Source organism: Cajanus cajan, chromosome 4 (assembly GCF_000230855.2).
Source record: "Cajanus cajan strain Asha chromosome 4, NIPB_CcT2T_4, whole genome shotgun sequence".
Taxonomy (NCBI): Eukaryota; Viridiplantae; Streptophyta; class Magnoliopsida; order Fabales; family Fabaceae; genus Cajanus; species Cajanus cajan.
In genome coordinates, this window is record NC_138520.1 from 7,459,197 (window position 1) to 7,531,285 (window position 72,089).

The 72,089-nt window shown below is 33.8% G+C and overlaps 6 protein-coding genes across 6 annotated transcripts in view; 4 read left to right on the forward strand and 2 right to left on the reverse strand.

The window, feature by feature from the left end:
* The first annotated feature begins 11,895 nt into the window (after positions 1-11,895).
* On the forward strand, positions 11,896-14,545 carry LOC109801869 (G2/mitotic-specific cyclin S13-7). The gene is made up of 9 exons (XM_020363015.2): positions 11,896-12,063; positions 12,384-12,537; positions 12,625-12,685; positions 12,792-13,028; positions 13,122-13,247; positions 13,349-13,597; positions 13,695-13,853; positions 13,971-14,149; positions 14,244-14,545. Exons 1-9 carry the CDS (start codon positions 12,027-12,029, stop codon positions 14,401-14,403), a joined length of 1,362 nt encoding a protein of 453 aa, XP_020218604.1. The 5' UTR covers positions 11,896-12,026; the 3' UTR covers positions 14,404-14,545.
* A 1,162-nt stretch (positions 14,546-15,707) lies between these two features.
* Positions 15,708-25,566, forward strand: CIP111 (Cam interacting protein 111). Its single transcript, XM_083074051.1, has 11 exons — positions 15,708-16,170; positions 16,333-16,500; positions 16,625-17,505; positions 19,860-20,064; positions 21,111-21,318; positions 22,358-22,764; positions 23,314-23,740; positions 23,951-24,031; positions 24,149-24,339; positions 24,438-24,625; positions 24,796-25,566. The coding sequence occupies exons 1-11, from the start codon at positions 15,874-15,876 to the stop codon at positions 24,854-24,856; spliced, it is 3,114 nt and encodes a 1,037-aa protein (XP_082930177.1). The 5' UTR covers positions 15,708-15,873; the 3' UTR covers positions 24,857-25,566.
* Positions 25,567-26,944: 1,378 nt separating this feature from the next.
* On the forward strand, positions 26,945-29,665 carry LOC109802866 (transcription factor MYBC1). Its single transcript, XM_029272113.2, has one exon. The coding sequence runs from the start codon at positions 27,886-27,888 to the stop codon at positions 28,762-28,764; it is 879 nt and encodes a 292-aa protein (XP_029127946.1). The 5' UTR covers positions 26,945-27,885; the 3' UTR covers positions 28,765-29,665.
* A 10,351-nt stretch (positions 29,666-40,016) lies between these two features.
* Positions 40,017-41,925, reverse strand: LOC109793918 (retrovirus-related Pol polyprotein from transposon TNT 1-94). Its single transcript, XM_083073341.1, has 2 exons — positions 40,987-41,925; positions 40,017-40,877 (listed from the first exon to the last, which is right to left on the reverse strand). The coding sequence occupies exons 1-2, from the start codon at positions 41,923-41,925 to the stop codon at positions 40,017-40,019; spliced, it is 1,800 nt and encodes a 599-aa protein (XP_082929467.1).
* Positions 41,926-46,431: 4,506 nt separating this feature from the next.
* Positions 46,432-50,045, reverse strand: LOC109802154 (uncharacterized). Its single transcript, XM_020363387.3, has 4 exons — positions 49,652-50,045; positions 47,718-48,339; positions 47,091-47,373; positions 46,432-46,727 (listed from the first exon to the last, which is right to left on the reverse strand). Exons 1-4 carry the CDS (start codon positions 49,761-49,763, stop codon positions 46,677-46,679), a joined length of 1,068 nt encoding a protein of 355 aa, XP_020218976.2. The 5' UTR covers positions 49,764-50,045; the 3' UTR covers positions 46,432-46,676.
* Positions 50,046-71,597: 21,552 nt separating this feature from the next.
* Positions 71,598-72,089, forward strand: part of LOC109802079 (bZIP transcription factor 17) — a 3,369-nt gene continuing 2,877 nt past the window's right edge. Inside the window, exon 1 of the mRNA XM_020363289.3 lies at positions 71,598-72,089. This exon is cut by the window's right edge and continues 1,483 nt beyond it. Coding sequence (XP_020218878.1) covers positions 71,673-72,089 — 417 coding nt within the window. The 5' untranslated portion in view covers positions 71,598-71,672.

Genomic DNA, 72,089 nt, shown 5'->3' on the forward strand with positions numbered 1-72,089 from the left:
TGGAATGTGAATGAGATGTGGTTGTGGTTCTTCACACCTATGACCAGGGGTGAGCACGGCCCGAGATTGTTACAAGGGTATCGTGACCTTGGTTAACATGTTAGGGGTGAGCACGACCCTAGATTAGGGGTAACGTGACCTTGGCACAGTGTTATATCAGGGGTGAGCACGGCTCTGGATTGTTACGTGGGTATCGTGACCTTGGTTAACATGTCAGGGGTGAGCACGGTCCTAAGATAAGGATAACGTGACCTTGGCACAGTGTTATATCAGGGGTGAGCACGGCCCGGGATTGTTAAATGGGTAGCGTGACCTTGGCATAGTGTGAAGTGCAAGATTTGTGTATATTGGTTTGATTGAGAATTATGGCGTGATGACAATGCATGATTGATTGAAATACGATATGTTGAAATATTTACGAATATTAAATAATATATTGTCTTTTCTTATGTGCTATATATATAGATGTTTTCTTTTCTCACCGTGCGATTTGTGGATATTTTAGGTGAGGAAGATCTAGCTACGAGTGGTATCTAGAATGCCAACGGTTGATATATCGGGATGCTCTGATATTGTGACATCGGGGCAAAAAGGATTTTGTTTAGAACATAGGTTTTTATTGTAAATGTTATTTTGAAAGTAATTTGAGAACTCTTGCGTTTCATTTTTTTTGTTATTGTGGTTATTGAAGGATAATTTTTTTAAGATTCTCATGTGAACCCTTTTACCGAAATTGAAAAATTTATTTATAAGTTTTTATTATTACAATATATATATATGTTGGGGTAGTAAGGGTGTCACATTTAGTGGTATCAGAGCAGGTCGATCCAATCGACCGTGAGTTATGAGTCTACTATGCTTGTTTGGTAGATAATTGATGAAATGATTGATTGTGAATTTTGTTGATATGTTAGTTTATTACTTATAGTTTAATTGTTAACTTTTCTGGTGATCAGAAAAGTAATGGCAGGAGGTAGGAATGATCGTGCAATCGCTGATGCTCTACAAGCGATGGCTCAGGCTCTTGGTAATATGAACCAACAACCAGAGATAGATTGGTTGGAGAGATTCCAACGAAAGAATCCACCAAGCTTCCGTGGGGGTTATAATCCTGATGGAGCTGCTGACTGGATATTTGAAGTGGAAAAGATATTCCAAGGTATGGGGTGTCCTTTGATACAGAAGGTGACTTTGGCTGCCTTCATGCTTTCTGGAGAGGCTGGCATCTGGTGGCAAGGTGCTCTGCAAAGAATGATAGCTGCAGGTACCCATGTGAACTGGGAGAATTTCAAGCAGCTATTCTTGGAGAAATACTTTCCCCGAGATGTAAGACATAAGAAACAGGTGGAATTCCTTGAATTGAAGCAAGGAGAAGATTCTGTGGCTGATTATGTGACTAAGTTTGAAGACTTGGTTAGATTCTGCCCTATGTATGATGGTGTGGGCAATGAGGAGGAAAAATGTGTGAAGTTTGTGAGTGGTCTTCGCCCTGAGATTAAACAAGTTTTCAATTATCAAGGGATCACTCACTATCATGAATTGGTAAACAAGTGCCGAGTATATGATGAGGACAACCGTGCTAGGGTAACTCATTATAAGAGTGGAGGACCCATGAGGAATAATAAGTTTGGTTCATCTAGTAAGGGTAAACCTTACACCAAGTTTGCCGGGAATTCGAGTTCTAAGGTGAATAATCAAGGTTTTGTGCAACAAAGAAGCCAAGGTCCCATGACTATCCAAACTTCTAGAGGAGGGAGTGTGGGTTCTGTTTCACACTACAATTGCTACAATTGTGGGAAGCCAGGTCATAGGGCATATGAATGTCCGTTACCTAGAGAAATAACGTGCTTCAAATGTCAAGAGAAGGGACATAGAGCTCGTGATTGTCCCAAGAACAAGACAACAGAGGTTGGAGGGAGTGCTAGCAAACCTCGAGCGACAGGAAGGGTGTTTGCCTTGAGTGGTGCTGAAGCTTCGCAATCCAAAGACTTAATCCAGGGTATGTGTTTCATTAATGGAACTCCTCTAATTGTTTTATATGACTCTGGTGCGACTCACTCTTTTATATCACATGCGTGTGTGTCCAAATTAAAATTTCCTATTTCTTCCTTGTCTTTTGAGCTAATAGTAGAGACACCAACTAGTGGTTCAGTGTCTACTTCTGAGGTCTGTTTAAAATGTCCTTTGATTATTGAGGGTAGAGATTTCATGGTTGACTTAATTTGTTTGCCTCTAAGTCAGCTAGATGTTATTCTGGGTATGGACTGGTTATCTTCCAATCATGTCCTTTTGAATTGTGCTGATAAATCTATTGTCTTTGGTGAGCCTATTGAAAAAGTGAGTAAGGATTATTTGACTGCCAACCAAGTTAAGTTATCTTTAGAAGAGGATGCCCAAGTGTACATGTTGTTAGCTTCTTTGAATTCTGAGAGTAATGTTTTGGTGAATGAACTGCCCGTTGTGTGTGACTTTTCGGATGTCTTCTCTGATGATATGAATAGCTTACCACCTAGAAGAGAAGTAGAATTTTCCATAGACTTAGTACCAGGTACAGGACCTATTTCTATTGCACCTTATAGGATGTCACCCGTAGAGTTAGTGGAGCTTAAGAAACAAATAGAAGACTTGTTGGAGAAGGGGTTTGTGAGGCCTAGTGTATCACCTTGGGGAGCACCCGTACTATTAGTTAAGAAGAAGGATGGTAGTATGAGATTGTGTGTAGATTATCGCCAGTTGAACAAGGTGACTATTAAGAATAAATATCCATTGCCTAGGATAGATGATCTTATGGACCAGTTGGTGGGTGCTTGTGTATTTAGTAAAATTGATCTTAGATCGGGTTACCATCAGATTAGAGTTAAGAGTGAGGATGTACCTAAGACTGCATTTAGGACTCGTTATGGACACTATGAGTATCTAGTAATGCCTTTTGGTGTGACAAATGCTCCTGCAATTTTTATGGATTACATGAACCGAATTTTTCATCCGTATTTGGATAAATTTGTAGTTGTCTTCATAGATGACATACTAGTTTATTCCAAGACTAAAGAGGAGCATAAGGAACACTTAAAGGTAGTACTTCAAACTCTTAGGGAGAGACAACTTTATGCCAAGTTGTCTAAGTGTGACTTTTGGCTAGAGGAGGTGAGTTTCTTAGGACATGTGATTTCAAGTGGAGGTATAGCAGTAGACCCATCTAAAGTTGAGGCGGTACTTAAATGGGAGACACCTAAGTCAGTTAGTGAGATTAGGAGTTTCCTTGGATTGGCTGGATATTATAGAAGATTCATAGAAGGATTCTCTAAGTTAGCATTACCCTTGACAAGTTTAACCAGGAAAGGAGTTGTGTTTGTATGGGATAGTAAATGTGAGAGTAGTTTCCAAACCCTTAAGGAGAAGTTGACTAGTGCACCTGTTTTAGTGTTGCCTGACCTTAGTAAGACTTTTGTGGTTTATTGTGACGCTTCTAAGATGGGTTTGGGTGGAGTGTTAATGCAAGAAGGAAAGGTTGTATCTTATGCATCTAGGCAATTAAAAATACATGAGAAGAATTACCCCACCCATGATCTTGAATTAGCGGCTGTGGTATTCACACTTAAGATTTGGAGACATTATTTGTATGGTTCAAAATTTGAGGTATTTAGTGATCATAAGAGTCTTAGGTATTTATTTGACCAAAAGGAATTAAATATGAGACAAAGGAGATGGTTAGAGTTCCTTAAGGACTATGATTTTGATCTTAGTTATCATCCGGGTAAAGCTAATGTGGTGGCTGATGCATTGAGTAGGAAATCTTTGCATTTGTCTTCTCTTATGATTAGGGAGATGGACCTTTTGGCTCAATTTAGAGACTTGAGTTTGACTTATGAGGTGACCCCTAGAAGTGTGAGACTAGGTATGACTCGGGTGACTAGTGAGTTGTTGAGGGAAATTGGAGAAGCACAGTTAATGGATTCATTTCTAGTGGCTAGACATGATGCTATAGGACAAGGTGTTGGAGGAGAATTTACCTTGGGTGTAGATGGAGTGTTAAGATTTAAAGACCGAGTGTGCGTGCCTAGTGACCCTACACTTAGACGTTTGATCCTAGAGGAAGGTCATAGGAGCAAGCTTAGTTTTCACCCAGGAGCAACTAAGATGTATCAAGACCTTAGGAAGATATTTTGGTGGCCTAGGATGAAGAAAGATATAGCTGAATTTGTGAGTGCCTGTTTAGTGTGTCAGAAGGCTAAGATAGAACATCAGAAACCTTCAGGACTACTTCAGCCTTTGAGTATACCCGAGTGGAAGTGGGATAGCATTTCTTTGGATTTTGTAGTTGCTTTGCCTAGGACTAGGAGAGGGAATGATTCTATTTGGGTTATAGTTGATAGGTTGACTAAGAGTGCTCATTTCTTACCTATTAACATTAGGTATTCTCTAGAGAGATTAGCTGGACTGTATATTGATGAGATTGTGAGATTGCATGGGATACCATCTAGCATAGTTTCAGATAGAGACCCTAGATTCACCTCTAGGTTTTGGGAGAGCCTACAACGAGCTTTGGGGACCCAACTTAGACTTAGTTCAGCTTACCACCCTCAAACTGATGGTCAGACTGAGAGGACTATTCAATCTTTAGAGGATTTGCTTAGAGCCTGTGTGTTGGACCAAGGGGGTAGTTGGGATAGTCTTTTACCTTTGATAGAGTTTACCTATAATAATAGTTACCACTCTAGTATAGGTATGGCACCTTATGAAGCCTTATATGGTAGGAGGTGTAGGACCCCTTTGTGTTGGTGCGAGCCTGGTGATAATATTATCTTAGGACCTGAGATTGTGCAACAAACCACTGATAAGGTTAGATTGATACAAGAGAGGATGAAGACAGCTCAGAGTAGACAGAAAAGTTATGCTGACAAGAGAAGGAAGGACTTAGAATTTCAAGAAGGTGACCATGTGTTTTTGAAAGTCACTCCGTGGACTGGGGTTGGTAGGGCATTGAAATCCAGAAAACTTACTCCTCGATTTATTGGTCCTTTTCAAATTCTAAAAAGAGTCGGTAGTGTTGCCTACCAAATTGCTTTGCCTCCTAATCTATCAAATCTCCATGATGTCTTCCACATTTCCCAACTTCGGAAATACATCCATGACCCTTCGCATGTGATTGAGTCGGATCATCTTGAGGTTAAGGAGAACCTAACTGTGGAAGCTGCCCCGGTGAGAGTCGAGGATCGAATGGTGAAGCAACTTAGGGGTAAGGAAATTCCTTTGGTGAAAGTTATTTGGGGAGGAGCTGCACCTGAAAGTGCTACTTGGGAGTTAGAGGAGAAGATGAAAGCTTCATATCCATTTTTATTTGCTTCAGGTAATTTCGAGGACGAAATTTCTTAAAGGAGGGGAGAATTGTAACACCTCAGTTTTTATTCCACTTTTTATTGAGGGTATTTTGGTAATTTTATAAAGATGATAGGGGTGATTTAGTAGCTTGAAACGGGCCGTTCCGGAATTGGAACGGGCCGTTCCAAACTACCAAAAGGTATATAATTTAGTAGCTCGGAACGGGCCGTTCTGGAATTGGAACGGGCCGTTCCAAACTACCAAGTTGTGTGTGAGTTAATAGCCCAGAACGGGCCGTTCTTAAGATGGAACGGGCCGTTCCGGACTATTAAATATGCCTTTAACCCTAAATGAGAACGGGCCTGGAACGGGGCGTTCCCAAAATTATGGCCGTTGGGGGTAATTAATGCACACCAGAACGGGCCGTTCTGGTTTTGGAACGGGCCATTCTGGATGTATTTTTTAGCCACGTTTTAAGGGTCCGGAACGGGCCGTTCCGAATTTGGAACGGGCCGTTCCGGCGTAAAAAGCCTATAAATAGAGTTGTTTGCCACTCCCAAAAAGGCACACCTCTCATTTCTGATTTCTTTTCTTCTGCTTTCTCTCTTCTTTTTTCTCCTTTCTGCTTCAGAACGAGGGGAACCCAACGAGGGGGACCAACCAGATCTAGTGTAGATTCAGCTTCTTCATATCCAGGTACGGGGGAAAAAGGGAATTATTTATATATAGAGTTACATGAGGGAAATTGGGTAGAGGAAGAACCCCTTAGAATTATGAGTAATTTTAGAAATATTTCTGTTTGAAGAATTATTGGCATTATTTGATTCTGTATATATTTAGGACAATAAATATATAATTTGTTAGTAAAAATGATGCTGTAGGAGGGAGAACGAAATTATAGAAAAGTGCCTGTAGGTTAGGTTTTGGAAAAATTAGATTATTTCTGTTTGAGGAATTAATTATACCATTAGATTCCGTATGTGTCGAGGATTAGAAATATATATTTAAATCGTAAGAATGATGATCTGGGAGAGAGAACAAAATTGTAGAAAAGTGCCTGTGAGCTAGGTTTTGGAACAATTAGGAGTTTTACTGTTTATGTTGAAATTATATTAAATTGGTAATTCCGTTGTTTGTTATATTAATTTATGAATATCATTGTTATATTATTTAATAAAAATTGATGATTTAAATGTGAATTACTTGATACGTGTGAAACCCATTATTTTGGACATATATGATATATGTATGAAATTAAATTATGAGATGTTGTGTGGAATGTGAATGAGATGTGGTTGTGGTTCTTCACACCTATGACTAGGGGTGAGCACGGCCCGAGATTGTTACAAGGGTATCGTGACCTTGGTTAACATGTCAGGGGTGAGCACGGCCCTAGATTAGGGGTAACGTGACCTTGGCACAGTGTTATATCAGGGGTGAGCACGGCTCTGGATTGTTACGTGGGTATCGTGACCTTGGTTAACATGTCAGGGGTGAGCACGGTCCTAAGATAAGGATAACGTGACCTTGGCACAGTGTTATATCAGGGGTGAGCACGGCCCGGGATTGTTAAATGGGTAGCGTGACCTTGGCATAGTGTGAAGTGCAAGATTTGTGTATATTGGTTTGATTGAGAATTATGGCGTGATGACAATGCATGATTGATTGAAATACGATATGTTGAAATATTTACGAATATTAAATAATATATTGTCTTTTCTTATGTGCTATATATATAGATGTTTTCTTTTCTCACCGTGCGATTTGTGGATATTTTAGGTGAGGAAGATCTAGCTACGAGTGGTATCTAGAATGCCAACGGTTGATATATCGGGATGCTCTGATATTGTGACATCGGGGCAAAAAGGATTTTGTTTAGAACATAGGTTTTTATTGTAAATGTTATTTTGAAAGTAATTTGAGAACTCTTGCGTTTCATTTTTTTTGTTATTGTGGTTATTGAAGGATAATTTTTTTAAGATTCTCATGTGAACCCTTTTACCGAAATTGAAAAATTTATTTATAAGTTTTTATTATTACAATATATATATATGTTGGGGTAGTAAGGGTGTCACACCATCCCCCCGTACCTGGATGAGCAGAAGATGAATGGTCTTGGTGTGATCTAAGATTGTTCCTGAGTACTCTTCCTTAGAGCTCTTTGTTTCTCCTCTTTTTTTTCCCTATAACCCTTCAGAACGCAAATGAGGCAGATAGGGTTAACACCACGTGACTCCTTTCTTAAAATTAATCCATTGGACTGGGTCAACCCAACCCATTTTCCTTCTCTTCTAACCCACTTCTAATTTTCCTCAAAATAATTAAATAAAATAAATACATGTATATTATAAAATATTTTTTCTCTATAATAATAATATATTTCTGGCCCTAAATATAATAATATAATTTCAATAACAAAATATCATATAAAATCAACCTTCTCTTAAAACATATAAATATTTATTTAAAAATGCTAATAAAAATACTTATTTAATACGTACAAAATAATTGTCCAAAATAATAATTATTTAAAACGTACAAAATAATATTCCTCTATAATTATTAAAATAATTATGACCAAATACCATCTAATAATAATAATAATAATAATAACCTTTTTGAAAATTGGGGTGTTACATATTGCATGTTAGTAGTGTAGGAATTCATATTGTTTTGGTCTTATATTTTGGACCTTAGATTAGGATTTTTGGGCTTTAGGCTTATTGGGCCTAGTTTTGGACTTCATGAGCCTTTGGGCTTTTGATACCCAATATTGGACTCATTTTCATTCTTGTAATTTTTTTCTTTCTATTGTATTTGCTTGGACATTGTATTTAGGCCATTAGAATATGAATTTAAGGGAAACAAATAATAGGCATGAAGCATAGAGTTGTAATTACATTTAAGGGTAATTTGAGTTTCATTTGAGTCACATGGTTTGTGCCAAGGGTGGTTGCCCATGTGACTAATCAAATGAACCCTAAATTACACCTAAATGTAATTAGGATTCTAGAAAGGTTGGCTGCACATGGTGGATGAGTGTACGTCCAAAAATTTGAATTCAAATTTGAATTTGAAATTCAAATTTTGGCACCACCTTGAAGCCTTAAGAGTTGGCGCCACTTTCACTTGATTCGTGGCTTATTTAAACTTGATTTCTCTCATTTGTAATCACTTTTGAATGCTAAGAGAATTTCTGAAAATTGTTCAGCCTTATTCTCTCTCAAAGGTCACCGGAATACCTCACCCTAGTCTTAGGAAAACCTACCATTCCTAACCTTGAAGTGAGCTTTCCTTTGAGTCTTTAGCTTGGATGCTTCCATCCTTAGCCTAGGACTCTTCTCTATTCGTTTCTCTCTTCTTTCCTAATCAATCAATCGGTGGATTTCTCAAGGATAAGATCATTGCATCCGGAGGAGGTCAAAGGAGCAAGAACACGTCCATTGTTCCAACCTACTCCATCAGGGTTACTAATGTTTTGAGCTTCATTCTATGTTGTTTATTGTAAATTATCCATGTATATATGTATATGTGTGTGTATGCTTCTTATGTTGTATTTGTGGTTGTCTATCCTTATCTCACACTTGGAGCATGAGTAAATGTATGTCATTCCCTTGTTTAAATTTGTGTTGTCAAGTTTTTTGTTTGGTTGAACACTATGGTAGGTGAGGACCATCAGGATAACAATGGTAATGATGTGTCTTGAAGCCTTGGTCATGTGTATGGGTGATACTTTGATAGGATGTGATATCGAAACTTTTGGTTTATGTTTCTTTCAAATTTTCATGTTGAAACTTTTTTATAACTTATCTAGGACCCTTTGTTATTCTCTCTTGATATTGTAATGGTCATTAGAGTGCCAAAGTCTTTTATTCATCATTTTTTTCCTTATTGTACTTATAGGGTTATTTAACAACACAATTGAGACTTGTTATTTCCTTTGTTTATATTAGATACCTTTTTGGAATTATGTCTATTGTGATAAATGAATATGAGTCCTCAATCCCCAATGCATTTTAAAGAAAGATATTTTTGTTGTTTTTGACTAAAATATTTTTATCTAGGACAACCTTTTTTTTGTTTAATATATGTATTAGCTAGAAGAGTAAAAGGTGACACACTAGGCCATAGACTCTTATTGAGTGATCTAACTTAGTTCCATCCTAATTATAGGAAAAAACCTATTATTTTAATAAATTAATTAACTTTTATTTTAAAGTATAAAATAACAAATACATTATTAAGATGAATAAATATATTTTAATATGGTAATAAAGTTTTATTTCAAAATTATAAGATAATAAAAATTGTTATAGTAAATAATTTTTTATAATATAAAATAATAAACTAATTAAATTTTATTCAAAAATTGTAAAATATTAATAAATTGTTACAATAAACATATATTATTTATGGTAATACATAATTAGTTCTCGTATTTATTGGACTATATGTTATGCTCATTGTTGCGTATACAACTACTATTGGAGAGGGTGTGGTGTTACAATAGTTTGGGCATTTACATGAGATTCCTCATTCTCTATACAAGATTATAGGTCATGTGTCTATTATTGAGATATGCAATTAAAATGTGAAGATAAGACAATACACAAGATCAATCATTAGGGTTGTTTGAAGATGTAACTGTGTAGGGTTCATGTATAAGATAACCTAATTATATATATATATATATATATATATATATATATATATATATATATAAGAGGGGTTATAATTATAAGATATGAACTTTCAATTTAACGGTTGGATTTACAAAATTCACATTTAATATAAAGTTATTGAGCGGTGTAATACTTAATAAAAGTTACACTAGTGTAATTATAACCCCCTATATATATATATCACGTTATAATTTTATAATTATATTATAATATTTTTTTTATCATATACATACATAACCATATCATATTACTATTTTATATATCATCATCTATATGTAGCATGTTTTAATTTGTTCGTAAAAATTATTGTAATCTTTTTAATTATAATTTTTTTTTAAAATAGTAGGAAATTTTAACATATAAAAATTAAAATCTAATGCACATGAACGATAACATGAAATAATAATACAATATGATTATTCAAGTATAGGAATATAAAAAATTATTTCGTTAAATTTAACATATAATAAACGAATCTCTAACTTTATAATTAAATTATAAAAATATAAAAAGATGAAAGACTTGATTACAATTTTTTTAGTTTATAGACGTCTTAATTAACTTTTTCAAAAAAGTTCAAAGATCAAATAATATATTATATTTTAATTATATCATACACACAAGATATAACACATACATACATATATTTAATGTTATAAATATTTATATATTGAGAACTACATATATTATTTTGTATAAATACATGAAATATTAAGACTGACATCGATAATATATGATTAGAGTTATTATTGTGAAAAGGGTGTGATGCTAAATTAGTTTGAGCATATACATGGGATTCCTCACTTATTGTGCAAGATTATTGGTCATATATTAGTCATTGAGATATGTAATTAAAATTTTATTTATTATTACCAACACACTCTTAACGATGTCAATATATGACAAAATGCAACTCATTCAACCTTGTACATGTATGGATATTAATACATTTATCGTATCCACCACATTTATCATTAGGACATCTTATTCCTATGGAAAAAATCCTCTAAGACACCCTTCAAAAGTATTAATGTAACTCTCTATAAGTGATCAAGTAAAATATACTTCAATTAACTCCTTGTATTCAATAAGTATATATACATATGCACATGTATCGAGCAAAAAATCATGCTTTTATGGTAATTAATTATGTTAAGCTCCTTGTATATGAATGATTTGAGAGGATTTTCTTAGCTACTTTAATTCATGCTTATTAGACGATGAATACTAAGGAGATTGATGCTTGGAATATCACATAAGACACATTCAGACATCTTCATGATTTTTCTATGCTTTCATCGTACTTTATTTAGGAGAGTGCCATGTCACTATTATGTATTATATTTGATTATGTTGACTTATTTAATTTCTTTATAATTTTTCCTCATATTTTATTTATCAAGTTATTGAAAGCAAATATAAATTAAATGCAAAAATTATCTATTATAAAATAATTGATAATTAAAATAATTTTATATCACTATATAAATTATTTATTATAAATTTAAAATATTTATTTATATAAGTTTTAAATATAATAATTTATAATAAATTATAATTATATATAATATATATTTGACATGTGTATATATTAAAATATTAGTTAAAATTATAAATAAAAATTAATTTTCGGATATTAAAATTAGAAAGACATTTTATTGCTGGTGACAGTTTTGCTTATTTTTTTTTATTATATTCCTTTTTATTGTTCTTGCCCATTTTTCATTACATATTTGCTGGTTTTCGGCACGCGTGCCCTTGGTTTTGTATCCCCAACGGCTATATTATTCTCCAACCTCTACCGTCAGATGTGTAGAATCCAACGGTTCATAACGGCTAAAAAAATTGATCGTTGAAGGGAGAAGCGTCGCGTCCTTCTGCTTCAAAAGAGAAAGCCTATTTCACTATCCCCTCTCATCTCATTCACACACTCAACCAACGCACAGAGAGAGACAGAGAGTGTGAGGGAGAGAGTTTCTACTCGGATTCAAACTTTGATTTCAACACCAAAGAAGAATTTCCCAAATGGCATCAAGAGCAGTCCTTCCACAACATGCCAGAGGTTTGTCTTTTTCAATCATTTCATTTTCTTTGAACGAATCTTTGGTGTCTCATCCGTTGGGGTGGTTAGTTCAAAACTTCAAATTTACCTTTAAGTTAGATCTTGGGGTTTCTGGGTTTCTTTGTATATTGCTTGGAACATTCAAATCTGTTTTAATAAAAGATTAGTTTTAGTGTCCCTTCCCTTGGTTTAGTTAGAGACTCTCGTGTTTTTATGTTGTTGGGATTATTTTACGTGTTGCATGTGAATCTGTGTGTATATGTCGCAAGTTATCTATTTTATCACCTTGTGGAATGAGGGGCTTTTTTCTCAATCCATAGGTGAAGCAGTAGTAGGGGGAGGAAAACAACAACAGAAGAAGAATGGTGTAGCAGATGGTAGGAACCGCAAAGCATTAGGTGATATTGGGAATTTGAACAATGTAAGAGGAGTTGAAAACAAGGTTGAAGTCAAACCTCATCGCCCCATCACAAGGTTTGTTTTCTTTTTCTTTTTCTCTTTCACTTTCACTCATTCATTCAAATCAATCAATATTAAATTGGTAATTTATGATTCTTTTAGGAGTTTTGGTGCCCAATTACTTGCCAATGCACAAGCAGCAGCTGCTGCTGAGAATATTAAGGTTAACTACCCTCTATATTATTTGTTTCATTCGACTTTTGTTGATTGCTCAATATGATTTAATTTTATCTTATCACTTTATGATGGTTTTTGTTTTGGAATTACAGAAACAAGCTTGTGCTAATGTGCCCGGAGCCCCACCTGCTGCTAATGCAGTTGCAGTGGCCAAAAAAGTGGCCCCCAAACCGGTTCAGAAGAAAGTCACTGTAAAACCAACACGTGATGAAGTCATCGACATTGAATCTAGTCCAGACAAGAATGCCCAGAAAGACAAGAAAAAGGAAGGAGATTCCAACTCCAAGAAGAAACACACTCTTACTTCTGTGCTCACAGCTCGAAGCAAGGTATGTTAATATAATAAAAATAACTGTCTGAAATAATCATGCCACTGTGCCTCATATTTATTTATTTTTACATGTTGTGATGTTCTATTGCAGGTAGCATGCGGCATAACTAAGAAACCAAAGGAGCAGATTATTGACATTGATGCTGGTGATGTCGACAATGAGCTTGCTGCTGTGGAGTACATTGATGAAATCTACAAGTTCTACAAGCTTGTTGAGGTATCAAAGCGTGTGGTTTCATTTGATCTATTTTTGTGTCATGTGATGTGTTTGATGTGATGAGGTTCTAATATGTGAATGTGTGCATTTGATGTATGAAGAATGAGAGCCGCCCTCACGACTACATAAACTCACAGCCTGAGATAAATGAGAAGATGAGAGCTATACTGATTGATTGGCTGATAGATGTTCAATCCAAATTTGAACTTTCTCTTGAGACCCTATACTTGACCATCAACATCATAGACCGGTTCCTAGCAGTTAAGACTGTTCCAAGGAGGGATCTGCAATTGGTTGGCATCAGTGCCATGCTGATGGCATCCAAGTATGAAGAAATATGGCCCCCTCAGGTATCTATTTGTTTTATTCAATGTCGCGTTGGCCTTTTCAATGTATGTCAAGACCAAGATAAGAAAACTAGGGAATAACTCTTTTGTTGCATTGCAGGTTGATGATTTTGTCTGCCTCTCAGATAGGGCTTACACTCATGAACAGATACTAGTCATGGAGAAAACCATATTGGGCAAGCTAGAGTGGACTTTGACTGTGCCTACACCTTTTGTTTTCCTTGTTCGTTTTATCAAGGCATCAGTCCCAGATCAGGATGTGAGTGTGTGTGACTTTTTTTTTTTTTTGTTTTTTTTTTCTCAAATCTTTTAATATATATTTCTTTCTTTATTTTTGATGTCTTGTCTGAATTTTTTTTCTTCTGAATTTTGGCAGTTGGAAAACATGGCCCATTTTCTGTCTGAGTTGGGAATGATGAATTATGCGACCTTAATGTATTGCCCATCAATGGTTGCTGCCTCAGCAGTCTTTGCAGCTAGATGCACTCTCAATAAGACCCCCCTTTGGAATGAGACACTTAAAGTGCACACCGGTTACTCACAAGAACAACTTATGTATGTTACAAATATATGAACTTTATTTGGACTTTACTATATTCTTCATCGTGTAAATTTTAGTTATTTTATTTTGCTTTGCTGGTTTAAACAGGGATTGTGCTAGATTATTGGTGAGCTTTCACTCCGATGTTGGAAATGGAAAGCTGAAGGTTGTGTACAGGAAGTATTCTGATCCTCAGAAAGGATCCGTTGCTGTGCTCCCACCATCTAAATATCTTCTGCAAGGAGGTTCTGCCTCCCAATTGAGTTGAAGAAGCAAAGGGAGAAGCACTTATAGAGTTATGCGGAATAACCATTTGTATTTTTTCCCCTTAATTTTTTCATAAGCCATTTGTACTGGATTACCAAGATGAATTATACAAGTTGCAAGTTTTCCACTTGCCAATTCCTTCATCATTCTTGTCTAACTTAAGAAGTGCAATCAGGTGCAATTTTACAGGTTAAAACTTTAAGGTTTAAAACATCTTGAAATATTTTTTTTTTTTGAAAACACCTTATTGCTATGGAAATTGCATATTGTGTTTTTTAATAACAGAGAAATTTTTTCAGATTGCTATAAGGATAAATTAATGATGTTATTGTTCTATTAAAATTGAAGTTTTACTTTTTTTAAGGATAAAATCAAATTTTACTTCAATAATATAAAGGTTGACATTTAATAAAATCATTTATCACGTATATTGAGCACCAATAACAATTAAAAGGGTTAAAACATATTTGATTTTTTAATTTTATCCACCTTTACCCAAGTTTTCTTCTTTCAAAATATAATTTTTTTGTTTTTAAATTTTAAAAATTACAATATAATTAAAATTTAAAAATATACTCGTTTAGAATTCGGTTATGAAAAACTCAAATTCTAAACGGTACATAAAAGAGACGCATTACAATTCAATTATGAATTCTAGTAAGCATGAATTTTTTCAACTCCAAAGTCACACTTTAACAATGAAGGAGAGTCAATCAATATATAAATTTGGGAGAGGCCACTTCGATATATTTAAAAGTACATAGAGTCAGTTTTATATAAAAAAAATCAATATATTTTAATTAATTTACACAACGACAATTTATAATCTTATGGATGAATTTATTATGGAGTAAAAATAAATATGGTAACATTAAAAACATCAAAATTATTTTATAAAAATAATAAAATTATTTTATTTTTGGTTTTATATAAAAACATTGAACAACTAATTCACTTTTTATTTGTTTCATTTTATGAGGCTATTTTAATTGTGGATTGTATTAATTATATCTCTTCTAAAATATTTTTATTTAATTAACAATTTTTTAGATAAAAGATAAATAAATATATAAATATTTATCTTCTAAATATTAACTAGTTAAGTGATAAATGATTAAATAAAAAGAGTGAGAATTAAATAGTTTAAAAAACGGGACTATAATTTATAATTATATTATTCCGTGATGGATTGAGCCCAATTAAAAAACTGCAACGAGAATTGGACCATTATCGAATTGAACGCAAAATCCTTGGCCCAAAAAAGCGAACTGTCACTAAAACCCTCCACCTCCAAGCAAGGACTTTACTACGAAACTACGAAGAGCTTGCAATACTGTGCTACTGCCTACTGTTACGAACTCTTTAATAAATTTAAAAAAGAAAAAAAAGAAAAAAAAACACTACGAACTTGAACTTGCGCAGAGGGGTTTCGCTCTTTCTCTTTCACAACACCTTGAGTAGAGTTCCCAAAATGCCTTCGAGTTCGAGTTCAAAGTCGAAAAAGAAGCACTCCAAGGCGCAGCAGCAGCAGCACTCATCGTTGGCCTCCAATGCCACCGCGCCTTCCAAAGCAACGCGCCAACCGCACGAGCTCACCTCTTTATGCGAACGCGCTTCTCGAAGCTTCCCTTCTCTCATCGCAAATTCCGCATTCGTCGCCGAAATCACCCATGTCGACGACACCGTTCCCGTTTCTAAGGGCTTCAGAATTTGGCTCTCCGAACCTTCCATGCTCTCCTCCTCTCTTCCCCCCGGTTCCATCGTCTCGGTAATCGCCGCAATAATCTTCCGTTCTTTCTTACAATATTTACTTCTTATGTCTCAATTTTAGGTTTACTTCACAATTGCTTGCACCTACGCTTTGTATTGTTTAAATAATTTTTTAAAATTAATTTTAATATCTGTGGTGTTATGCTTGATTGATTTTCAGGTGTCTATTCCATCTCCAGGGGAGGAAAGTTCGCAATTGCATAGCTTTCCCCTCGCGTCGTTAGCTAATGAATGTGTCAAATTCTATGAATTGGAAATTGGCAAGGCATTGGATGATGATGATGCAGGAAACTACTTTGTGCTTGCAACAGTGTTTCCTTCTAGTAAGGTTTGTCTTGCTACTATTTCTTTTTTAAATTTATTATATGTTATATTTGAGAGATTATGTATATTGTATGTATAACAGTGGATCTATCTTTACCAAAATCTTATACTTTATTACATTTACATAGGTTTTGAAGAATGGAGTACGTCTGTCTTCAAACCTTTATTATACCATGGGATGTCCTCCTTTGGGCACGAGTGTGTTTGTTCATCCAATACGGAAACAATTCTTGTCTAGTTTTGCCAATGGGAGCAATGAACAGCATTCTACAGAAAATAATTGTCTGTCTATATATAATTGCAAGGAACTGTATCTTCAGCTGGTTCCTTCTAAGAATGGGCAACCGTTGAAATTTAATAACTTTCCCTCATTAGATTTGTCTAAGAGGAAATCCCATGTCCAATCTGAGAATGATATTGTTGCATCCCCTGCTACACCTTCTTATGGATCAAAGTTTTCTAATGCTAGTGGGCTGTCTTCTCCACTATTTGAAGATTCAGTGTCTAGTGTGCCCAAACAGAATAGTCAACCATTGATTTCTTTTGATGTAAACTTAGCTTTGGGGGATGAAAGTTCTAAAAAATTACTACAGACTTGTGCAACTTCATGGCTCTATTCTCGATCTTTACTGCTAGGGAATCTTGTCAATGTCCCAATGTTTTCAGAGTTGTGCATTTTCCAAGTGATAGGAGCTAAGAAGGAGCCAGTTACCAGATCTGATCACTATCCATCAAATGGAAGCAGTGATTTATATCTTGAGGATTCTGATATAGCAGACAGTGTAAATCAGGCTTTCACCGTTAATTATGAAACAAAGGTGTTTTTGTCTCTGCCATCAAATGTAGTGTCTGAAGAGCCAATTCAAAGGGATATACCTTGCGTGAAACTAGAAGACATAGTTACTAACACTAGCTTACGTGATAATATCTCTAAATTGGGTGGTCTATCCAAAGAGTATACACTATTAAAGGACATAATTTCATCATCAGTGAACAGTGCTTTATCAAGGTAGGTCTTCTCTGATATGGAATTTGATGTTTGTTTCCTTGCCATAGATTGTCTGTTGTTCTATGCATCACATTATGTTTGGTGGATTCATGTAGTGCTGTGCTGACTGTTAATTAATGTTCCTTCTGCAACTTCATTATATTTGGTGGATTCATGTTATATTTGAGACGAAGGTTTAATATTTTCTATATTTGAAATATATGTTGTATATGTCTCACTAAGATATCCCTTATGCAGTGTTTCGTAAAGAGGATGGAAATAGAGGGAGAGGAAGTAGGCAGAGAAAAATTGAAAAGAAGAGAAACATCTAAGAAACTGTGTGGAAATAGAGGTTGTTTGGTTGAAGAAAAATAGAGTGGAAGTTAATTTTTTGAAAGGATTTTTATTTATTTATTTTTCGTTTTTTTACCATAACTCCCACATATTATTTTTGTTTTCTTTTTATTATTATTATTATTGGGGTGGGAGGAGCTGTGTTATTGTTAATCGATTAAGAGTGAGAGTGAGGGGATAGGGAGGGGGAGGCTTTGTTATTCGATTATGGGTGGGGAGGGGGAATGTTAAGTGATTATGTGATTAATTGATTATGTTGATGGTTAAACAAAAAGCAACATAATTGATTGTATTGCAATAAATAGCCTAATTTTTTTCCCCTTAAGTTTTTTTTTTTTTTTTTTTTCTTTTGTGGTCAAGGATAGCTAGCATACCTCTTAAGTCTTCGTACTCCCAATATAACAAATCTTCTTTACTGTGTTCATGTTTACTTTTCTCTACTTAATGTGTTGTTTGTTTGAAGTTCCCTAAAACATGGGTTGCACGTTTGCTGGTTTTTTCATTACTCTTTGTGAATTTTTAATTTAATGGACATAGTGTTCTCCAGGACTCTATACAGACCCAGAACTGTGTTGTCCATAGTCTTAAACATAGTTTATATTGAGGTAGTCAAAGGCAGAAGGCGCTTGTGGTTTTACATGGTCAAGAGGTGCAAAACAGGGAATGCCTTGCTGAAGGAAGATTATAACATTAGTTATTGAAGAACCAGTTAAATATTATATCATTTTGCAAAAATTTCCATATAATCTTATTACTCAAGCATAACATTCATGGTAAAATAAAAGATTAAATTGTGCTGGGTCCCAAAGACATTTTTTTTTATAGTCTGACTATTTTTCCCATTTAGCTCATTACCTCAGATCATCTTAGCTTCACCTTTTGGCTTCTTTGACAACACTAGTTTTATGCCACTCATTTCATAGGGCTTGTTTGGATAAGCTTCTTTAGAAGCACTTCTAGGAGAGAGAAATATGAAAGAAAATTAAATTAAGTTTCTACATAAGTTAAAATTAGTTTATGCATGAGTTAAAAAGCTAATTTTGGAGAAGCTAATAAGAGAAAATTTTTACAATTTAGTTTGTGCACAAGCTAATTTTAAGCTAATTTTAGCTTATAGAAAAGTATATTTCATTTTTCTTTCGTATTTTTCTCTTTTAGAAGTGCTTATGGAGAAGTTTACCCATATAGACCCATATTCCAATGGAAGAGGGCATTTAGCTCTTTTGCTTCAGAAGCATATTTGGAGCATCCTCTGCTCTTGTACTTTATTTCTCTTTCTAATGAATTTCTTCTTTTTATAGAAAAAAAAGTCTACTGGGAACTTAAAGGGTCTTTGAATATATGTCTATTCATTGAAATATTTTACACCTTAATATTAAATATTTGAGAGTTTTGAGTGTTCTAACATTCAGTTTAAAGCAATACCTTCTCCCTTGTTTTGTAATTGTTTATTTTCATTTAATTAAATCTTATTCTTACACTTTAACTCTCTGTAAATAACTTTCTTTTGTTACGATCATTTTTTTTTTGTATTTTTTTATATTAATGGATATAACTGTTAGAATTTTACTCATAAGAGAAAGGCATGCCCTTCATAGAAGTCAGCAACTGACAGTGACAGCTCTTCTCTGGATATCATTTTTGGGTGATATTTATTAGTTTGTGGAAAGATAAAGTTCAAGTGGATATCTCTTGTTAATTTAATTTGCGCGCGCGCACACACACACACACATATATATAATCATGTTTTTTTTATATGATTCAGTTAATTCTTTGTTTTATTGTCAAAGTGAGTACAGCTGCATGGTAGGTTTTCAACTTTTAATATAGTCAATTTATTTGAGGCATGGATGCTGACACATTTTTGCTGCAAGCATTTATATCAGTTTATGCCTGTCAATGACTGAATTTATAGTTCAAAGTACTTACCTCCATGCTTGTAGTTATGTGTCCTTACATATTGATATACTTGTGTACATGTAATTCTGCATGCTTATGCTTCTTGTTTTTCCAAATTGTAGTTTTGGTTTAAGAACTACAAGAGGTGTCCTTCTTCATGGCCCACCTGGTACAGGAAAGACTTCCCTGGCTCAATTATGTGCTCATGATGTTGGGGTCAATTTTTACCCCATAAATGGACCTGAAATTGTTACGCAATATTATGGTGAAAGTGAGCAAGCATTGCTTGAAGTTTTTGATTCAGCCATTCAAGCTGCACCGGCAGTGGTTAGTTTTTTGTTCAAATATTGTGTTTCAGTTATTTCCATCGTGTTTAAATGAAATAATCTATGCCATAAGATTATGGACATATCATAATCCTAAATACTTACACGAGTCTATGCCATAAGATATATGTCCAAATAATTTATAAATAAGCTCTTCTAAACGAATGCTAAATCTTAGCATGTGCAGTACAGTACAACTATGCATGTAGGTACTGATAATTTTCTAATTGTAATTTCAATTTTCTCTCTTTTATACCCCTTTTCACATTTGTGATACAAATGCATTTACTAAGAGACTCCTTTTTTATGCTCTCTGTTATAATATCTTTAATGTGGTGTATGTGCTGCTGGCATGTTGCTCTTAATAAATCAAGGGAAATTGCATAGGAGATAACTGAAGTTTCTAAGGCATTCAATTACAAAATGTTTTAATTGTGGAAATTGATGAGATTTGAAGGAAATAGTATTGTATAAAATTAAAATTTAAACATTATTTTTCCATTTAGTGCCCTGGTTTTTTATTTCTAGTTCTGGTACAAAATTATAGATAATTCATATTTTTATTTAATTCTCTTCTATGAATTAAAAATCCTCAAAGTTGCCTAAATTATCATAAAATTCATGAAAATTTCATTTTATTATGCGTATTAGCCTCCATTTGTGTCATTGAGTGTGTAAAAAACAGTCTTATATCGGAAATTATTCTTGTATCTATAATTTCTCTGATGTGAGCAGTTCACTGCACAAAACATTGAGGTGAGACTTACACCGTTAAGCAGATATAATTTCTCTTCAATATTCTTGGAATTGCTGAAACATTCCATACATATTGTGACATATGGAAGCCTGCTCATGTTCAATGTTTACTTGTTTAGACAATCTAGACATTTTTCTCCAGGCTTTTTGATACTCCAGTTTTGTATGGTAAATTTTTTTCAAGGTTTTGCACTTGTATCACTGAGAATAGTTCCACTTATTTTAAACCTGATATTTTTATGTTCAGAGTTCGACTAAATGGCAGAATGATGTGATTTAGGTTATGTACAGGTATTCATTGATGAATTAGATGCAATTGCCCCTGCAAGGAAAGATGGGGGTGAAGAGCTATCTCAAAGATTGGTTGCAACTTTATTGAATCTGATGGATGGAATTAGCAGAACTGAAGGGCTACTTGTAATTGCTGCCACTAACCGGCCTGACCATATTGAGCCAGCTCTCAGACGACCAGGAAGATTTGACAAAGAAATTGAAATTGGTATGAACTAAGCTAATATCTCCCTGTAAATAGTATGTTATTATCTTAAAACACACCTATTTACTTAACTTTATAAATTTTACCCCTACTTCTGCCTCCATATGTTACTAATAGCTATGCCAACTTCAAGCTTTATCTAGCTTTATATGTGAACAGAGTGCAATTTCTACATCATTCATCTGGGATGTATTCCAACTAGATATCTTTAGATTTAGAGGAATATCCTGGAAAGAAAATATTTTATAAAAAATTGAAAAGAACTGGTACAAAATATATTGCTATTTCTTTTCATTGCAATATCTAAACTTTTATTATTTTACTACTCATAATATGCTGTTTAGTTGATTATATTCTGATACAAGACTGCCAATTTGCAATGGGGAGATTTCTAGACTTACTATTCGCTAATGACTTGGTAATAAAATTATGCTTTTTTATATATTGTCTGGTTAAGTTTGAGTTTGTAAGCTTTTATTACATATAACCCTACTTATAATGTGTATATGCACACACTTGCGTGCCCAACAGTTGAGCTAGTGTTTCCTTGCAAATTTTTCTATCCCTCTGTCAACATGGTATTTAAATTTTCTTAAAGTACACCCTTGAATATAAATGCCCACTAATCTAACAGCATATAGTATGCCTTAACTATTCAGTTTTTTGCAGTGTTGTATAAAAAGAGCATGTAGGATACATTATCATGACCTTTCTTGGAGTTGAAAACATTTTTTTATGTGTTGATTTAAATTTAGGCTCTTTAGCAATATCTGCCATTGGTAGTTATGCAATCTAAATTAATTCTGCTTTATTGTATGAAGTGACCTACCTAATAGCAATATCTGCCCTTTCACAATTCACAGAAGACAAAATTTAATGCTGCTTGTGTGTAGTTGTTGATTTGCATGTTCATGAAACATATACCTGTAAAATATTGTTAGTCTGAACATGGCATTTTAGGCAATAGATCTGTTTTAAATACTTCAATGGATTTACAGAAGAACTCATTTATTATACAACTTCACCTCTAATCCATATGCAGGTGTGCCATCCCCCAAACAACGTTCAGATATTTTGTTCACTCTTCTCAGTGAAATGGATCACACACTTTCTGAGTTACAAATTGAACACCTTGCCACAGTCACTCACGGTTTTGTGGGTGCTGATCTAGCTGCCCTTTGCAATGAAGCAGCCTTAATTTGTTTACGACATTATGCTAATTTTAAGACTTATGGTTCTTGTTTTGATAACGTAACAGAGCAACCTGCTCTGATGAATGGTGCAACAAACTCAATAGATTATTCAGGTGGTGCATCTTCCTGCAAGATGGGAACAACTTCTGAAACTATAGAAATAACTCTTGATAGTGGTGAAGAAGAGATTTTGAAAGTAAGTTTTGAAGATTTTCAGAAGGCTCGGATGAAAATAAGACCTAGTGCCATGAGAGAGGTATGGTTAATGCCATGAGTTGTATTTTTGGAATCAGTTTTTGATAAAATTTATTATCTGTGCTTCAAGATCTGTCTTATACTTATTGATTTGGGCTTATTTTGGTGGTCCCAAATTTTTCGTTTATCCCTTTCAAGTTTCATATAATTATTTACCTTAGTTTCCTAAATGCATAACCTGTCTCATAAAAATTACTTGTACAAGGAATGCCATCTCTAATCAATGCCTTCATTCAACTGTGATTTGTCACTGGTTGTGATCGGGATAGTCAGTTTACAAGGTTGAAGTATTCACGTCTAAGGAATTTCTTTCAAATAAATTGCTAAATCTCTTTGTATTTTCTTTTATCTACACTTTATTTGATACAAACTATTAAAGTTGAGGAACTTGTGATCACAAGGCATTGCACTATAGTGAGATCTGAGGAATATTCTGTTCAAGTATGGTTGTTGTGAATAACATGATTAGACAAATACAGATCAGGATTTACTACATCAATTTTTAATGAAAAAGGATCATAATTCTGTTGTCAAATTTTTCTCAACTCAGGTAATTCTTGAGGTTCCAAAGGTTAATTGGGAAGATGTTGGCGGTCAAAAGGAGGTCAAAGCTCAATTGATGGAAGCAGTTGAATGGCCACAGAAACACCATGAAGCATTCAACCGGATTGGGACTCGGCCTCCTACAGGTGTATTGTTGTTTGGGCCTCCAGGTTGCAGTAAAACCCTCATGGCACGTGCAGTTGCTTCCGAAGCAGGTCTGAACTTTCTAGCAGTCAAGGGTCCTGAACTCTTCAGCAAATGGGTTGGCGAATCTGAGAAGGCTGTCAGATCATTATTTGCAAAAGCTAGGGCCAATGCCCCATCAATAGTATTTTTTGATGAAATAGATAGTCTTGCTGTAACTCGTGGGAAGGAAAGTGATGGTGTATCAGTGTCAGATAGGGTCATGAGTCAACTTCTTGTTGAGTTGGATGGTTAGTAATGAATCTTGAGCATTGCATGTGATTACTTATATATATATTGCTTAAAATGTAAGATAACTGGTAAACTGCTTGTTGCTCATTCAATTTGTGTATACATGATGATTTGATATCTGTTGATCAGAAAATGAAATTTTGTTAAATCAGTTTTTCTTTGAACTTTGGACAGATCATATTTTTCTTTTGACAAAAACTTTGTGACAGGTCTGCATCAAAGAGTTAATGTCACTGTCATAGCTGCTACAAATAGGCCGGACAAGATTGACCCTGCCCTCTTAAGACCAGGTATTCTCTCTCCTGTTATTGTCTATGTCTCTTACTCATATGCCCATGCAGATACATGAAGGTGGATGCATTGGCGTTGTGTAAATAGCTTATGTTTCAAATGACTGATGTAAACAGGACGCTTTGACCGTCTGCTATATGTTGGACCTCCAAATGAGGTGGACAGGGAAGAGATATTTCGTATTCATCTGCAGAAAATCCCATGTGGTTCTGATGTTAGCCTTAAAGAACTAGCTGAACTCACAGATGGTTCTACAGGGGCTGACATATCATTGATATGTCGGGAGGCAGCTGTTGCAGCAATTGAGGTTTGTTGTCATTTGTCAACATGATTTCTGATGGATGTGTTGTCACTTGTCACATATTATATTAATTAGTAAAATCTGTTGTGATGTTATGTTACCAGGAGAGCCTTGATGCTTCAGTTATAACAATGAAGCATTTAAAGATGGCAATCAAACAGATCCAGCCATCAGAAGTCCAATCCTACCAAAAGTTGTCAACAAAATTTCAAAGGGCCGTCCACTGCTGTGATATAAAGGATGAATTCAATCATATGCAGCGTGACAGTAGATCTACTCGGTTCAACATTTGGTAAAAATTTCTTATGCCAGCTTGTGATATTTAGAATGTCTTTGGGTCTGCAAGATGGAATTAATGGGTTTTGACGTTTTGTTGATCTCAGCTGGAAACTGATTTTATTTACAACTTCAGTTTTGACTAAATTATCTTTTTTTTTTTTTTTAATTTCTCTGAACAAACAGGAAGTTCCTCTATCAGTTTCCAGCTTCCATCTTCAATTTGAGAACTGCTCGAACTAGTTAACCACAGTCCTCAGAGAACTGTTACGTTTGTTATATTCCATTGATTGGGTTCATGTGCATTATTACATGAGGATCATCTGCACTGCAAACTGGCTAGATTGAGCCTTTATTAAAAGTATGAGGGCCGTATCATGTTCCTGAGGCTGTGTTTATTTGCTTTGAAGCACAATCATGGGGATCAATGTCCTGCACCAACAGAGGAGTCAAGTAAAAGAAAAATGTGTTAATTGCCCAAATTTGTGCTGAATCATGTTCAGCTTTCCTTTGGAAGATTAGCATGTTTTGAGAATGATTACTAACGTGGTCTCACTTGGAAGTTTTGATTGCTTCAATAATTGTTACTTTTGAAGGTGAGAGAGGTAGCAATGTCATCTGAGGAACTCGGCCATCCATATCTGCGTCATTTTCAACATGGCAATTTGATGCAGATCTCGACCACACAAATTTGTATACAAAATCATAAATTAACAAGTTTGTTGATAAAACATAGCAGCGCTTGAGGAATATGTACAGTGTATTAGCTGAGAGCAATTCATATGCAGAATTCGTTTTCTTTTTTGGGCTAATTCAATGCGTTATGTTGTACTCTTCGAGTATTTTGAACAGACACCTACTGGTAATGTCACAGAAATTGTAGATGAAATTTATTGACTAGAAGATGATTACACGATTTTATGTTCAAAAGTTTCTTCGAAAAGTTTATTTGGTTAACTTTTATAGTTACTGCATTATAGACTCATCATTAGTTATGATTATTATCTGAATAAAAAGAGGTTATGGTTGTTATTATTAGTCTTCCTTTGTTTCATGATTGCACTGGGCTCACTGAATCTACTCATTGAACTGTACAAGTAATTTTTTTCTACATTTTTTTACGCAAATCTATTTCCCCACTCGTAAAACTATCTCTAACCAGTATCCTTAGTCATGAATGATGCCTCCTTTTGGGCATGAGATTTTTGTTTTTGGTCAATGTGACTTTTGGGACGAGATTAATCATTTTTTGGGTGTTCGATTATTTACCCTTTGCCACGTGTTTTCTGTAAGATTTGAATTCCTAAACTTCCACCATAGTTTGTCAATATAAAATTCAGGTTGCCAGCTGAGTTAGATCTTGATAATTTTTCTATGATGATTGGATAAAACACCATGGATTTAAGATTCTTTACCATTTGGTAGTTGGTTTCTTAGACTCAGGTTCATATGAATATTTAACATTTTTAGTGTGGTTGGTTGCACGTTTTTTATGCAATTTTTCACATTTATTTAAAAGCGAATAGTTATTACTTCCACGTTTTATGATGAATTAACGTAATTTTTTACTTTCTAACGCGTTTCTAAACATGCTATTTAGCAATAACGTGACCTAAATTTTCTCAAATCTTTACTTTTCTGTTATTGTTTAAGTTATTATTTAACTAATAAGATATATTTACGTCAACTCGTCACTTACTAGTTTAAAAAAAATAAAATTAGATGGTAAAATAATAATAATATTTTTTTCATTAAGCACCATTTGAATGTTTCATTTTATACAAGCCTAAAAATCTTTCCAAAAAGAAAAAGAAAACGTAAAAAATATTCTTATATCTATTTGTTGGATTTGATCTTGGAATTCAGGGATATTATTGCTCCAATAAAATAGGGTGTTTATTTGCTATTTAATTTTTAAACATTGAGAAATGTAGGTATTGTCAACGTGAAATTATTGAAGCAGCTAATTTTATATGGAGGAAATGTAGAACACAATGTATGAAGACAGGGTGTGTTGGATATTTCTAATTCTAGGTATATAGATATATTTAGTTTTGAAGTGGAGGGCATTTTTGATGAATATTCCTGGCAGAGGAAAGGGGGGAGAAACAAGTTCAGTACAACACAACAGAAGAATACAATGCAAATGTCATAAATGCCAAAACATTAATGATAGAAGAGATACACCTGTCATGATATGGGTATTTTGTTAAAACATCAAACATGGGTATCACATGGGGGGTAGGCTTATCATATTAGTTTGATTCAATTGGTGTTGGCAATGCTGCACGAGAAAACATGCCTTTCTAGGGACAATAATTGCGCCATCTCCTTTTGCTAATAATAGCTAGACAAACCCGCAACCCCTCATGCGTCTAGTGTTTCCACCTCACTTTATTTACATTTAGTGCAATCTCTGATTGGGGGTATAAATCCATATCTGCAGCCAACAGGTATCCCACTTCCAACACTTCCCTTCTAGGCATTCATCTTTCTTTATTACTATTACTATTACTATTACTATTACTATTTCCTTCCCCTAATTATTTTTTAAACCTCATTTAATTAATTAACCTCACCCGTCAATTTCCCTCCTCAGTCAAATCGAATTTTAACTTTGAAACCGGAGACATCATGAAAGGAAAGCAAACACCAGCTCAACTTATTCCCTATCTACAAAACAAGAAATAAATTCCACAAAGCCAAGAATCTTTGCATCTCTCTCCACATTCCCTTCCTCATCTCAAATCTTTCCCATTCCCGTACAATTCATCCTTATTGCCCACATCCCAAATCTCCCACACCTACCTCCACCCACCGTGCATTCCACGCGCCATTGCCTCTGCCGGCCCAACCAACATCTTCCTTAGTAGTTAGTACTCACCCCATTAATTAAAACGCTAAAAACAAAAAACCACTCCAATTCAGACATTAACCGAGTCAGCAATGCTAAATTTAAAATGAGAATATAGGGAGTGGATGACGGAGGCGCGTATAGGAAACGCACCACCAAGGAAAGAAAAAAAGAAAGCTAGAGATCTCGCAACACTCACTCTCAAGTAAGAAGACCCCCAAATCCCGGAAAAATAAAAATCATAAGAAAAAGCATCAGCAACAGTACCCACAATAAAAAGCTGAAAAGAAAGAAAAACAAGATCCACCTCGAACCTCTCTCCACACCACCAGTCTCTCTTTCTCAATCAAATTGTAGAGAGAGATTCCTCATCCCCTGGCGTTAAATTAACAAAACGCCAATCGAGTCCTCCAATTCGACAAATGAGGGAAGAGGATTCCAATTGGTTCTCGCGATGGGAAGAGGAACTCCCATCTCCGGATGAACTCATGCCCCTATCGCAAACCCTAATCACACCCGATCTAGCCATGGCCTTCGACATCCGAAACCCTCACACCACGACCGCCGCGCAACAACAGCAGCACCAGCCTCCGCCGCCCTCCAACCCTTCCTCGCTCCCCAACCCGCAGCCCACCTCCGCCGAGTTCGCCGACTCCGCCGAGCTCGGCTCCGGCACCGCCGGCGAGGAGCCCGCCCGCACCCTCAAGCGCCCCCGCCTCGTCTGGACCCCACAGCTCCACAAGCGCTTCGTCGACGCCGTCGCCCACCTCGGCATCAAAAACGCCGTTCCCAAGACCATAATGCAGCTCATGAGCGTCGACGGCTTGACCCGCGAGAACGTTGCCAGCCACCTCCAGAAGTACCGCCTCTACCTCAAGCGCATGCAGGGGATTACCTCCGCCGGGGCCGGCGGCCCTGGCGGTGCCGCCTCCGCCGCCGACCCCGCCGCCGACCACCTCTTCGCCAGCTCCCCGGTTCCCGCCCATTTCCTTCACCCCGCGGCGCGGCCGAATTCGGACCACTTCCTGCCGTTTGTGCCGGTGCCGGCGCTGCACCACCACCAGCAGCAACAGCAGCTCGCGGCGGCGCAGTACCACCACCGGCAGGTGGGGCACTTCGGGTCGCCGCCGAACGGGCACTTTGAGAACCCGTTCATGTCTAGGCCGAGTCTTCAGAGGATGGGGGGTGGCCCTGTGCACAATCACCACCCTGTTTCTGGTTATGTGGAGGACATGGAATCTGCTAATGCTGCCTCTGGAGGTAGAAAGGTTCTTACTCTGTTCCCAACTGGAGATGATTGATTGAATTTGAGTTATATCATGATGATGATGATGATGGTAGTAATAGTTTAGTGTCTCCTTGTTGTGTTGTGAATGTGGAGTTAATATTTGGTCAGTCAGGGTCTTAGTTGGTAATTTTGTATTAGGGTTGTTGGTGATTAATTTGGTGTTGTTGCTAATTGGTGGTTTTGGAGTCTAGATTTTAAGTCTGCAGATTCAAAAGCTCCAGCAGTCATCATGCTTCTGGTGGGGTGTAATTAGTTAATTGATTACCTTGTGGTAGCGGCATATGGTCGGTCTTGTTTGGATAAACTTCTCTATGTCAGCTTCTATGGTGACTGACATTCATCATGATGTCACTTTTTGGGCGGCAATAGTAATGTAATTCTGGGTGCGAATTGGTGGTTTTGTGGCTTTGGGACTTCCTCTGGCTGACTGGGAATTGGCTGCTGATGGGTAGAATCTGGAGGAGGGTCACTCACTGGTTGAGAAGTTTTTTTTGTGTTGTATGTATTCATCATGGCAGGAGTGGCCAAAGCTATCAATTTGGTACTTTGTGTCTGCAGGTGGTAATAAACGTGGATTACAGTTGGTAGAAAAAACTAATGGAAGCGTATCTATCTGATTGGCATGTTCGGTTGTGAATTCTTCGACTAAATTCGGGAACCTCTACTGCGAAAGACTTCTCCCTGGTATCAAGTTTTTGTGTCGTGTAGAGGTGAGTTGTACATTGTTTGATTCTATAGAAGACTCGAATGCCTGATGTGAGGCAATCGTTTAAAATTCTAATCTTACTTCAGTTGTGAGGTCTATATGTTAGATGAACTTAATTAAAGTGTTTCTATAATTTGTAGGTTTACTATGCTTACGAACACAATAAGTTCCATGTTTACTTAATTGTGTATTTCTTCTTTGACTAGAATTTCTGATTCTCTTGTGGGCTGAAACTTAGTCTTCTTATTTGATGGTCAATTTGCTCATGACTATATCTTAGCTATACTATGGCTTAGGGGCATAAGAGATAATGTTCCGATTGTTAGCATTGGCAATCTTTTCTCTGGTTGTGAATGACATGTTAAAAGTACAAATGATTGTTGGATATTGATATCGATATTATTGGAATTGATATGCTATTATCTGAAATTGCTTGTACATCAAATATAGGAAATTTAAGTTAAATGGATGATTGAGATTAAAATTAATTAAAGCAATCTTTGATCATCTGTGTATGATTATATCACCAAGATTTAATTTTTCTCTCTTACTCCCTCTGTAGCATAATAAGTGTCATAATAAAAGAAAAAAGTAAGTGTATGTTAGTTTTTCAATGCAGTATTAATTACCTCTTTTCCATTTGTATCCATAATAATATTATGTATAAAGTAATTTTTATATGGCATCCTTACTAAAAAGGAAGATTAATGATAAGGATAATTCTTTGTAAAATCACTATTCTCTGTCATCTATTTATTATCTTTTCTTGGTCAGTATAAAATAACCTAAGATGATATTTATTATCGGACGGAGGGAGTACTAGTTATGTCTCTCTCTCTCACACACACACACACATATATATATATATATATATATATATAAGAGAAACTAATTATGATTATATAAGATAAATAAACAAAAATAATTAAGATTGGTTTTACTTGAACAGAATGTTCTCCATCTATTTATGGTAGTAAGGACAATATTGTTTCCTCTTATGAGAGCATGCTCTGATTTGATACTGAGTGATAATTTTGACAACCAGTCATCTGTCTAATGTGATCATGATATTCATTCTGGAATTTTTCTCGGTCTCTAAGAATAAGTTGTTTTCATTTGGTTTGTGTACTTGGAAATTGGAACTATTTCTTATCATACTTGCTGTAGTTTAATTTCAAATTAAAGTGGAAGCTTATCTCTATAGTTAGGTGTGGTCAGCATCACTTATGAGCTGGTCAAAGAACGTGCTGGCTCGTTATATGTGAGACTCCTTGCGTTCAATCTTAAACTGTTTTGCTTCTTTTCAGTTTCAGAATTTCTTAATATGTTTGTCATGTTTTTTCTTGAATGTATTTATGTTTTTAGAGAAACAAGGATTAGGCTTCAGCGTGGCAAGATTATTAACAATTTGTACTGTGTCTGTCCTTTCACGGCTTGCTTGAACTTTGCTTCCTTTTGCCATTGATGATCAATGGATAATGATCATCGCCATACGATACTCCTCCTCCCACCCAGTGTCCACTTAAAAACTTGTATATATATGGTTAATTTTTCTTCCCAAATGATTAAAGTAAATTAATGTAATTATAAACAATTTATCAGTAAACTAGACAGTTTGCACGCCCAGTTTACCCGTGTGTAGAACAGTCAGTCAGGGGGAAAAAATTCCAGGCTTACGAGGCACCATTGGCTTACCCGCGTTTATATTTGGTCAGTTTTTATATTACTATTGATGACTATTAGTGTTATGATACTATTAAAATATCTGATAGTTAACTTTATTTTAAAAGCAGTTAATATTATCACGAGGTTATGAGTTGTCGCCAGTGGTTAAGTAAATGTTTAAATATGGTTAACTTTGTTTTATATGTGATTAATAATTAATAATGTTATAACAATGTCATGTGGTTAACCATATTTATGCACAAAAGGCAGTAAAAAGAGAGCCTAAGATTCATCTTTCACGTGTCACATCTAGTTGTATTTAACCTGTAACTATTATTTCATTTTCCACGTGTATTTGTTGTATAAGAGTACATGACAATCAATGAATCATCACTTTGTGTATATGATAAAATGACTCGCAACTAGGACAAAGATTTAATGAGAACCAATTAGGGTTCTCCGATCACATTTGAGTACTCATTTTTCAATATGTTGATATGAAGATTTCAAACCACGAAAACTTCCTAGGTTAAGATAGATGATACTAGAGATCTTTCTCCCATTTTGTATTTTCAGTTGATACAACTTTGTCTTCAAACAGAATATTTGTCAGTGACTTGGATGTATAATGCTCTCTAGCTTGTTCTGCAAGACTTTTGGTGATGTCTCCTTTAACACACTATGTTTGATTTCATGAAAAAGAGTTAATTGAATTATGCTCACAACCTTCTTTTAGATTTGAGCTAATTCTCTTTAAATAATTGCAATTAACTTTTTATTTTCCAAAGCTTGATTACCTTACTACACTAAAAGATATATTGAATGGTACATTGTCAAGTCATAAATTTTGTTTTACTATTTAGTAATTGGAATATCAAATTTTTATATATTTTCCACCATAACTTTGATGTTACTATCAGGAAAATTTCTCTCCACAAAACAAAATTACTCACATGTTCAAAGATCTTAATTAGAACACATACTATAGCCTTTATTTCTTAGCTCTCTATATTAAGGTAAATTGTAATACAAAATTCAAATAATATCATCATCCTAATTTCAAATGGGAAAAAGTCCATAAAATAAATTGAAACAAATTGATAAAAAATTTGTAAATCTAAACAATATTCTAATTATTTAAAAAATTACAAATTTCTAAAATAATCCCTTTTAAATTTTAACCGATTTCATTTATTTTGAAAATTAATTTTTTCTCCCAACACTATATATATATATATATATATATATATATATAACTTTTGTAGATGATCAATCAAGTTTCTTAATAGAAATTAGTCATTTGCAAAGTTGGAAAATATATATATATATATATATATATATATATATATATATATATATATATATATAAAGAGATTCAAACTACATTGATATAATTTTTTATACCGTTCAATAACTTTCAATTAAATGTGAATTATGTTGATCTAACCACTAAATTATAGTTTTATATCACCTTGTATGTGTATATTAAATTTTGTTAAAATTGAATAATAATTTGAAGGTAGTCAAAGTGTTCATATTTTAATATATTTTGCAATGTATATATTATGTTAATTTTGTTCTATAAGAATGAAATATCAAATCATCTAGAATTAATATAAAATTTTGTATATATATGATCTAGAAGTAAGAAACTTTCAATCTAATGATAAATTTTAAAAAATTCACATTTAATTGAAAGTTATTAAGTGTTATAATAGTCGATAAAAATTACGCATATATCGTTTGAATCCTCCTTATATATATATATATATATCAAATTACTCCAATAGTAACTCTTAATAAAGTTATTTCTTTCAATAATTCATGATGTATATAGAATTTCAACAATTAAACTGTTAAATTAAAAAATTTTAATGCATAAATTAAGTCTATAATTTTTTAAGGAAAATAAAAAATTATTTAATAATTCATTTCAATTATTAAAATTGACATATACTCATAAAAATATTTTATACATTAATATAAATTTATATAACGAAATATAAATAATTTTTAAATTTTTAAAAATTTGTAATTTTGATCCATGTAATAACAACTTTTAATTTAACTATACCATGAATTATTGAATTTAATAATTTTACAAAAATTATTCTTAGAGTTATTTCATCTCATATATATATATATATATATATATATATAATTAAAGAGAGATATTTTTTGGGGGTGGGGGGTTTGAATTAGATTTTGTCGTGCTGGAATATCATTATCTCTTATTTTCTTAGTGGTCACGTTATTGTCTCTTGTTTTCTTAGCAGCTACGACAGCAACACTATGATCTCATTGCTTGTGAAAGTAATTGTCTCGAAGAAATTTTGATTTATTTGACATTTGGCGCAACACAATCGATTTTTTGACTCTGGAAAGATGAAAGTTTAACTTCATTCAAAGTTTCCTTCATGCAACAAAGTTGCGGTCGTACAGATATCCCTACTCACTAACTCACCAACTTCGTGCACTGAGCATTCATATTGACATTTGGCCACTTACGACTAATCAATTGTCTCGATGGTGCACTAAGTACCCGTCAAATCTCTGATCACTAATGCTATCAAAGGATAAAGTGCATTTCTTTTTTATATATAAAAATGTTCATATGATAAATCATGATAATTTCCTTCCAAGTAAGATAAAATACTAACCTCAAAGGGAAAGACTCATCTATCCTTTTATGCCTTGACAATGAGAATAGTGGATATGGGTAGGTGTCACTTCTTTTCTTTATTTGGTTATTAAACTTGTTAATGAGAAACAATATATTAACAGAGAATGGAAACCTTGATCACCATGTTATATGAGATTAATTCCTTCAGTTAAATCCAACTCTCGTTCTTCTTCTACGTCGATTTTCAGAGCACATGTGCCATATATAACAGATGATTTTGCAATTGCAAAGGAATGAATTAGGTTGATCCTATGCAGAGCTGAAACAAGAGTCAGGTCTTGTGTCTTTGCTTCCTATATTATACTGGACACGGATGATGATTGATATAAGGAAATATATATAGGAAGCAAAAAAGACACAATATATATATATAAATAGATATGAAATTTATTTTAAGAATAAATTTATTTAAACTTACTCTACTTAATAATTTATATTCTACATGAAATTTTAATTATTTAATTATTAAATTATAAGTTTTTAATGTATAGATATAGTTTGTAAATTTTTTTTAAAAATTAAAATTATTTTACACTCTATTTCATTAATTCAAATTGATGAATAATTATATATATATATATAATCTTATATATTGATTTGAATTTATATAACCAAGTATCAAATAGTTTTGATTTTTAAAAATTTTTGTAAACTTAATCTATGCATTAACTTTTATTTTAACAGTTTGATTGTTGAAATTTGATATAAAACATGAGTTATTGAGTGAAATATAGGTAGACTTACTCCACTCAATAACTCATCATCTACATTGAGTTTTAATAATTTAACTGTTAAATTAAAATTTCTTAATGCATAGATCAAATTTGTAAATTTTAAAAAAAACTTGAAAACTATTTGATACTTCGTTTCAGTAATTAAAATTAACAGATAATTATAAAATTTCTTAATTTATAGATCAAGTTCGAGAGTTTTTAAAAAATTTGAAAATCATATGATACCTTGTTTCATTAATTCAAATTGATAGATACTCATAAAAATTCTTAATGTATAAATCAAGTCTGAAAGTTTAAAAAAAATTAAAAATTATATAATACTTCATTTCATTAAATTCAAATTGACGGATAAAATACTATTATGATTAGCTGTCAATTTAAATTATTGAAATGAAGTATCAAATAATTTTTTATTTTTTAAAAAATTTGTATATTTAATTTATACATTAAGAACTTTTAATTTAAAGATTGAATTGTTAAAACTCAATGTAAATGATAAATTATTGAGTAGAATAAGTGTACAAAAACTTACTCTTGAAATAAGTAGATGCCTCTCTCTCTCTCTTTATATATATATGAACTTTCAATCTAACGGTTGGATTTTCAAAATTCACATTTAATATAAAGTTATTAAGCAGTGTAACACTTAGTAAAAGTTACACCAGTGTCGTTTGAACCCTCCTCATATATATATATGAGGAGGGTTCAAACGACACTGGTGTAACTTTTACTAAGTGTTACACCGTTCAATAACTTTATATTTAATGTGAATTTTGAAAATCCAACTGTTAGATTGAAAGTTCATATCTCTTAGATCATATATATCAAATTTTATATTAATCTAAGATGATTTGATACTTCATTCTCATAAAACAAAATTGACGTAATATATACATTTTAAAATATACTAAAATATGAATACTTTGATTACCTTCAAGTTGTTGTTCAATTATATATATACACACACCGAAAAGTATCTCTAAAACTATATTGAAAAAGTATGTTTTAACACCCTCAAACTCTAAAAATAAAATGATATTTTTAGAAAGTACTTTCTAAATTTATATTCTAGAATTAAAATTCATAATGTACAATTTCATAATGATAATATATATATATATATATATATATATATATATATATATATTTCTAATTAATAATTTATCGTAAAATTAATAGATCATACTTTTGGAAATATCTTCATAAAATTCCCAAACATATTCAATGTATACAATATTGAAGGTGACTGAAAAATTAAGGCTTAAAAAATATTATAATTAAGTGTGCAAACTATAAGGTTTAAAAAATAATAGAGATAAATTAATGTGTCTTGATTAGTAGAAAGAAAAATTAAAAAAATAAGAAAGGAGGTGTATAAGAGTTATTAAAGAGGGATAGAATAGAGGAAAAAGGACAGAGGAAGAAAGGGTGAATAAAAAAATAAAGTTTTTGGAAATAGATTTTATTTTTTAAAAATAAAATGTATTTAAGATAATTTTTGGAAGAAAAAAAAAAAAAAAAGAGAAACATATGTATTATGAAAGGAAGGTTTATATAACATTTACCTTTTCCGGATGCAAAATATATAATAAAAAAACTGTGGTCCATTACAAATTTCATATTCAAAGAGCACATTTTACGTATAAGTGGGCCAACCAAATCTTGCCTCATTGCTTGTGATTTAACTAATGGGCCAGAGTGCCTCAGATTTGGGCTCGCTGACATGAACGTGATGTGCTGGATTCCAACACAATGGCGCGGAAACAAGGTGGAAGACACACTCTGTATCATTCATTTACAAATCAAAACGTAACTGGGTCAAACGAATGGAATAAAATCCAGATCATCCTCTCTACTTTTCTCAATTAAAATAAAATACTTTTGTAAATTATATAAAATATAAGCACGATCCAGATGAATAAAAAACAAATTAAGCCAACTCAGGACCTTTTCGTTGATCTTGTTCAAATTTTTGTTCAGCTAACCTGATTGAAAAATAAAATAAAATTTATTCGTATCAATTCGCATCAAACTTCTTTCCAATATAATCATAATATCATGATTGTTATGTATTTTTTCTCTTTTGTATACAAATATTTGAAAATTAGAAATAAACTTGCGGCTATAATTAAAAAATGAAAAATAGAACATAAAAAATACAAGTAAATATAGCCTTAATTTCATTTGTTTGTATTTTTTTATTAAAGAAAAAGTTAAATATGTTGGAAAACTATAATAATATCATCGTTGATTGCATAAATCATGAGATATTATAATTTAACCGGTGATATTAAATTTGAGATCTAAATTTGTAATTGTATTAAATACTTAAATTAAGAGCTTTATACTCTTAATAATCCTATCTAACTTGAATAAAATTATATCCAATGGTGTACCTATATACAAGTGTTCATTTAGATAAAAATATGAGTAAATATATCAAGTTTTTATAGTTTAGCCCTTAATTTTTATATTTAAACCCACTACTTCCTATTTTTTGAATCTTCAAACTTTTTTAGTAAATTAAAAATATAAAAGACAGTTAAGCTAACAATAGGCCTAATTCTAAAGTTGTAAGAACTCCTATAAGGGCCATTGACCATGAACCTCCTAAGCTAGAATTAATATTGTTCATCTTACCACGACCTGGGATAAAACTTCCTTGAAGGAGTCCAATCAGATCATTAATAAGTGGATGTAGTCGAGTCATTAAAACTTTCATGATAATCTTATAAACCGCATTAAAGAGACTAATAAAGCAAAACTCTTTAAGTCATGTAGGATTATCCACCTTGGGGATCAATACAAGAAGGGTTTGAAGCATGTTGGGATCAACATATCCATTCAGGAGGGCATCTCATATTGTACACCGAAGATCTTCCTCCATAAAGTCTATATTGTTTAAAGAAGAAAGGTTGGAAACCATTTGGGCCAAGGGCCTTGAAAGATTTCATACCCATCACAACCTTCTTAACTTCCTTAAAGAAGACTAGGGCAAGGAGAGCATCCACAACACCCTAGGAATTTGTGGTAAAAGGCTATCCTGATGATGAGAAAAGGTTTGAGACGAGTCATCAGATAATACGTTGTGAAAGTATCTATTAGCTTCATTTTCAAGATAGTAGGATCTATACTCCATTTTCTATCCTCAAGGAATAATCCAAGGATCTTATTATGCTTTTTTTTTTTTTACAATGGTTTGGGTATGAAGGAAATTGGTGTTTGTAACAACCTAGACACATTAGAATGAGAGGAATCAAAATATTTGTATATATGTGAGACTGTATAGTTGAGGATGACATAAAGAAATTAATTAGTATTACCTATACCAACAAGATGAATCTATTTTTCAATAGCTCATCACTTAAGAACTCTATAGTTAAGCGTGCTTGACTTGAAATAATTTAGGGATGAGTGACTTTTTGGGAAGTTTCCCAAAAAGTGTATGAGTGAGAACAAAGCACACTAAAAAGTCTAGTGTTGGTTTGTGGGGAGAGTTAATGATCCTAAAGGCAATTGAACATGTAAGAAAGGACTACCCATAGAGGGTTATGAATGATGAAAAGTTTTGACCAATAAGGAATTGTGTGAAGTGTCATGGAATGCACCGGTTGAGACTTCAAATCTTCATGTAGGAGGATATTATTTAATTCAGTGTGAAACTTATTTTCTAGGCAACCAAGCGAAGCAAGCTCTTAGAATCTTTTTCCTATGACAATCATTGTACACCAGGAAGGTGGACCTTTACCTAACATTTCCTTCTAAAAAATGATCCCAAACATTTTTTTTATTGAAATCTAGGGCACTATCCTATACCTCTTTCAACCCACGAGAGACTATTGGAGAACCTTTAGCCCAAGTAGAATGAAAACCATTTTCAGATTGGTTATGTGTGGCCCATGTAGCTTGAAACTGAAAAGGCCTTTCCCTGTTGGTTTCTAGAACACTGCCACACCTAATAAAGACCAAACAACAATCTAAGTATACACTACACAGATTCTCCACAAAAACTTTTGGAAATTCAAGGCATCAAGGTTGTTCTACTAAGGCCCTATCAAGTTTTTTGGCCAAGTTCCTAATTGATTCTGGTACCATGTATAACATGACCTAATTGATTCCATGTTCATTAAGTTGCAATTATCAATCATATCCATCATGTGTGAGGCTTTATATAACGAGAACTTTCCCCTTATAACTTCAGAATATTTGATAATCTCATTAAAATGCCATACTACCAACCATGGGAGTTGGATATATAAGTAGAGAGTGGATAGGTGCTCCCACAAGGTTGTACAAGTGGCTGATTGGGAGCTTCCATATATTGCATAACAACACCAACTACTATTACCTTTCATTATATCAAACATTATAGCTTGAGAAAATATTTTCATACAAATAGTACTGAAACTCCTTTGAATTGAAAGTAACACCTAGATACCTCCTTCATGTTTTATGCCTCAGCCAAGTGACAAATTTCTTAACCAATAGAGGCCCAAAAGATCTTTGCTACAATGAACATGTAGTGAGTCTCTAGAAGGATAGTTGGTGCAACCCAACAAATTCACAAATCCACCGCCTACCTTTTGCATTAACGACACCTTAAATATTTTAGAAAATAATGGTAAAGTCTTTTATAGCTTCTATAATCATGATGAACGGATAAATATTGTGGCCAATGCTCAATTAAGAGCTCATGTCCCTTTGTGGCAGGGGTTCCCGTGTTTTCATAACAGGTTTCGCATCGAGATCAATCAATGAAACTATACACATATCCATGGGGGACATGAAATCCTTTTGCAAGTATGCACTTCCTTATGAATTGATGTCATCCAAGTTCAGGGGTATACTTACACCCTTCCACATGAACCAAATCCAAGGTCATTTTGGAGTTGACCACCTTCCTAGGCAAATTGGGTTGGGAATCCATAAATGAAGGGATGTTGCTTCTTCCTTCATGTAAGGAATAAGATATCAAATTCTGCATGATCATATGTGTGGATCCCTCATGTTGGGTCCTTTTGAAATAATGGTAGACTTTTGTGACCCAACTATTTGTTTTGCCCTATCTGTAACATCAAGCTACACACATTTTTCTTATTCTTTTTTGTTGCATGCTATTGGTTATGAAAAGATGCGGAGAAGGAAATATAGATATAACAAACTGCAGATGTAGACTTATCTTTATTACTTCAGCAAACATGATACATATATAGCAATAGGGAAAACAGAAAATGCGTAAAAAACTGAGCATAACAATATTAGATAAGTGCAAAGAGAATATTCTCATCCTAACAAACAGATTGACTTAGTATTGCCGAAAAAATAGGAAAACATAAAGAGCTACTGAGTCACTAATTAACACTCCTCCTTGACTCTGGTGCTGCAAACTCCTAACTTGCTTCTGAATTCTTCAAATTTGGCTTTTGGAAGAGCCTTTGTGAAAATATCAACACTTTGATTCTCAGTTCTGCAATAGACTAGACTGATTTCACTTTTGGAACAGGATTGTGTGAAATTGAAATTGCAGCTTGATTGTCAACAAAGATCTGTGTTGGCTTATTTTGCTCCATGTGCAAATCACCAAGTATGTTTCTAATCCAAATTGCTTGATTCGCAGTAGCATTGGCTGCTACATATTCAGCCTCAGCTGTACTTTGAGCTACAATATCTTGCTTACTCGAACACCATGAAAAAACACCTGATCCAAAACTGAAACAATATCCTGTTGTGCTCTTCATGTCATCAACTGAGCCTCCCCAATCACTGTCAGAAAATCCATGAAATTGAAAAATCTGAGAGTGAGAGTACTTAATACCATATTCTACAGTACCCTTAACATATCTCACAATCCTTTTAGCAGCTTGTAGATGCACTTCACTAGCACAATGCATGAATCTTGAAAGTATGCTTACTGCAAACATAATATCAGGTCTGGTTGCAGTAAGATACATCAAGCAACCAATCAGACTTCTATAATGATGCTCATCAACTTTATCAGCTCCATCATCTTTGCTAAATTTCTCATTTTGATTCATTGGAGTAGTAGTGCTTTTGCAATCATCCATGAGAAATTTCTTGAGTATTTCCCTTGCATATTTCTTTTGGCATATGAAGATTCCATCTTGATCTTGTTGAACCTCCATTCCAAGAAAAAAGGTCATCAAGCCGAGGTCTGACATCTCAAATGCTTGGAACATCTCAGCTTTAAACTCCTTTATTAATTTCTCATTATTTCCTGTCACAAGAAGATCATCAACATAAACAGAAACAATGATTAAATTTTCACTTGTCTCCTTCACATATAATGTAGCATCTTTTGCACTTCTAATGAATCCAAACTGTTTGAAATGATTGTCAATCCTACTGTACCAGGCCTTGGTCAATCCTACTGTACCAGGCCTTGGAGGCTTGTTTAAGACCATACAAGGCTTTTTTTAGCTTGTAGACCTTCTCTTCATGTCCCTTGATTCGAAATCCTTCAGGTTGTTCAAGGAAAATCTCCTCCTCCAAATAACCATTTAGGAAGGCAGACTTGACATCTAAATGGTAAACTCTCCATCCTTTATGTGCAGTCAAAGCAAGCAGCAACCTGATTGTATCAAGGTGTGCAACTGGTGCAAATGTTTCTGAAAAATCTACTCCAGGCACTTGAGCATAACCCTTCACCACCAATCTGGCCTTGTGTTTGTTTATAGAACCATCTGCATTAAGTTTGGTTCTATAAACCCATTTGAATCCAATAGGATTTTTGTGCTGAGGTCTGTCCACTAGCTCCCAAGTATCATTTTTCTCGATCATTTGTAGCTCTTCCTTCATAGCATTTATCCATTTGTCATCTTTCTCTACTTCTCTGAAGTTGGCAGGTTCTAGGACAGCAACATTGCATTTCTCATAAATTTCAGATAAGGGTCTTGTACCTCTGATAGGAACATCATCTGTATTATCATCAAGTTGCTGTGGATTTTCTGGAAAATCCTTTTGTATTGGCTCCTCCCAGCTCCATTGTGGAAAGTCCTTTTGTATTGGCTCTTCCCAGCTCCATTGTTTGTCCTCTAGAAATTGGACATCCCTACTGATAATTACTTTGTTGCTTTGAGGTAAATAGATCCTGTAGGCCTTTGATTGCAAGCTATAGCCAACAAAAATTCCAGGTTCTGCTTTTTTGTCTAGTTTGTCTCTCTTAACCTGAGGAATGTAAGAGAAAGACAAACAACCAAATGTTTTCAAGTTGAGTAACTTGGGTTTGTAGCCATACCATGCTTCAAATCGAGTGCTTTTTGGTAAGGATTTTGTTGGCAATCTGTTTAGGAGAAAAACAGTCGTGTTCACGGCCTCAGCCCAGAATTTCTTTGGGAGCCATTTGTCATGAAGCAAGCACCTAGCCATCTCCATAATTGTTCTATTTTTTCTTTCGACAACACCGTTCTGTTCAGGAGTATAAGGTGTTGTCAATTGATGCTCAATGCCTGCATCTTCACAAAATTTGTTAAATTTTCCAGAGGTGTATTCAGTTCCATTATCGGACCTGATCACCTATATTTTTTCTCTGCTTTGAGTTTCAGCCCAAGCTTTAAATTTCACAAAGATGTCAGCAACCTCAGATTTAAATTTCATAAAATAAATCCAACACATTCGTGTGTAATCATCAATAAAAGCAATATAGTACTTGCTACCATTTAGTGATGGCGTACTCATAGGTCCTCCAACATCAGTATGAATTAGTTGTAACTTTTGTGTTGCTTTCCAAACCTTATTTTTTGGAAAAGAAAGCCTTGTTAGCTTCCCATACCGACAGGCACTACAAGTAGGAGGCTCCTTCTCTAATTCGGGCAAGCCATGTGCAAGATTGTGCTTCTTCATGAAGATTAGAGGACCATGATGAAAATGTCCCAATCTTTTGTGCCAAAGCATTGTAGTCGTTTCTTCTTCATGTACTGTAGCCAATTCATCTTTCATTAAATCCAAAGTAAAGCTTTTGCCTGCCATTTGAACTTTGAACACTTCTCTGCCTTCGGAGTCCTTAATCATGCAGTTTTTGTCTTCAAACAGTACCTTATAGCCTTTTTCCAGCAACTGAGGAACACTTAACAGGTTTTGATTAATTTCAGGAACATATAAAACATCGAAAATTAATTTCAAACCTGTAAGACCTTCAATTGCCACTGTTCCCTTGCCTTTTACTGCAATGTAAGCTCCATTTCCAATTCTGACTTTGGAAACAACTATCTTGTCAAGCTCTCTAAAGAGTTCTCGATCATGTGTCATGTGGTTTGTACAACCACTATCAATAAGCCAGCTTTCTGTGGAGCTGTTGGCAGCAAAACATGATACTGCAAATAACATCTCTTCTTTTGGAAGATCCTCAACAACCTTGGCTTCTCCTTGTTGTTGTTGAGACTTGCATATCTTCTCCATGTGTCCTAACTGGCCACACTTATGACATCTTGCATCTGGCCGCCACCAGCACCGGTTATGTGGATGATTGGTCTTCTTACAATTGGGACAAGGTGGGAAGACTTGATTGTTTTTGTTGTTTTGGTTGTTATACTTGTTGTTTGTAGAAACTGCATATGTAGAACCTGCATTTTTATTATTGTAACCTTGCATCTTTTTCTTGTTCTTCCAACCATTATTGTTATGTGTTTTGGCCTGGAAAGCACCATCCACCACAGATCCTTCTTGCCTCATAAGCCTTCTCTGTTCTTGTGCCTGTAATGCATTTAAAACCTCTGCCAAGGTGATGCTTGACATGTCCTTAGATATTTCTAAAGAAGAGATTGCAGCCTCATATTTTTCAGGAAGAGTAACTAGGATCTTTTGAACTATTCTAGAATCAGGAAAGTCAGTGCCAAGGAGTCTTACATTGTTAGCAATAGCTAAAAGTCTGTCAGCATATTGTTGAATTGTTTCTGACTCGTTCATCCTTTGCATCTCGAAGTCTCGGATCAAATTCATCACTTGCATTCCCTTGACCCTTTCATTTCCTTCATATTCTTGCTTCAAAAAATCCCAGATTTCTTTGGCTGTTTTCAGCGTCATTATTCTGTTGAAGATGGTGGGTGAAACAGCTGCAAACAGGCTTGCTTTTGCTTTGGATTTTCGTTGCTTCATCTCCTTCTGGTTTTTGATTTGTGCAAGAGTGGGATTGGCTGGAAGAGTTGGAATGTTATAATCTTGTTCAATGGCATCCCATAGGTCATTAGCATCTAGAAAAGCTTCCATTCTAACTGCCCATACATGATAATTCTTTCCATCAAACACTGGAGGTGCAATTGCAGCAACAGTCATGACTTCTGAATCCATTTTGAGATTTTGGGTGATGGAAGGTATGAGAGTTTAGGGGTTGTATGTTTTTTTGTTGTTCACTCAAACTCACAGGTCTCTCAAGATATGGCTCTGATACCAATTTGTTGGTTATGAAAAGATGCGGAGAAGGAAATATAGATATAACAAACTGCAGATGTAGACTTATCTTTATTACTTCAGCAAACGTGATACATATATAGCAATAGGGAAAACAAAAAATGCGTAAAAAACTGAGCATAACAATATTAGATAAGTGCAAAGAGAATCTTCTCATCCTAACAAACAGATTGACTTAATATTGCCTAAAAAATAGGAAAACATAAACAGCTACTGAGTCACTAATTAACACATGCCTTGGTCCACGCATTGTGTTAACATAGTCGGTGTTGACTCTTGCTAAGTTATAATTGTCGCATTATCTTTTTTGGGGTGCTTTATCTATACTATGGGTAACAGAATTAGAATAATTTTTATCCTTATGTTTATTAAGATATCCAAAAAATTTGTTTATCAAATCTTTGTGATTTTCATGACTGCTTTTTTGTTGTCTACTTTTCACCACCAACCACTCTCCATGTGTCACAATATTCGTCGCACATCCCTCCATAGCTTTTGGTGGTATCTTCGCAATTCCTTTCTCAATAAAATTAAGGGAGGTGGACGAGACCACCATAATAGGATCTGTATCGCTTGAGACCGCCTAATTACCATCAGGTTTAATAAGAGAACAATCATGAGTCGCATGGCTATAACAACCACATAAGGCACAAAGGATGTGTGATCCCTTATACTCAACATTGTACCAGTCCCATTTAGACTAAACTTGCCTATTACATGAACTTTAAGATCAACCTACACGTAAACATAAGCGAACTAGCCCCTGGTCATGTTTAGTGTATTAAGATCCACCTTTATGGTTGTACGAATGGTTAAAGCGATAGTGAGCAAGACACTTTTATCATAAACAACCATGCCAAGGTTGGGGAAACACACCTAGACTAAGGTTTTATCGATAACAACCTTTGATGCCACAAACTCTAGATCCCATGATTAGACAGATAGGTAATGAAAGATTGTCCATGGTTCCCATCGATCACCTTCTCTTTATCTGCTTCTAGATCGAATTTCACCATGAAAAATCCATGCATGGCATCCATAAGTTCAAAAGCCCCTTCCAACTTCCCGACAACATGGAGTTTCTCTTTCATGGTCAAAAAACCAATGTTCTTTCCTAATAACTTCACAATTAAACATTACTTTCATGGAGCACACAATTTCTCAAACTCGACAAGCTTAATGATAAACTTGGGTAACAACCAATTTCCTCCTTCATAGTTAATTTCATGACACCTTTCATGAGATTTTTTAATCGTTTAAGGACAAAGACAATGTCTAAGACCTGATGTCTAAAAGATATTTTCGTAGAGATCCCTTTTCTACCATGATCAAGTAGAAAATGACCATCTTCACATATTTGAGCGTTTTTCTCTCTACTTTTCATCTTTAGTAGATTATTTTGTATTCTCAATTATAAGATATAAAATTTATTTAATTATAAATATTAAAATTTAATAATTTTAACATTTATACCTTTATCTTATATGTATAAAATACTCTTTTAGTCCTTTTTATAAGATCTAATTATCTAATTCATTATGATTAGAAAAAATTGATTCATCAATTAATAGAAGATAATTAGTAGCTTAATATCATGTAAAAATTCATAATCAAAATCATTTGATTCTAATATAAAATCCGTCTGAGGATAATTTGAATATGCATCCTTGATAAATTTAACAATTCAAGATTAATTTTATAAAAAAATCAAATCTAATACAAATGGATTTAAAATAATAATAAAAGTTAAATATTTGAACAAATTACTAATTAGAAAAGAAAAATGAGATTGAATCTCTTTAAGTTCAAATTTGAGTCTTGTACATATTTCAAGATATTTATTAAGATTTTTAATTATTTGAGCGAGTTAGAATATTATATTTGTTTTAAAGAAATAATATTTTGTACTTCTCTAAAAAGAATATTTTTGAAAATTAAACTAAATTAAATAATTAAATGGGATCTGATCGAACTTTTTAATGGCCTCCATCCAGGTTGTTCGTTTGTTAGATCAGATAAATTCAACAGCCAACAGATATTTAATGGCCTCCAATCCATCTACCTGAGCAGGTGTTCCCATCCTTACAATATTAAATATAAACAATTGCAGCGCTCATATACCAACGCGATAAAATTAGAAAATAAATTAGTTAAAAAAATAAAACGTAAGTTAAAATTAATTGATTAAATTAAAATATTTTTAAAAAATTATTATTTATCAAATAAAATCATAAAAGTAAAATATGTATATTATATATATATATATATATATATATATATATATATATATATATATAATTAATAGAATCAACTTATCAATTAAAATGTGTCCACTTGACAAACCTTCACAATCAACTTATCTTAAAATAACACGTTTTAATATAACATCTATGAGCAACATTAATTGAAACACTCATGAAAGATTAGAAAAGCACTTATCCGTGTACCTCCCAAAACTAAACAAGGTACTTTTAGAACGACCACAGAAACCTTATCATATATATTTTTAATCCCGTAATGCACTACAATCCACTATTTTATAAACTGTTACATTAGAAGTACCCAACGATTTACTATAATCATCAAAACTGAAAACCAAACACATAATACTACAATAAGGGTCTATGACAGCACTGCAAAATGAACCTAACATGAACTCTAAAAGGCTAACATAACTTTTGCATCCAAATCAAATATTCTCCCCTAAATGTCATCTAATAGTTCTGTGAATAGTCAAAGCTCAGCGGCTGTTGACCAAATGGAGCCTGCAAAACATCAAAAAAGCATGAGATGCACGATGATGGAACAAGTAAAATCAGATATAGTAAAAAAAGAAAAAGAAAATATTTTAATCCTTGTTAGAGAGTAGAACTCAAACAAGGCATAGTGAATAGTGATTGGAAGTTAGGGACTTGGGTATTATGGGGTGCCCAAGTCTTATTAACATTTCCTGGTATTTTTGAAGCTATTACAAAAATGACGAAACTTAAGTACAATATCATAAATATTGTTGGTGTTATTCTCCAATCAAAGTTAGAGTTTTATCTTGGTAATATTCATTTATATTTAATGAAGAACCTCATCAAAATCAGCAGGATAATAATTGAAGTAAATTAAACGTGGTTTACCTGGAAAACAGCATGTCTAAATTGGTCATATGAATGTGCATACATCATAGCAGCACTAGGCCACTGTAGGTAAGCACCATCCCCAGATGTCTGATTCAATCCTGTGGTGCAAAAGGGACTCATTATCGGGGTTGAAGGAGGTACATAGCCAAGAGAGGCTCGATTTTGTGACATCTGACCCAATTGATTAAATGTAGCGTCATACTGAGGAAATGAAGGTTGAGCTTTTTGCAAATTAAATGGCACCATGTTAACAGCAGATGTTGGAATACTCCTAGCATACCTGCATCAATAACGTAATACACTCTGATAAACATATACAAATTAAATTGATACAAATTGCATCAACTGCCAAATAACGAAAATTTTTGAAGAAACAAAAGACATCTCTAAACATCAAATTACAAGTTATATAAATTCTTGAATTCAGAGTGCCATCAAATGTATCTAAAATAACAGAAATGACATTTTTCAGTCTTCACTCTTGAACCCTCCCGCACACTATCTCTCTCAAAAACAGCTTTTAATCTTTTATATTCAGATACAAATACAAGCATACATTTGCAATTATGACATTCAATTTCTAAAGTTCTTAATTAAATTACAGGGCACAGTGATACAACTCACCTTCCATAATTACGGTCATAATCTGGATCACTACGATCCTTTTCCCTATCCCTGAATATGGCAACTCGAGTAGCACAATTATCCCTTACACTAATGTTTCTTTCAGAATCAACCACAGGTTGCTTGCTAGTTTCACTTTCATCCTTGCTAGTAAAAGAATTTCTACCATCCACTGGAACCATGGATGAGGTATCACCTGAGTCAAAGCTTCTAGAGCTACTAAAGATACGTGCCCGTGCCCGGTCATATTCTTCCTTCCTCTCTTCCACGCTTCTTACAGGATTTCCTTTCATCCCAACACCGTTGCCTTCATTCAAACTAGTTTTATTAGGTCTAGGTCTAATAACAATTTTTTTCTGCTCAGATCTATCATTTTCCAACTGCTTTGCAGGTATTTCGGATAATCGAACCACAGGATACTTGCTTTCTGGTAACTTTCTCACCAGAATTTTACTTCCCTGGCCGTCTATGCTATTATCTTGAACCATTGTTTGCATATTGTAGTGTTGAGCAACACGATGTGCAGCTAGCCGGAGATAGGAAGAGGGGAAATGTGGAAATTCAAAATGCTGCTGGTCAGCATTATTCATAAACCTCTGGATGTCAAGCTCCATCCGCAAAACTAAAGATAAAAAACAAAGTAGAAAATAATAAATAAAAAAAATGTCATGATTCACAATAACCGAGAAAAATTACAAGAACAACATAATCATCAAATAATAGCTCATTTGCTAGAAAACTCCTATATGACTGCCATCCACCACATAAGAACTACTACTACTTTAAGTTTATGACGCATAAATTTTGATCCAAGCAAGCAACTCTTCAACAATCCCATCTAAATGGTAAAACCAAGAAGAAACACAATAACGGTAAGATACACAGATTCAGATAGTATCTTAGCTAGAGGGCTGAAAATAAGATATAAGATGTATATTACTGGGAACTAAGTAACTCAATGTCGAGCTACATTTATTTTGTCATGAAGTTTCCAACCCTCTTGTATAACAAATTTCTGGAGCTCGGGCTTCTGCAAATGATTTAATTCTTGCATTGAGATGGAACCTTGACAATTTAAAATTGCCACCAATAAGTTCATGACCTAATCCAGCACAGTGTACCTTAAATCCTACTTCCATACAAGGTTTTGCACGGAGAAGCGTAGACATATCCACTAAGAGACAGGAAAGCGTGATTTATAATCAATAAAAGGGGAATAGAAGACTTGATTTAATAGATGGATCCTTGACAATTTAAAATTACTACCAATAAGTTTATGACCTATTCCAGCAGAATATAGCTTAAATCCTATTTCCAGGCAAGGTTTTGCACGGAGAAACACAGACAGATGCCATGGTTTTGAGAATCCAAAGCATAAAACTGCTACACTGAAATACATTTTATGAATTTCGGAAATTCAGGTTCTTCACTTTATCATCCCAAGTCAATCCTTTAAAATTTTACATGGCTGAAACATACCCATGTTTTATCCATTGAAGGATGATGTTATCTTAAGCAAGCCTACGGTAAAAATTTTCAATAAGCATATTTTCAATAAAGCCCCCCAATCACCATCCAATTTATTTATCTCATTCCCCCAAAGAACAAGCTCAACGCCAAACATCAAAATCAAAGACTCAACCTCTAATTCCCACAATTAAGCAGGGAATAACCACAACCATTCCAGATCTGACCTCAATTAACCTAAATATAACCAAAAAAACAAAAACACAATGATTCTTATCCAAAACCCGCACGAAAAACCCATACAACGAAACAATTCAATTAAAAAGAAACAAAGGGGTCAAAGCGAAATCGAGCTCAAGCAAGGATTTTGAAGCATACCCGCAACGCCAAAACATCGAAACAATAAAAATAAGCCCAGCCCAGAAAGAAAAATTCTACAAACAAAAAAACAGAAAGAAGAAACTAACTGGTGAGGCGGTGACGAGGGTTCTGGAGAGCCTCGACCAAAAAGGGGTCAACCATTGACTCCTTGTCTTTGAATCCAGAAACTAAATCGTTGGAGAGACAAGACGAATCCATGGATGAGGAACAATAATAAAAGTTATAAGTATAATATAAATAATTACAGAAATATGAATAAGAATATAGGTGTTCCTCTTTGTTTCCTTCCCTGGGTAAAGGAAAGGAATAAAAAGGGTCAGGAGAAGAAGGAAGAAGAGGGGAGGGAGAAGGATTTGTGCCTTATAAGCATAGGAAAAAGGTAGATAATCCAACCCAACCCAACAACTTCTCTCTCTTCTCTTGCAGGGAACAAAATTTGGTGATAATAAATATTTCCTTCCCCAAATCTTCTCTCATCCTCCTTTCCTTCTTTAATGTGAACAGACAAAAAGGGTCACCGCGTTATCTTCTTTGTACGGTTCGCTTTCTACAATTCCACCACTATCACAAATCTTTAATTAATTCCATTTCTATTTATTACTTGGAGACATTTAGATTTTTTTTTTTTTACATTTATCAATATCCATAATTTGTATTTCTACTAAAAAAAAATAGTAATTTATAATAGATTAAACATGTTTTTATTTTTTGAATTTTTGTCAATTTTTATTTATAATCTCTGTTTTTAATTAATTTTTCTAAATTTTTTTTATCAATTTTCACTTTTAATTATTGAATCTTTTCTTTCATTAATATTTTGGTCCCTAGCATAAAAATATTTTGTTCATAAAAAAACTTTCAAGAACTAAAAAAATATTTGACAATAGCTTATGAACTAAAAACGTATTTGATCCACTTAATTTATAATTTATATCTATATGTTAATTTATAATTCTTAATCTATAATATGTATTTATAATTTATATTTATATAGATTAATAAAAGTAATATACCTTTTTAGTGTACACCTTTTGTTAATCATTTTACCCCATAATTTTTAAAATATTTTTTATTTAGTTTTTATTACATCCTTTAATTAATTACCCAAAATTGCTCACATTCATTCTTAGTTGTTCTTTCACATTTAATAATATTGACATTTGTTGGGAAATGATCTTTAACTAATGTTTAGGAATACTTTCAACATTGAGTAGTTGATTCTAGACTCTTATCACTCTCATCCCAAAGGTAGATGATCCTACAAACTTGAAGGAACTTTGCCCAATTAGTTTTTGCAATGTAACTTACAAAGTTACAATTAAAGTTTTGGTGAATAGAATTCAACATTACTTGAATGATATATTGGACCTTTTCAAAGTAGCTCTATTCTTGAAAGAGGTACAAGGGATAATTTTATCCTTGCCTAAGAGCTCCTTCATCATATTCATAAAGTAAGAGGAAGGAGAAGATTGACAACAATTGATAGGATCCTCCCTTCCATGGATGATTTTGACTCTTGAAGAGGGAATCCTTGCCCAAAGATCTTAGGCTCACCAAAGGGAAGAGATTACGTGGATGTTTAGGGGAAGATGGTTTTGGGACGTCAAGATGATGAAGGGTGAAGGATGGTGTATGGTTGCTCAAGGTTGGCTTACTCCAAGTGAAGGTGGAGGCCACTCTGGGGTTTCACTCTCCAAGGGTGGAGAATGAAGGGGGCTAGCCGAACTAACCTAGGGACTAAGGATAGGATTTGAGGCAAAGAAATGCTCTCTCAAATTCATATAATCCAAAGTATTTACAAGGTGTGGAGCATTGGGTATTTATAGGAGGGGAGGCATCTAGGATTGCATTTCATAAGGCAAATGCACTCTAAATGAAATGCAAATGAACCCTAGATGCAACTTGGTGGCCAAGGATGGAATCTTTGGGTTTAGATTAGCTATATCTAGGTGCATGATAAGACCATGCAACCTTTGCCCTCCACTTGGGCCTAAGCCTTTCTAACACCAAAAATAGATCTAATGAACACCAAAAAATGCGTCACCCTTCTAATGTAACACCCTAGCCCAAATTAAAAACCTAATTATCTAGAGCACCCCATAATACAAGGGTAAAATGGGAAATACAAGGAAAAATAAATTCTAAGTCCTAAACACCCCAAAATACAAGGGTAAAATTGGCAAATAAAATAAACCCTATACTAATGAGGCTTAGGAGAGAATTAATACTCTATGATCATGAGGAGAGTGTCCCTTGGTGTGTGAACTCCCTCCTCCTCTTCAACTCTCCTAGCCATGGACCTAGTGATGGGGCCCACATGTGTCTTCAAGGATGGTCCTCCATCAACAATCAAAGTGGATGTTGAAAAGGTTTATGATAAGGTTAATTGGGATTTCCTACAAAGAAACCTTCTTGATTTCAGGTTTCATGTTTGGATTGTCAACATTATTATGTGAGGAGTGAGAGGTACTTTCCTTTTTATCTGTTGAAATGGTTTTAAGTTGGATCATTTTCTTCCCTTCCACCAAAGGGATCTACTTTCACCATATCTCTTTGAGTGGCTTCCTACTTTAATCTCTAGAGGTGGTCCATCTTTGTCCCACCTTTTGTTTGTTGATGATATTTTGTTATTTTGTAAATCCACTAAGGACCAAATGCAAGTGGTCTCTTTGACATTTGATCTTTTTGTATTAAATCAAGTCTCAAGGTTAATCTTGCTTTGTCAAAATGTAATTACTCTAAAGGTGTATCTAAGACTTGTAAGGATGTGTTGGTAGGTGTCCTGGGCATTAGACTTTCACTTGGCATTAAAATTACCTTAGTTGTCTTCTTTTAACAAAGAATGTAACTAAGGCAGACTTCCATCATGTGGTTTCAAAAATCCAAGGTCGCCTTGCTTTCTGGAAGAGTAAATTTTTTGATAAAGTAAGGAACTTATGTCTTACTAAATTAGTACTTACTCAATACTTACTTACATTATGTAACTTTTTTGGTTTCCATATGGAGGTTCCAATTCCATATATCAGTTATGTAAATCCATGTTATGGTGTAAAATGGTTGCCTCTCAATCTTGGAATTTGGTTAGTTGGGGAGACATCACCAAACCCAAAGCTTCTAGAGATTTGGGCATGTAATTAACAAGCAACAAATGTATCTCTATTGAGTAAGTTAATTTGGAACTTTCTTCATAACATAGACAAACATTGGGTTCAAATCCTATCGCATAAATATCTCCAAAATGGAACAATCTTGAATCTTTTCATCACTTACAATGCCTTTTATGTTTGGATAAGCATTGTTAGAGTGTGAATGAATTATGAACAAGCTTTGGACCTTGACTTAGCTCAAGAAATCCAATTTTTGGCTTTCAAATTGGTCAGGTATGGGTCCTATACACCATGAGGTTCCATTTGTGCATTAAGATATTTGGCAATAGGGAAATAGGAATTTACTCCAACTTTACACACCTCTTACAAAGAGTGCTTGATTTTATTAATGGAGTACTTATTACTCAAATTCCAATTGGTAATAAAGTTATCACCTAACTTGGCAATAGTTAAGGACTCGAGGCATCTATACAACCTTATCGACATATAGTTGGTACCTATGACATCCTACTACTGCAAACCCAATTTGAAAAAACATTTGGCATATTGCAACTCCTAAAAAAATGCTTTTTCTTTATTTGGCAAGCTTTACAAGCAACTTTACCAACCAATAACAAACATTTTGCTAGTCATATTTCCCAAATGCTTCCTATATGAGATTTTATGCTCAAGAGGAAGCTATGCTTCATGCTTTAAGGGACTATCCACGCCCCATGTATGAGAGTTAAATCCAAGAGTATACTACTAACCTATTAGAATAATGAAGCCTGGTTATTAGTTGTTATGTCACATAAAGATGCTTCCTTTACTCTTGCAACGATCTAATGTCTTTGGAAGTAGAGTAATAAGAGTTTTTTTAGGTGAAAAGTGGAATATTAATTATGTGTACCAATTGATACAACATATTATTATTGAATTGAACTTTATTGTACTAGGATACCTAGAATACCTACAAATTCTTGGTCCCCCTCCTGTTAGCTCTTTGTGAAATAAAATATTGATGGTTCACAGTTAACTCATAATGCCATGGATTGCAAAGGTGTGATTAAAGGTTCCCAAGGTGAATGGATATTTGGCTTCACAAATTTTATGGTCCTAGAAGCTTCCTTCTTGCATAGTTGATGGTAGGTAAAAATGATATTCCTTATGCATAGTGTTAAGTTGTAGGGAAAAGTAGAGGAGAACAAAGAGAGAGAAATGAGAAAGAAGATATTTAGTATGCTCTTGAACTGACACTAGATCTTTAACATAGGCAAAATAATTTGCAAGAGCTTTTATGCAAAGAATATACTTTTTCACCAATTGATCTTCAAGCATCGTTGATCATGACTCTATTTTGAGTTTTCACGCTTGTAGTTGAGTTTGTTTGTGGAAGTATTCATGAATTTTGTTCCAAATCTGATACACATGAATATTTCAGAGAATGTGAGAGAGAATAGAGTTTGAAAGTGACAATTAAAGCCACAAAAGAACCATTTGATCTTGTTGTTCCTATGTGATATACTTTGGATTCACAGTTTCACCTTGTCAATCTTGTTCATAGATAAATGAAGAGGAATTTTAGGGCACACAACAAAGTGTTGAAGACGGTGTGCCTTAAGGAATGGTTCTATTTGTTGTAGCCAAAGAACAAAATTGGAATCATCAAGTTTCATGGAGATCAAATGCAAAAATGTGATAATTGCATAAGAATGTGGATTTTGAGAGGAAGAATTGTTGGTATCAACCATTGTAGATTGTCAAGCTCTAATACCATGTCAAGTTATAGAGAAGAGTAGAGGAGAATAGAGAAAAAAAGATATTATTGATAAAATAATGAATAGACTAGTGTTTATAGAGAGAGTTCTAGTATATATTTATACTACTATTTTGCATAACAAACTTGTAACAGAATAAAAGTACCTGCATAACTACATTCAATATACATCACTTACACATGGGTGCTAAATTATAATTGTGCCTATTGTGAGACAAATTACTTTAATGTATTTCATATCATTAATAACCCATGAATACCGAGGTTGACTTGCATTTACCTAAGGAGATTTATTTACTAAATTAATTATCTTCTTTATTTCTCATGAGAGGTGTCTTTTTGTCATATTTATCCAAATGCAAATAGAGTGGATGATGACCTTATAGCATAGAGAGCTCCATGCATTTTGAGGACTTTGTAATTCTAGCGATTACTATGGTGGAAAAATATATCATATGGACCAATTAGGCCTAGGTATATGGATTAGTGTTAAATCAAAAATCTTATTTTTAGACAACAAATGATCCTTTAAGTTTTAATAATGACAAACAAAAGATTTTTTTTAAGCAAAAGTTAGTATTCTTCAAAGATAAAACATATCAGACGAAGTGTGAAGAAAATATATATCATTTATAAGATGAAAGAAGTCAGACAAAGTATATAGTCCGTCTGATGACATTAAATGAACATTGTTATATAACACTAACATTGAAGTTCATTTAATGTATTATTCCTCAGTAGATTGAATAAAAAGGAACTTCAAAACTCTCGAAGCGCATTAAAGAGGAAAAAGACAAAATATCTTTGTAAAACCAAAAAGCAAAATCCTAGATATCACAGAAAAAGGTACTGAAAAAGACTTCTTTACACTAGCCCCAACTGCTTTGTGCTAACACTACTCTACTATGCTCAAAATAGAAGGAAATGATGATAAGTAGCTGTCTTGATCATATAAGAGATACACGCTTTACTGATAAGCATTTAATGTGTCAATGGTAATCTTTAGGTTCAACAAGGAAAATAGAAGAAACAACTGTTAAGTCTCAATTATACCTATTTTTGGATGAGACTTATTGAACAAATCCACTCATCCTCTGAATCATTGCAATATAATTGTTCTCTTTTTGGTTCATTTTGTGTGCAGATATAACTAACCCAAATTTAGCTAACAATACCTTAATACACCTCATTTTTGTGCAGGTATTGAGCTAGAGAATTGAGGATTGAAGATTCTTCGGATTGGAAATCTAAGAGGCTAAGGAGCAGAGAAGAGGTTCTGCGCCGGGCGAGAGAAACAGAGTATCTCACCTCTGGAAGCCATTGTGCCGGGCGTAAAATGAATTGCGCCGGGCGTGTCCTAAAGGCAGAGAGTATTTGGAAGGCCATGCGCCGGGCGCGAAGACTTATGCGTCGGGCGCATAAACCCTAATCTGACTCCCCAAGCTCGTATTTGAAGACAATTTCGGGGCTTTTCTCCTCATTCACTCATGGGCGCCTCCTTGGAGCTGTAGAAGGGATTCTCAGAGCTTGGGAACGTTCGTGTGTGGATCTTTCCTTCGGTTTCTTCATTTCTCTCTTCCATCTCTATTTTTGCTTTCTCATTGTTGAGTGGTTCTACCCATTTTTGTGGGGTTAGATGTAACCAACGAATTCTAATGTAATCCTTACATTTTAATGATATATATACATGTTGTTTCATTCTTTGTTGTGTACGTTTCTATGCTTAATGCTTGTTTTGGATTGATCACCCTTTGCATGATTCAAGGTTCCATTGAGTATTGGGAAATACCATTGAAACTAGTTCTGAAACATATGCCTAGTGGGGATTGTATCTAGGGATAGAGCTTGACCCATTAGTAGTCTTAAACCCTAATCTGTAATGCGGGTGTAGGTATTGAATACTCAAGGGATTGATATTCATTATCCGCACCTAGGCTCTTTCTCTAAGGGATTAGGTTTGAGTAAACTTATGGGTTGACTAAGCAATGTATGTAACAAGAGATTAAGAATTCATTAGTCTGACGTTTGGTGAAATCTGACCCCACAACCTCACAATACCATTATACCATTTCTTACCTTTTTCACTCACAATCAACTATTTTTGTAGTTTAACATTCCAATAGTCACAACCTTGAATTCACATGACAAACTATGAATTTGGAATCATTCTTTAGTCACGAATAGTCAATAAATGCTTATTTTACCTTCTAATCTCTGTGGATACGATATTTTTACTACTTGAACGGCCGGTATACTTGCCGTGTTTGAGACCATTGACAAAACAAAAGTAATTTAAAGTGATAACAAAAGTGGTTTTAACGGAAATCTCAACAACAACTTGTGAAAAAATTTGAATGTTTAAACCTAACGTTGTTGTAACAATCATTTTCTCTGAAGCTACTATATATGGATTGTCGCAACCCAAAGATTTTTGATCTCGTGATCTATAGTTTAGACATCTTTTTAAAGATCTCATCAATTAGGGAATGCCCGGACACCAGACTAATCCTTAATTAATGGTTTTGAAAAATGAGTTCATGGAGTCACCACCAATGTTTTACTCAAAACATTGGAAAAAGAAAAGGTTTTTAAAGATCCAATAATGACCTTGATAACCATAATTGGGTTCAGGGGTCGGTTACGTGTAAGGAAGGTATTAAGCACCCCTACAGCACCCTCAATCGGTACCCTATGATGAAGTTAACGTGATAAGAATTAATAAATTAAATATTAGATCCCCTTTATTAATATATTTATTTACATGCTATAAATTTAAATTACACGATTGATCCTAAAATGTCTACATGATTGCTTTTATTATAACAAGATTTGAAATAAAAGAAGAGAAAGACGGAATAATAGATTGATGAGTAATACCTCGTAGCAAGCTTTATTGGATCTTCAACTATGAAAATTTTAGGTACTTTGTGGCAACCTTTCACATTACAAAAATACCTCGCAAATCTCAAGAAATACAACAAAAGGGAGAGAGAGAAATTTCGAGCTCTAAGGAGTCTTCGACGAAATTTTGAGGCCCTAATAACTGTGCCCGAGCTGTCTATTTATAGACATCAAAAAGTTGCCAGAACGGCCCGTTCCATATTCAAAACGGCCCGTTCTGGATCTGTACGTTATATATTAATTTCGTATCTTGGAACAGCCCGTTTTGAAACCAGAACGGCTCATTCCAAAGGTGAGTTTAACACATAACTGCCTATGCTGGAACAGGCCGTTCCAAACTAAGGTTTTAGACCTTTTTTGTAACTTGGAATGGCCCGTTCTAATTTAAGAACGGTCCGTTCCAGTTTTGGAACAGCCCATTTCAGACTTAGGTTTTAGCCTTTTGTAGGAGCTTGGAACGGCCCGTTCCAATTTAGGAACGGCCCGTTCCAAACTAGGGTTTTAGGCCCTTTTTGTAAATTAGAACAGTCTATTCCGGTTTTAGAATAGCCCGGAATAGCCCGTTCCAGGCTACTAAAACTAGCTTATTTGGGCTTTAGGCTTTCTGATGTCATGTCCTGTTGTTTCCATACTTTGGGAGCTTCTTTCCTTCGATAATGGAAGTCCATTTCCTTGTTTGTATGCCCCCGGACGAAATTGGGTGTCTACAAGGATCAAGCCTTTAGAATAGAGAACAAAGAACACAATATACACATGAAGTAATGTGTTGTACATAAAAGATTAACATTCACTGAGTAGTTTACACTCATCAAACATATTAAGAACAAAGTTGAAGCATTACAAATAAGTTTTTCGTTGTAAATCTTATACATAGTTCTTTGTAGTTTATTTGTGTTGTATTTTCATAACATCACGTTCAGAAGAGATGAAAATATCCTTGTAACTCTTGTTAAATTTATTTGTAAGGGTTGAGTCTGGAGAGGCTTGAGCAAAAGAATACTTAGTGTTGAACCTAGAGAGGCTTGTTGAAAGAATACTTGGGATTGAGCTTGGAGAGGCTTGTTGAAAGAATATTTGGTGTTGAGCCACAAGTAGCTTGTGAAAGAATACTTGTATCTTGTACAAAATAGTGGGAATCTAGTTGGATTGAGAATTGGACATAGTCTCCATGTTTGAGATGAACTAATATAAAATACTTGTGCCACTTTGTCTATTGATTTCCAATACTTCATTTGTCATAGCTTCTGCCATTTCATTGCACTCTAAAAGCGCGAGTTTTTGATATACATTATTCAATCCCTTTTCTAGTATGTACTTTTTTCTCCAATAGTTAGCCTAACCTACGAAACCCGCATTTATAATGGGCCAGATAAGCTCGACCTGCAAAATAAATGATCTTTTTATTGAGCTTGTATCCGCCTGCAAAGCCCGTGATTAAACGGGCAAGCCCACGAGCCCAATAACATTTTTGAAAAAAAAAATCTATCATCTCTTTTTCATTTTTGTTTCTTTTCTCTTTTCCTTATTTTTAAGTTAAGAAATTGTAAAAAGAATAAGAATACATAAAAAAAATTATAAAAATATAAATATCAAATATTTTTTAAATAATGTAAATTATTAAAAGGCTTGACATATCAAGGCTTACACATTTAAACAAAAACATTATACATTATTAATGTCTTTAATAATTAAAATCCAAATACAACAACTAAATAACAAAGTCTAATACATCAAACAAATATTAAAGTATTAAGCTTAATATCTTAAGAACAAAACATTAAATATTTTAAAAATCAAATACAAAAAGAAAATATAATCAAACATCATTTGATTCCATGTTTGATGGAGCTTCTTGATCCTCCTTTTCCATCTCAACATTTTCATCTTCATTTCCTACAACTCATCACAATATCATAGATTCATAATATAACTAAAAGTTAGTAAATAAAAAAGGATACATAACTAATTACAAAATATAAGAAGCTAATACAATATATACCTCGCACATCAAATCCCAACCTCCAATTTCTAGTACAAATCAAGGCTTGCACATTTTAGCAAGAAGCAAAGTTTAATACTTATTAAGTACCCGTGAACCAATACTAAGTGTCGATTCATAAGCCACAATAGTAATTTGAATACTTAAAATGTCACAAGCCATCAAAGCAAGTTCTGGAAACCTAACTTTATTTTCCATCCAATATTGCAAAAGATCCAAATCTGGATGGTATTGAGAAAAAAATTTTTGTTCTTCCAAATATGTGTCTAATTGAGATTTACTTACTTCTGATAGATTTTCATTCTCGTATTGTATAAACTCCTACATTATTTCTAAAAAAAAGAAATTAGTTAGTGAGTGAAAGTAAATGAAAACAAGAAGAGTGAAAATAAATAAAAGCATAAACAAGAAGAGTGAAAATAATAAGCCATTGAGATGTTGTTGGGTTTCCTTTAGCAAAGCTACTAGTAGATAAAGCTCATGTGATGAACCTTGATGTGAAGAAACATGTGAAGTTGTTTCTTTTGCACACAATTTCACATACTCATTATATAGAGTATACAATGTATGTTTCACAAGTTTCAACTTTGCTTGGTAAGCTATTGGATCAAGACCAAGCTTTGTATAACAAAACTTCAAAAATTCAAACTTAAATCGATGATTTATAATGCACCCAAAGGAAAGCACAATGTTACAATCACTCCAGTATTAATCATTTTTCCCTTCATTTCAATTGCCATAGCTTTAATTGTCTCATTTTCATTACTCAAATTTTTAATCAACAAGCATTCAATTTTCCACACTTGCATGAATTGCAAATTAGATGTGGGATAAGAGGAACCAGATATCAATTTTGTGATTTGATAGAATGGATGCAAAAGTTCACATATTTTTTCTCCTTTATGTCACTCTTCATTAGTAGGGCAATTTACATAGCACTTATCCTCAAATTCATGACTACTAAAGACACATTGATATAACAGTACACTCTTAAGCATCAGAAAAGTGAAATTCCATCTAGTAACAACATCCAATCGTAAACCCATCTTTGTAGCAATACCACCAAATTTAGCAACACAAGCTTTAAAAGCCCTCATTCTTCCCTCTAACCCCTTAACATACTTAATGTTTTTTTTTCCTAATTTTATGAGTAACACAACTAGCAACTTTCGTCCCCTCTTGAACTATAAGGTTTAAAATGTGAGCAACACATCGAATATGAAAAAACTCACCGCCACATAATAAATCATCATTTTGCAAAAGAAATTTTCCTTGAAATAGTCCTATATTTTATCATTAGAAGATGCATTGTCCAAAGTCAATGAAAATATTTTTTGATCAATCTCTCATTTTTCCAAGAAGCTATATATGATTTTGGCCATTTCACGTTCGAAATGAGGAAGGGGAAAATGATAAAAAATTAATATTTTGCTATTCAATTTCCAATTAGCATCAACAAAGTGTGCAATTAATGAAATATAACCCTCTAAAGTACAAGAATTTCATACATCTTGTTCACATTTAAAGTTGCCTTATGCCTAAAGGGTACCTTAATATCGGGATGCAAATATTATAGCAACTCCCTAAACCTCCTACATTCACAAAAGAATAAGGGAGATCATGTTCTATTATCATAAGAGAAATCATGTCGCACAATAAATCTTGATCAATTTTTCTACTTCTTAATTTCCTAGCATGATCAAGCATAAGTTTTCCAACTTCAAAATCTTCATACACTTTGGGTCTTTTCTCACATTTTGACATGTGATAAATTAAAGTAGAAGCCTCATTCCTAATACCACCACCCACAAGGTTTTTCTTACAATACTTACATTTAGCCCTCATTTTCCCATTATTTCCTAAATCAAGTTTTTCAAAGAAGGTCCATATAGAAGATGAAAGATTCCTAAACCTTTTATTGGACACTTTAGACTCAATTTGTTCATCTTCCATGTTATTTTCTTCCATATCAATGTCAACATCAACATTTGCATTTAACACATCCTCAAAAGAATCCATATTTCAATAATTAGAGCTAAAATAACTAAACAAAATAAAATTAATATAATTCAAAATAAAAATTCCACCTCTTCACATACAACTTGTTCTTTCTTTTTCAAAACAAATTTATCAATCATTAAAGTTAATATATATTGCTTACTGCTTAAGCAATGGTTATTTTAATTAACAGCAAAGTACGATGGAAGAAGGATTTATAGAAAAATGAAAGATTGACTTCATTGAATTTCATCACTTGTAAATAATAAAAAAAGATGTTTGTTTCAGTCAAGGGATGTTGTAGTAAATAGATGGCCAAGCTAGCTCCATATAAGTAGAAAGATTGCTCTAATGAGATTTGACTTTATCAAATTGGTTGGATTATTTGATATTACTTTTCAACTTGTTCTTATTATACATCATAGACTATAGTCATATATATCTTAATGTTTAAGATCCTTTTGTTTGGTGATTTGATTACCTAGCTGCATCATTGTATGTTGGATATATATTTACAAAGCACAATAAATGGATGCATCTGAGTTTGTGTATTTTTACTATTTTCAAAGTTCCAGCAGATAAAATCTAGAGTTTTCTAATCTAATTTCACCTACAATGAAGTAAATTCATGGCAAGTTGGCAACACCACACTAGTAACTAAACGCATAACGGCATAAGGAAAACAAAATCAATTTTTTGCAAATATTTTTGTATATCTTTCTTTTCATATCCCCAATAAATGTAACCAATCAAGCACACCCTTCTCTTTACCAGCAAATCCAACATACAATCCCCAAAACCAATAAACCATAAAAAAATATATGAAACCATAAAGAAAGAATTGACACTTAAATATTGGTAGAAATATAAAGCAAGACTACACGAGAGTGAAAGACGTAAGACAATCATAATAACAATAGCATGTGCAGTAGCTTTGCTCAAATACCACTAAAATAAATGGATTTCAAATAAAGAAGATAAAGAAGTAGCTAAAGCCACAAATAGGGAGGCAACCACTATCCAACCTAGTAGAAGGCGTGATGACAAGGAGCAAGGAGACAAAAACTTCCGTTGATTTAGAGATTCAAAGATGGTGATTGAGGTTCACGAATGCACTGTAGAAGGGATTAGGTTTTCTAATTTCTAAGGTGAGTGTGAGAGTCAAGACAAGAACTTTTTTTAATCTTTTTATTTTCTAATTCTATTGTTTAGTGTTTATCCCTGTTGATTCAAATGAATATTTTATTATAATGGACAACCCATGAGTTTGTGGAGAAAGCTTATGAAATCTATGGGCTTTATGGGTCGGGTTTATTTTATCTTATAATTATGCGAATAAAAAAAATTGAGCCCGTTAACTGCGTAGGTTGCGAGCTTTGTGGATCGGCCTACAAGCCTGAACCCTTATACCCACCCCTAGGTCTAGTCGGGCATAAGTAAATAGTGTTACTTTGCTTAAATATTTATTTATTTATTTTATTGTAAAAATACATTTAAGCCCTTTGTTAAAATATTTGTCTAAGTCCCTCCTCCTCCCCCATTGTCCCTTTCTCCTTCATGCCCATATCATCTTTTTGCTATTTTTCGCCTCTTTTTTGTTTATTATCCACGTAGTCGTTTGAATTCAACTTGATTTCGTCTTTGATTCCCTCGAGTTGCAAAAAAAATGTGGAGTTGTCATCCATAGTAACCTACAAATCTAGATCTATAGTCTTTAATCTCATAGTAACTCACAAATTAGAAACACAACTACTCAAAATTAGTCTACCAAATGGGGTTGAAGACGTAAGAAAACTACCAAAGATGAAGTTACATTTTCATTGTCAAAAAAATCGATTCAATCTGTTCAAGGAGATAGCGATGACTACCTCCATCACAATGAGGAACTCATCCTCAAGGAGGTGGTAATGACCTAATAGGCATCCCTTGAAACTAACTCTATTTCAGCATGATTAAGAGGGACGAAGGAATCACAAAGCTGGTGTTATTCCCCATATTAGAATGGGTGATTACAATAGGCAACCCCCGGATGGTTGGGGCTGTGTATGATTTCAGGGGTTTGTTAGTACTTGGGCCATGATAGAACTAAGTCATAGAATAGTAACAACACTTATCTTCACTTCTTTTAACCTTCTTCAAAAGGTTCTTTCAATTTCAAGGTCAAACTTATTTGGTTCTCATAGGTAGAGAGATCTACATGTAAACTAAGGGACCCTATAAAAAATAAAATGGAAAACATGAGTTCTAAAAAAGAATAAAATAAATTAGCATCTAATTTAAATTAATAAGCAATAATTTAAGAAGTTTGCATGGGCATGCAAGTGGGTGTATACTTGTGCCAGTTTCTTATTTTGTAAGGGTGTGCAAAATAGTGTGTAGGTTTGTTGCTTTATAAATTTTTGTGGTACAAGGTGGTTTGCACTAGCATGGAGAATAGTGCATAAGCCTGCCATTTGCTACCTCGTAGTTTTCCATCTAATAAAGGATTGGATCCTCTCAAATTTTCTCCTCCACAGGTATGTGATGATTAATCACACTCCGATGATCCATGTAATTTCAAAATTCCTCTTTTTGCATTAGATTCAAATACTTTTGACCCTTATAATTATAAAAATTACCCCAGCGTAATAGGTTTAATAAATGAAGAAAAATATATAGCAAATAGAAAAAATAAAAACATTTATGTAAATAAATCAAAGTAAAAATGCTTCTTAAGGTCTATAAAATGCAACACATCACAACTTTAGTGTTATAAATTCTTCCTACTCAATTAAGAAGTTTTCATTTCTAGGCTACTACTTTATGAACCACATAATCAAAGTCACGAGGAGACGTTATTCCCATTAAAAGGTGGTTTTCGAGGTATTTTCCTAGTGATGAAGAACTCCTAATGCCTAAGACATTGGCTAGCTCCTCCTTTTTGTCATCATTAACACCTTGAGAGCAAACAAACTAGGATTCTTTTAGATTTACCTTTAGCCCCAAGGCATTATAGAAGTGAGATAACATTTTTTCAACCATCTTAACTTGGTTTGTTATGCCTTCATAAAAAATAAAGAGATTATCTGCAAAAAAAAGAGGTGTGAAAGTGGTGGCCCATTTCTAGAAAGAGTTAATGATTTCTAGATTTGGTCTTCCGCTAACTCATTGATTTTCAAGGCAAGTCTTTCAATGCAAAGGAAAAAGGGATAAAGGGACAATGAGTCTTCTTGTTTGAGTCCTCTTGAGGGAGCAAAGTCCTCCAGTGTAGATCCGTTCTATAAGATTGAAAATAAAGTTCTTATAACACCTACATGATAAGGTGGATAAAAGGTGTAGGGAATCCAAAAAGTTGTGATGTTTCCTAAAGGAATTTCAAGTTAACTTTGTCATATGCTCAATTTTGATGGCAAATATATATATATATATATATATATATATATATATATATATAGCTTTCGATTTATGTATGCAATGTAGTGATCCTTATGCCAAAATAACACATTAGTAGTGTTTCTTCCAAGGTAAAGCTACCTTAAAAGGGTCCAATAGGTTTTAGAGGAAAGGTTTGATGTAGGAAACAAGCATTTTGGTAATTATTTTGTATGATATGTTACATAGGCTTATGGGTCGAAACTCCTTCAAAAGAATTGGATGTTCAATCTTTAGTATCAAGACAAAAAGGGTATTTAGGAGGCTTAGGTCAACAAAACCATTATGGAAGGCATCATGAACCAATTTTAAAAGATCATTCCTTATGAAATGCTAATATTGCTTGTAAAAGAAAGGTTGGAAGCCATTAGGTCTAAGGATTTCATGGATTTCATCTCCATGATAACATGTTTGACTTTTTCAAATGTGATCGAAATTGTGAGTAATATATGGAGTTCTCATCCGTGATGTGGGGGATGTTACGAACATGAAACTACATCAAAGAATAATTATTAGTTTCATAAAAAGGAAGAGAAATACTTGTGTGCCTCCTATCCAAGTACTTCAAGGTCAATATGCCATGTTCCATCATCCAGGAATAGGCCATCTTGTTTCTCTTAAGGTGAGCCAATGTTTGAGTGTGGAAGAGTTTTGTATCCCTATCACTGAAATGGACCTAGTTTTCCCAAGAATTTTGGTACCATAAGAATTCTTCTTGAAGGAGAACATCGTTATATTCCTCGTGGAGGGACTTCTCTAAACAAATCAAATTCCTAGAATCCCTATGTCCTAGTGTGAGATAAATGCCCTTCAATCTTGCTTGGACACACCGCTTATGTTTGAAAATACTTCCAAATACATCTTTGTTAAAGAGAAGTGAATCTTCCCTTACATGCTTAAGACAAAAAGTAAAATTAGGAAATTTTATAGTTCAGACTTGTCTTACCACTCATTTGTAGTCCTTGTGGTTGGCTGATGCAACTTGGAAGCAAAACGACCTTATATAGTATGTGTCAACGATGCCTCCATAGTGAATCAATATTAGGCAATGATCAATGTAAATCAGACAAAGATTTTATGTGTATGCTTTCAAAAATAACGTAAGGAAAGGGTTGTCAATAAGAACTCTATCTAATCTTTTCACAATTATGGATCCCTTATTGCATCTTAATCACATGAACTTGATTTCAGTGTTGCCCAAATTAAGAAGTTTGCATGTCTATCATGTCATTAAATGGAGATGCTTCGAAAGGATAAAAAAAGGTCACCTTCTAACTTCATTTATATTGGTTACTATTCATTGAAGTCGCTAAAACCTAGCCAAGGTAGGGAGATGGTTTGGTATAGATCATTGAGGTTGTCCCATGCAACTTGACGAAGGTGACAATGTGGATTGACATAAACTGTCAAACATACCGATCACTATGAGTTTTTAGTAACTTTAAATGCAATGACTTGTGGAAAAAGGTTGATTTATAAGGTAGAGAAATCTCTACTCTTGGGGATGAAACCCAGATGCTGCCAACGTGGCCAGTAGTCTCAACTAGATGGATGGCTTCATATATAATCTAGTGTTTTCTAGAAATTTGTTGTTGAAGTAAATAAAATGAGTCTCAATGATGATGAATAAGGAAGGATGGAATTGTTTGACTAGTTTTTGAACTCTATAATCTCCTTTAGCATTTGTTGTGCCTCTAAAATTTCACATGATGATTTGGATCATATCAAATCTACCACTTTCGAGGGTGTAATATTATATTGATTGATAAAGGAAATATCCACCTCTTCTCTTGTCCCTTCTCAAAGGGATTACGTGTATGAGAAACATTTTTTTCCTTCTTTTGGAAAGGATAACATCTGGTCCATGTCATCATATTGTAAAAGAAAGCATGGACCACCCATAGGTATAATGTTTGGGGCATATTTGATCCCATTTCCTAAGTCATGATTGCCCTTTTGGTTTGGTGTGTAACCTGGTGGTGTTAGCTGTTTGCTATTCTCCATTATTTTTCTTTTTCTTTTTTGTTTGTATGAGCCTTTGAGGTTTAAATCCAATATTGCATCATTTTCTTGGATTGTAGCCCCTTGAATTGGAAGACATTTTCTTTCACCCCCATCTCGAGTTTAATACTATAGTCTCTGTCAACTGAGGGGGTAATAATCTATTGACTGAGTATTTTTTAATGTATTCCCCCAGGCTTCCACTGTCTACAAGCATTACGCTTCTATTTCTTCTTGGTTACAATGAACCATTCCCTATGCATGCTTTTTGAATACGCCTTCTGATCATGAGTATTTTTTTGTGGGTTATTCATGCTTTATGAAGTCTCATGATGGAATTTGGGGCTTTTTGTGATGTTATGTTGAGTTAGATCCCTTGACTTGGTCGTAGTGCAATGCTTAGCAAGATGCCAATAGTGGCCACACCTTATGCAAATAATTTGAAGACTTGTGTATTCTACCTTATGCCAATGATCATTAAGGCAAAATTTCCCTACCATAGGCTGTAGAGATCAATCTCCATGCAAACATAAGCGAACCTAACCCATGTTTGCGTTCAAGGTGTTTAAGTCCACCTTGATAGGTTTCCCTATTATGAAAGAAATTGTGAGGAGGACATTTTCATCATAGTATAGCATCCCCAAACTAGGGAAGCGAATCCAAACAAGTGTTTTATCTACCTTTGAGTCAAGAGTTGAGAATTTAGGGTTTGAGGTAATGGTTGAAGATCATCAAGAGGCTTATGTTCATATCTTTTTCTCTATCTTCTTCAATGTCAAATTTCACCAAGAAGAAGCCATTAGAGATATCTATTAGTTCAAAGCCTCCTTTGAGCTTCCACGTTGAATGTAATCTATCTTTCATGGTCAAGAATCCAAAACCTTTTCCAAATAGTTTGACGATGAGGCATTTCTTCCACAGAGTGCAAAGTTCTTCGTACTTTGCTGGTGTAATCTTAAACTTTGAGAAAAGGTAGTGTCTTCCCTCTAAGACCATTTACATGAGACCATCATTTATCAAGTTACAGGATTGGGAGGGTTAAAGTGTTAAGTCAGACGAAGTGTATTCTCAATTCCCACCAAGGTTTTGAATATGAAAAATATAATACATATTGTTATTACTAACATGTGCATTAGTGTTTCAGTCGGATAACGAAAAGTCCAAGCATAATCTGACTAAACAAAATATTAGACGATAGAAAGGCCAGCATCAAGGCTAAGGCTGATTTAGGCTCAAATTAGATACAAAGTCTATCAAATAGAAGCCTGAGGTATCAGACGCAAATTGGTCAATATAATGACATCAATGGCCAAGGCATCAACATGAAGTGACCATCAGGAAGAATCAATATAAAAGACGAAGTTATCACTTCCACACTCAGACGAAAAGAAGCGTCAAGATTAGATGTAGCATCTTATAACCAGACGATGTCGAGAATGCTAAAGCACGTCTGAAGTCCACTAATCACATTGAAAGGAATTATACAAGAAACACAAGAGGACATAATCGAGAAAAAAAATAGTCCAAAACATGCATTCACAAGTCAAAGTTGAGTGCATCAGAGAAAGGACATATACTTTTCAGGAAAAGATAGCACCGCAGCGGCTAAATTGATGAGAGAAGTAAAAATATACTTAGATTATGATTGGAGTCAGATATCGAAGAAATCAACTACACAGAGAAGCTCTACAAATACAAGCAAGCATTTAATGCAATATCAAATGCATTAAATGAGAAGATTTGCATGAACATGAATGAAGCGTCCATCTGCTACGACACAAGACTACGCTCCAACCGAAAAATTCAAATTAAAAGCAACGGGCAGATTTATCAAAAAAAAATATAAGTATTAAGGTGTAGAAGAAGGAGAACAGAGAAACTGAGAAAAACGTGCAATACAAAAAAGAAAATCAAGAGCATAAACTATCCTTTTCTTCTCAAAGAAATTCCTGTATATCTGTGTAAAAACTAAGATAGCTTATCTTAGTGAGTGTTTCCAATAGTTCATCCTCTCTACGAGAGTAACCAAACACTCAGACACCTATCATAAAAAAACTAAGGTAATGCACCTTAGTGAGTGTAGAAATTATCCAATCCTCTTTGTGAGAGTAATTCATACACTCAAAACCTACAACTACTGTAAAGCCTAAAGAGGCTGGTAGAAAGAATACTTGTGAACCAGAAGTGGTTAAGAATACTAGCGTTGGTGAGTGAAGCCGACGGGCCAGGAGTGGTCGAGAGTACTTGTAGAACCAAAAGTGGTTAAGAATACTAGCGTCTAGTTGACGAGCCAGAAGTGGCTGAGAATACTTGTAATCCTTTGTAATTAGTGGAACCCTTCTGCGAAAGGAAATTAGACGTAGCTCAGATTGAGTGAACCAGTATAACTGTCTGTGCATTCTCTTTACTTTTCAGCATCACATACTTTGCACTTGATTTACTTTGTTTTTCAACAAAGCTTTGGACAAAAACTTATTTGATCGTGTGGAAACTATTCTACCAGACGATAACATTTTCCAGACTGAAAACCAGTTTACTTCATCTTCTGCGTTGAAAATTAGTTTTGTTACAAAAGTCACTAGACGAAGATTCTAATTAAGATTGCTAATAGTATTCTTGCGAAAACGTTTTCAAAAATTTCTTTGAATCCGAACACACACGTTCAACCCCCCTTCTGTGTGTATTTCCGTTAACTTCATAAAGAACTATTCCCAAAACTTTCTCTCTAAACATCGCAAGAATGGTGGTTGAAAGGCCTCAATGATTTGACAATTTTAGCTCTAGAGTGCTAAAGAAAGGATTGCTCTAACTCCATCTCACCATGAAAGCTTATTGTTGCTCTCTCAAATTTAATTTCAATTACTTTTTATTTTTATTTTTTAAATAAAATACACGAAAGTACAAAGTACCTTTTATATGCTAATAACTATAATATGGGGCTGGACTATTTGGTGTACTTAAAAATATAAATCTATCACTCTAATACACGACAATGTCGAGACATATAAAATAACATAATGAGACAATATGAATTTGAAGAAAAAGTTTAGAACAACTTTTAATCCTTTGTGGATGACCTTGCATTTGATACTAAATGATGACACATCTTCTCAGGTTTCTTCTCTTGAAGAATTGTGCATCCAATTCCAAACAAGAGGTGAATGTGAAGAAAATCAAAAGTGAAAGGGAATAGATAAAATTGTTAACATTTGAAGGGAGTTTTTCCCAAAAAAAAACGTCTACCTAAATGAAGGATAATTCAGTAAATTTTAATTGACTCCAAATAAGAATTTAATACATATTATTAATAAGATTTCTTTCTATAATTAATTACAACTATTATATGGTTGGTTGCTTATATATATCTTCTATTATTATATATAAAATTATTATATAAAATTTTAAACATTTGAAGAAATTTTTTTCCAAAAAATCAACATAAATGAAGGACAATTAAAAAAAATTTAACTGACTCCAAATAAGGATTCAATACATATTATTAATAAGATTTCTTTCTATAAATTTTTTTAATAAAAAAAATCTTATATTATATAAAATTGAAAACATTTGGAGGATTTCCCTCCAATATCAACTTAAATAAAGAACAATTAAATAAATTTAAATTAAATCTAAATAAGTGTTTAATAATATTATTAATAATTTTTTTATAATTAATTAAAATAAGTTATATGAACAATGAATGAGTTAAGTAACATATTAATTTAAAATCTTACTATATAAAATTTTTAATATTTGAAGGATGTTGTTCATTCATAAATGTTTATTTTTTTATATTGATTATAAATGTCTATCTAAATAAATATATTTAATAAATTTTAGTTGATTCCAAATAAAGGTTAAATATATATTATTAATAAGATTTCTTTCTATAAAAAATTTAAAGATAAGATATAATAATCGTAATTAATTATAGAATTTTTTAAATAATATTTATTAAATTCTTATTTTTGAAGTTAATTAAAATTATCGAATTATCTTTTATTTAAGTAGGTTTTTTTAAAATTTCTTCTAAATGTTAATAATTTTATATAATCCTTTATTTATTAAAATATTTATTTTTGATCCTTTATTTTTTATATTTAGATTAATTCAATTTTTTTAAAATAACAATAATTTTTAGTTCTATAACTCAATTTTGAATTAATTTTTGACTTAATTATCTTTTAGACTTATTTTTATATAATTTTCATCATATTTATAATATTTTTTATTTAAATTTTAATTACATTCAACAATTTTTATATAAAAGAATCATTATTTCAAAAGGATCAAATTAATTTAAATTTAATAAATAAAATATTATAACAAATATTTTAAAAATAAAGAATTAAAATAAATCTAACAAATAAGGAATAAAAATATAATTTAGTTTAAAATAAAATATGATATAGTAACATAATTTTATCTAATATTTTCTGATGCGAAGTAGATTAATTATTTTAGAATTTCTTTTAAATATAACACTTTATAATTTTTAGCTTCAACTTTTAGAAAAGAAAGTCTTATAAAAATTAATTACAACATTGCCACCGTACGTTACGGCAGTTGAAAGCAACCCAACGTAGCGGAAACGCAACTCCTGTTCACTCGATTTGCTCTTTACCACTCTCGCAACGAAGTTTCCAGACACTGTTTATTTATTTTCTTTCATTTTCCATCATAAGATTCATAACAAAAACTAAATAATTAAACACTCATTTATCCAAAAAAATTATGGAAAAATATTAAACACAGATACTCTCGAAACGCGTGGCACATACGAGTCAGTGTACCAAAAGCAAACAGTACACAGTTTCTGAGCGCGTGATCCCACGCGCACAGTTACATATAGTGAACGAAACCCCAAAAATTCCCAAAACCCATAGACGCAGAAACCAGAAACCTTCGTTCTCTGTTCTCCGAAACCCTCCTCCATGACCCGGTCAATGGATGCCGTAGAGCCGCCGCCGCCGGCGTCCGATCTCTTATTCGACGATTTCTCCGCCGCGTTCGACAACCTCCCCTTCCCTTCCATGGACTCGCTGTTCAACACCGACGCGCTTCCCTCCGCCTCCGATCTGGAATTCGGCATGGATTTCGACGGCAACGGAGAATTCGAAATCACCTTCGAAGACCTCGACAACATCTGCATCCCCTCCGACGCCGACGATTTCCTTCTCCCCGACGCGTGTAACCCTAGCAACGACTCGATCCACGATTCTTCATCAAAGAATCCCGATTGCCAAGTCATCAATTCCGATTCGCCGCATTCAGTCGCGTCTGCGGTTTCCGGAGATCGGAGCCCCGACGTGTCTAGGTTTTTCAATTCGCAAGCGTCGGACTCGGTTTCA

Coding starts and splice junctions, on each gene's coding strand:
- LOC109802154 (XM_020363387.3), bottom strand. CDS start 49,763: ATGGATTCGTCTTGTCTCTCCAACGATTTAGTTTCTGGATTCAAAGAC. Junction 48,340..49,651: donor CCCTCGTCACCGCCTCACCA/GTTAGTTTCTTC, acceptor TTTTATCTTTAG/TTTTGCGGATGGAGCTTGAC. Junction 46,728..47,090: donor TTAGACATGCTGTTTTCCAG/GTAAACCACGTT, acceptor GATGTTTTGCAG/GCTCCATTTGGTCAACAGCC.
- LOC109801869 (XM_020363015.2), top strand. CDS start 12,027: ATGGCATCAAGAGCAGTCCTTCCACAACATGCCAGAG. Junction 13,029..13,121: donor TGCTCACAGCTCGAAGCAAG/GTATGTTAATAT, acceptor GTTCTATTGCAG/GTAGCATGCGGCATAACTAA. Junction 13,854..13,970: donor CATCAGTCCCAGATCAGGAT/GTGAGTGTGTGT, acceptor GAATTTTGGCAG/TTGGAAAACATGGCCCATTT.
- LOC109802866 (XM_029272113.2), top strand. CDS start 27,886: ATGAGGGAAGAGGATTCCAATTGGTTCTCGCGATGGGAAGAGGAACTC.
- LOC109793918 (XM_083073341.1), bottom strand. CDS start 41,925: ATGGCTAGGTGCTTGCTTCATGACAAATGGCTCCCAAAGAAATTCTGG. Junction 40,878..40,986: donor TCAAGGGACATGAAGAGAAG/GTCTACAAGCTA, acceptor CATTTCAAACAG/TTTGGATTCATTAGAAGTGC.
- CIP111 (XM_083074051.1), top strand. CDS start 15,874: ATGCCTTCGAGTTCGAGTTCAAAGTCGAAAAAGAAGCACTCCAAGGCG. Junction 16,501..16,624: donor CAGTGTTTCCTTCTAGTAAG/GTTTGTCTTGCT, acceptor ACATTTACATAG/GTTTTGAAGAATGGAGTACG. Junction 24,032..24,148: donor CCCTGCCCTCTTAAGACCAG/GTATTCTCTCTC, acceptor TGATGTAAACAG/GACGCTTTGACCGTCTGCTA.